The sequence below is a fragment of the Myodes glareolus genome, chromosome 16 (assembly GCF_982192425.1).
Source record: "Myodes glareolus chromosome 16, mMyoGla1.1, whole genome shotgun sequence".
In the NCBI taxonomy this organism is placed as follows: Eukaryota; Metazoa; Chordata; class Mammalia; order Rodentia; family Cricetidae; genus Myodes; species Myodes glareolus.
Window position 1 is genome coordinate 24,377,002 of NC_142041.1, and position 72,089 is coordinate 24,449,090.

A 72,089-nucleotide genomic window follows, 5' to 3' on the forward strand; every position below is an offset into this window, starting at 1 on the left:
GAATTCAAAGTGAGCATCCCTTTAGAATTAATTCCCACATAAATTATTATAAACACCCATGTTAAAATTCAAGAATGCTAGTTTTGTTACTAATGGTGCTATTCATTCATGCCTGAACAGTATCCGTGATCTTCATAACTGTTAACCATTGTTTCAACATTCAGAGAATGTTTGCAAATGAAGGAAAGGAATAGGGATTTTTCCAGTGGTCCATAAGTAGAAAATTTTAGTTGTATGAGGATGCAGAGTAGTTGTATGTTAACTATATTTCAATTTCTTATCATGAGCTTTAGTTAAGAAATCAGTTCTGTTTAAAAACTACTTATGAGTGAGTACATGTGCTAATTGTCTTTCTGTACAAAGCAAAGAAAACCAGCCCACAAATCACAATACCAGAGAACTTAGACAACAATGAGGACACTAAGAGAGACATACATAGATAAAATCTACATGGGAAGTAGAAAAAGACAAGATCTCCTGAAAAAATTGGGAGCACGGGGACCTTAGGGGAGGGTTGAGAGGAGGGGAGAGGCAGAGAGGGCAGCAGAGAAAAATGTAGAGCTCTATAAAAATCAATAAAAAGTCAGTTCTGGTACAATTTACACTTGTGATAAATATTTACTTACTTTTGAAATCAGAAAATTTGCTTGTAACACTGACTGTCAATAAAATCAACCTAACTGCTTCATAGCCATCATTTAGAGACACCGAGATTCTACCAGGCTTCTTCACCATCTCTGTATCTGAAGATATGTGCCTCTGTGAAAAATGTTAATTCCCGTCATGTTCAAGACATAAACGGGCATGCCAGCATGGACAGAAAAAAGACCACGAGGTCTCAGCCCTACACAGAGAACTTCAGGCAACTGAGAAAATCTAGGAGCAGGAAAGGTGGCCTTCACTGAGGAAGAGTATATCAATTGGCTGTCCCGTGCCAACTGTTCATCCCTGAAAACATATATACAAGTAACTGCATGGACCAAAGAGGCTATATTTTGGAATAATTTTGTATATACATATATGCTGCAATAACATTATTTTCATTGATTAGTGAAAACAGACCATGAGTTTGAAGAAAAGTGCAGAGTATTATATGGGAGGATTTGGAGGGAGGAAAGAGAAGAAAAGGAGAAATGTTCTAAATATATTATAGTTTTAAAAATTTAAATGAAACTTGCATCAAAAAAAAAAGAAAGTAAAAGAAAGGAAGAAAGAAAATTTCCCAGAAACCTATATTTGTTTAAAACAATATAATCTTTGACTTGAAGAATGTTGAGTATTTTATTTATATTATATGTTTAATTTTATTTCTCTGGGACTATTATAGAGTCCCATTTTTTACAGAGTAAATGTTCATCATGACTTACAGAAAAATTAACATATTGTCTCAATTATTTTTTTCTATTGGATTTTATTATTTTTATACTTGTCTATAAATTATATTTTGATCATATTCTTTCCCCTTTGCTAGTTTCTCCCAGATCTACCACACCTGTCTGCCCAATTCACTTCATGGTTCTCGCTCCAAAAAAAAAAGGAAAAAGAAAAAAAAAGAAAAAAGAAAGAAAAAAATAAAAATAAAAATTCAAAATGAACAGCAGAAGCAAAAATGAATGAGACACCAATTACTAAAACCAAACCAAAAAAGAAAAAAAAAAAAGAACACAAAAGAAAATTTTTGGTGTTCACTCCTTGACAGTCAAAGTTGGCTACATGGACTAAAGGTTGAAAAAGTATAATATGCAATGTTTGAGTTTAGACAAAGACTTTTGAAAGATCAAAAAATAAACACAAATAAATAGAATTCCAGAGCTGAGATGAGAGATGGGATGCCAGAGAGGAAAGGGAAGAAAGAAACTGTATAATTATAATATATTATAAAACATTGAAGGATATAAGCAAAAGAGGTGGCATAAGGTTTTTTAAATATCTAATAAGGAAAAAAAAGTAAAAAAGCATGAGTTTCTTTAAGAACAAAAGGTTCAGATTGAACATATTGAAAACAGTCACATTTGATTGAAAGGTTGCAGTTGTGGAAAATTGACTGCATAATTAAACAGTTGATATGACATTTTCCCTGATTCTCTCCTGAATCTTAAGCTTTCAGGGTTTACTTTTCTCTTAGAAGCAAAATGATTCCACAGAGAAAATATATTCAAAACAAAAAAGAAATTGTTTTACCTTTCATGAATTTCCCAAGCGTAGAGAGTAAAGTGCTGCAGGAAGTTATGCTGAGAATTTAGAGCATTCATTAGTGTTCTCTGCTGTTGTAGCCACTAAAACCCTCAACTTAGGAAACACTGCCAGCAAAATACTTGATGTATTTAAAATCTTGATCACAGACAATCACGTCTGATTTCCTTTCTTTAGCTACAATTTTTTGACTGTGAAACACTTCTCAAACAACATTTTCTGTTATTCATGGCACTTTGAAAGGAATTTATTTTCCCATGATAATTATACAAGCAGATCAAGCCATTTCTACGAGTTAAAAACTGTGTAATACGTGTAAACTTACCCATGAGAGCAGTATTCTATCATGTGCAATTTCATTTTCCAAAGTTCAGCTATCCAGTCAATATAGTCTAAAATATCAACCGAAAGCTCCCGAAATAACCAGCTCATACATTTTAAATTCTGTGCTATTCTGAGTAGCAGGGTTAAAGTTTTCACTATCTTGCTCAGTTCTGCCCAGGCAATGACTCATCCCTTTAATGCGCAAGTTCTGAATGTTTTCAATTTCTGTCTTTTAATAACTTCAGAGTTGCCCTGGTTAGCAGATCACTATTGTGGAATCGCAATGCTCTCATTCAAGTCACCCTTGCTTTACTTAACAATGACTTCCGAGTGCTAAAGTGTCAATGGGATACTCTTTAGGCTTCTGCTGCAGCTCACATAAAGGAGAAGCAGAACATGCATGTGTTGAAGGCTAACCTACAACTGCAGGTATCTATTGAAAGTCTTGGAGGTTATCCACAGCAAATAAAGGAGGACACTAATTCTAACGTGATAGAGTTCTTACAGAGTGGTACAATCAACCAATTTGGTTCTAAAGAAGTCTTTGAAATATAAACAAAACAGTGGTTTCCTTAGAGGAAGATGATGAATTAGTCTAAATTGTACATTTGTTAAAATTTGTAGCCTTGTATAACTGGGGATGTTTATTTGTGTTCTGGAGAAAAATATCATGTTTAACTGAGTAGTTTGATAAGGGGTGCCATGATCTTTTTGAGAGGAAAACTGAAAAGGAACAATGAACGGGAGCATGACTCCAAGGGATTCTCTGAGAAACCTTTACCAATGGAGAGGGACTGATTATATTTTCCAAATACTACTTTTGAATAAGAGAAAATCAATAAAATGAAGAAAAAATGAAGCAGATGGAAAGATGTCTTGAGCAATAACCAATTTTTCAGCTGGCGATGAGTATTTATTATTCAATATTGAATTACATTTATAAACCAGTACTGTTGATTGTTGTGTTTTGTCTCCTTACAATTTTACTTTGAATTCATTCAGAAAAATTGTACATTTTTATGGTGGAGCACGTGGTATATTAACAGCTGTAAACACCGTATAATGTATAAAACTCTTCAAGCCTTTACTACATCTCTGTGGTAGAAACATGTGATCGCCTTTCTCTTAGCTTTTACAAAAAATACAACACAGATCCATAGTCATGTTTCTGCACAATAGAAATGACTGTTTATTTCTTTTATCTAACTATACCTTAGTGTCTGTCACCCAACTTTTATATGCAAATGCAAATGATTTGGTAAAATGTTCACACTTTTTCATGTCCCTACCAAATAGACTGCCAGAACTTTCTCTGATTTTGATTTCTGTTTTCCTGGGTTTTCCCTTTGTATCGTTTCCTTTCTATGATTATTGTGAATAACTGGTAAAAGCAGGCAGTTACAGTCCAGTGGACTCCAGGATTTAAGGTTTCCTGATTAAAAAGTAAAATTAAACCAGGAAGCATAAAAGGTCAAAGTAAGATTATTGATTTTTTGTTGTTAATGAAGGACATAAAGTGTAAAAGTTCTGAATATAGTCACACACCTAGAAGCAAAGAGAGCCAGAGCATAATGGCTGCCAGAGTGCTTAGTTATCATGCCCTGGATTTGGTCTCCAGCAAAATGGAAACGGGGCATGGGAGTGAAGGTGGTAGCCAGGAAGCAGGGAGTTCAAATCCTGGGGTCTGTGAAACTTTATCTTGAAATAACCAACCAAATGATGGGAAGTGGGCTGGTAAATGACTCGCTATATCTCAGAAGAATGCTATTTCATCTTCTTCCTTTTTTGTTTTTAAGCTTTAAGACTAATTTATAGAACACCCATTTCTTATGTGTTAGAAAGCAAACATTCCTTTGGCCGCTATCTCATATATGTTTTATTTATGACATTTTAAGTTTACCGTGTTCTAGGAAAGATTCCATGTTCTTCATTATCAGTGTAAATTGTTTCACTCATTCTCTTAAATAAGGGTTTCTGCTCTGCCTTTAGAGTTCATTATAGCCACACTCGAATCTTGCTTCTTTCTTTCTTTTTTTTTACTTCTTTTATCAAAGACTACCTCATGCTTTTCATCTCAGAACATAGCTTATCCCGCATGAAGGGTATTTTCTCTCTTCTGAGCATTCAACTATCCTCTCTAAAACAGATACTTCTCAGTATATTTTATGTGTACTTTCTTCTCTGTCCTTTGAAAAGAAAATAAAATGGTAGCAAAAAAAAAGTGTCATTAACATCCTGTTATAGTCCAAAATACCTCTCTGATTACTAGAAAAATGCTAGGAAATAAAATGTTTTGGGTGTTATTGTCATTTATTCTCCACTTATCCCTAAAAGTACTATTATTCTAAATGGAAATGTTCTCAATCACTGAAATTCTCAATTGCCACTCTGCCGTAAACCTTCCTGGTACTAAATATAATGGACATGCCTTATTCCTAATTTTCATATAACCTCAAACATGAAATTATCCCATCCTTGACTTCTAGAACAAAGCAATATTCTAACACCATGTATGTAAACAAAGGGTCATTCCAGTGACAACCTCCCTTTCAAAAGACATGAGGTAACCGTAATTTCTGGCGATGACATGAAAAGATGTATGGAAAGAGAATGTATACAGTTTGGGAGGTAAAATGCTCCAAGAACTCAGCTTGCATATTGAGCTCATGCACAATCTACTTAAAATGCATAAGGTACACCAAACCTCACTGAGACGTGAGTGGACAATTAGTGCCTTTCAGAATTTCTTTAACTGTAAAGTCAAGTGTTATAGCCTAAATGAGTGAGTTCCCTAATTTCAATGGGGTTGTTACATACAGAACAGGAAAAACAGTTGGAGTCAATGTAATTACAGTTAAAACAGAAGGGCAGAGTTGGATCCAGAATGATCTTAAAGGGTAAAGACTTACCATTTTCATTCATACTAATTTCAATTATGTGCCTTTGTTCCAAAATCTACACAATGAATATAGCTTGCTTCTTTCTATTGTACGTAACAAAATTCCCTCTGCTAGTGCTGTATTTATAGTCTAGAGCATGTTTTATACCTAATCTCTGTCTGTTGTTCCTAACATAGTTTGCTGTTTCACTTAGCCTGGTCTCTCTATTGTCTCTTCTGGCACCCACAGTTCCTCTGGGATCTTTCTCTTAGTACATGGGTGCCAAGGACACCATAGATACCTTTGTAAAGTTTACTGTTGCATAACTAAAATATTGGAGATGAGTTGAAACTACGTTGGTCCTTATTTGATTAGGCGTCAGTAGAAGTAGTCTTCTCGTCTTCACTAGTGGCTTGCTCTGTGATCCTTTTGCCACGGATTTTGAAAGACACTACAGCCTTACAAATCCACTTGTGTATCTCAGCTGCTACCTTTAACATACTCTTGCTTTGAGTCTGTACTTCATGCCCTACTTCAGGCTGTGCTTTAAGTTGTAATTGTACAGTCTTGGGAAAGATCCTGCAAACAGCCGTGCACCCAAAAAGTTTCAGTCTCTTTATCTTCCGTCTCAGGAAAAGGGCACAACCACTTCCACGACCATTAAGAGGAGTCCAGTACAGATTGAATACACAATGACTGACTTTCAGATGACTGACCATGTGTATGCATATTAGCAATATAAGCCAGTGTTACAGGATTTTTAAAATACATGCCAGCATCAGACTTCTTAATCTTGCCTCCTTCATAGCTCTTCAAGTGATTTGCTTTTCTGACCCTGTTCCAATCAAAACTACTATTATCTTTTCTTAATAATGAAATGATTTGCTTGATGAGGCTACTTCATATCTATTTTTTTCTTTATTTCTGAATCAACAATACTTTCACTATTATCCTTTGAATTTATGATTTTGGTCAAAATACTTCTATGTCCTTTAAACACTCCTTAATTCCTAAAATCTATGGATGGTCTGTATTTCAAAGGAAAAGGACACATTTCTCAAATGCCTTTTATAGTAGTCATCTTTTTTTCACCCATTTTCTTCCATGTTTTTGGATTTCCTCCGTTTCAGTTAAGCTTTCTTTTGTTTCCAAAACTTGTGGTGTTTGTTTGTTTGTTTGTCTGTTTTCTTGCCATTGGGATGAAAGCTTTGTTGTTCTTTCTGGCTGTAAGAGTTTATGGCTTTGTAGGTAATTTTTAGTTTCAGATTTCAGGTTGGCTATCTTTTTGTAACTGTAACAGCTCTCTGTCACACTTTCTCAATGGCACCAGTCTTTAATCTTGACAAATTTCAAATGCATTATCTGTTATTAAGGTTTGGAGGTTCAGATGTTGAATGTTTGTCTTCCAGCTCAAAAGTATTCCAAAGCAGGGCCTTTGGGAGAAGATTCCATTACTATTCTCCATGAATGGACTAATACATTCATGAGTTCATAACTAAAGAAGAGTCGGAGAAGGGCCTAATTGACAGAAACAGATTGCTGAGGGTCTGATTTTAAAAGGTAAACCCTATCCCCAGAAGCCTAGTTCTCTTTCTCTTCTTCTTGTCTTCTGAGGGATAAGCAGCTTCCTATACCTTAAACCTCAATAGCCATATACCTCAGGCCCATATAGATGAAGTTAGTTGCTCTTGGATTGAAACTTCTGAAAGCATAAGGCAAAATCAAATGTTTCCTCTTTGCAGTGAGTTGTTTATTCATGTGTTTTATTCAGTTATGAAATGGTGACATGTGTGCTTGGATTTTATGCTCCTCTCTTATTCAAGATAGTGGGCTGTGCTTACGTTAGGTGACAACTTGTCTTTATTCAGAGACAATATTTGGCTGAGTGAAGTCACTCATTAACTATGAATAAATCAGTTTTCTTTCAACAGTTGCTTCTGGAAGAAGTAACACCAGAACTCTGCCACTTAGCCACACTCCAGTCCTTCAGAATGGAGCCAATATCTTTGTTGAAATTGCTCTTGGCTTTGTGCACATGGATTTGCTACATCTCATCTTACATACAAGCAATCGAAGACTTTTCCACTTTGCAGATCAGCCAAATTCATTTTATTGTTTCCATTGATTGTATCAATTTAGTGTTATTCATTCTGAAAGAATATATTTTTACATCATCCAAACTATGCCCCAGAGTGAAATGCTAAAACCTAAAGGGATATTTCATTCTGTCGTTTTGCATACCTATTGAGACTAAGCTATGAGTTGTAAAATAAAAAGAGATTTTATCATTTTACCATATCTAAGCCTTTGAACATTATTTGTTCATAAAATAAAACACACTAAGAATAAAATGTATAGTAATCACATTACAAAAATAGTAATATCCAGAATAAATGTACATACATATATTTTTTCTAAAATAAATTTAACTTTGTCAAAATAAATTTAATTTTGTTAAATTTTACGTTGTCAGTTTTTTAAAATCTTACCATGCATACAAACATCATGTTAATCTTTCAGGGACAGAACTGGTTCAATTTAGAAAATAAAATGACATTACTTAATTTACTATATTATTTAAAAGCATTTTTCTTTCAGTTAACTCATAAGTGTCTTTTGAAATTAAGTCTTTAAAACTGTCTTAACACACTTGAACTTCGAGTGTATCCTACCATACTTAGTGCAGATAAATTTTACTGCCTTTCTGTTAGGTGGCTAACCTTGATGACCATTGAACATGAACTCACTCCTTTCTCATAACCGGCTCTGGACTCCACCTATTATTTCCCTAGTAAGACTGAAACACCAAACATGAACTTTGCCACTCCTTTAGATTTAAACTATCTTCTGAAAAGATGGAGGTTTCAGGCTTTGCTGAGGTCTATTAGGAAAGATGTTGCTTCCTGGTAGAAAGGGTAAAATACTTATGGCCCTGACTTGTCTAAGAGGTTAGACTACTGCACACTGCTTACTTCTTCTTTGAGTGCAACTGAGTTTATTAACCCCTTGGATAGTACTCCACGCATAGGAAGTCCAACTCATGCAAAGAAACACTAAGAGAGGAGGCACAATCATCCCTCAGAGGGAGACTCTTTCATGCAACCTACTTGCTATTCTGAGCTACTAAAAAAGCTAGAATTTTTCACTTATTTTTCATCCTCTATCTTTTTCTTTCAGAGACTGCTCAAAGTCTGAGTATGCTTTCATTGATGCTCTATGAGTTCTCAGTCTTTTATTGACCACTCCCTAACACACAAACACATAGTTCCACCAGAAGGTTGCTTAACTGCCATGCAGTTGCTGGTCTCCAATGCTGCATTGCCTTTTTTCTTCTACCCAACAGAAAAGATGCTATTTCTGCTCTTACTCTCCTCCGTCTCCCGCTTCCTGGTGGGTGCTGATATTTAAAATTGGCCTTACCATGCGGTTGTACTTTAAAATTTTAAGAAAATTGTTCTCAACTTCCTTCTGAGTCTGTTTATAAATTATTTTAGTTATCAGAATGCTAACCCAACCACAGAGGAAAACCTGATTTCATTTGTAACACGTATAAACCATAGAATGGAAAAGATACCCTATCATATAAAATGTGCCAACCTGAACCAAATTATGGATCTTGTGCCAGTTAGTTTTCTCAACTTGATGCAAGCTAGTTGTCTGGAAGAGGAAACCCCAATTGAGGAAATTCTTCCACCGCATTGGCCTGAAGGCTAATCTGTGGGATGCTCTTTGATTAATTACTGATGTGGGAGTGGCTTTCTTATTGGGATAGGTACCACCTTGATGTCTGTGTTTCAGAGCTGTATAAGAAAACAAAGTGATCAAATCAAAAAGCACCTTTCCCCCAGCGTCCACCTCTGTGCTGTCGTGAATGCCTGCCCCAACTTCCTTCAGTACTGTTGTAATTCTATGTAACAGAGATTGATCGCTAGAATAGTAATCCAAACAAAAGAATTCCTCTCTGTTTTGCTTTTGCTTATGGCATTTAACACAAGAAAACCAAAACAGAGGAAAAAAAATCACTTTTATTCTGTGATCAGGATCACTAATATTGACTGACTTGTCACACCTTAAACTAGAAAACAAATTGAGAAAGCAAATTTCAGTTGTTGGTGGTTTAACCTCTGCAATTTTACAGTTTATAGAAAGCTATGAGAAAATGACTGTATTAGTTACTTTCCTACGGTTAGGATAAAACACAATGAACAAGGTAACTGGTAGAACGGGTTTATTTGGGGCATTTGGTTCCAGTGGGATAAGAGTCCATCTCCATCAGGATGGAAAAGCAGGGAGCAGGTAGGCTTGGTGACAGAAGGAAGCTAAGACCTGAGGACTGAAGTTTCAACACACAAACAGGAAGTAAAGAACAAATTGGGAATGACGTGTATCTTATAAAATCTCAAAGCCTCAAAGCTCACCTCAGTGATACTTCCTCCAGCAAGGCCACACCTCTTAAACCTACACAAACAACCCCACAATTATTTAAAGGCCTGAAGCTTTAGAAGGCGTGTCATTCAAACCACCAGGAAAGCTAAGCTATATGTAAAATTAATCATGAGTTAGGTGAGGGGCTCTAGAAGGCCTGTGACAAACACACAGCTGGCATATTTTGCCCTTTCCCCCTTCCCTTCTCCTTGCTAAACCATTAGATTGCATTCCTAAATAGCCACCAATGTCTATTCCCTTGTGTGGCCATATTGTTATGCCTGACTCGTTCCTGAGACTGATCACCAAGGTCCAATTATCAAAATATTCAAGGTTCAGCTATCAAAATTCTTTATTTTGATTAGCCTAATTAAAGAACCCAATCAGAACTTCCCAACCCCCTCTATCTCATTCTAACACAGACCTTCCCTTTTCCCTCTTACAACTGACCCTTGCAAAGCTCTTTTCTGTGCTTTCTGCCTGATTCAGGTCCAGTCATCTTGCCTCTTTGCCTTGTTTAATAACGGATCTCTTTGTGTTTGTGGAAACTGTTTGGGTGTGGTCTGTGCCTAATCCTGCATTTAGAGTAGGGCACCCTCCACATGTAGGCTTTTCCTTAGATTTATTTGCTTTTTATCAAGGACTTGAAACTCAATCAGGTTTTCTCAACATTCTTTTTCCTTTTCCCTTTAATTCCATGAAGAGGAAAATGGTCACTGAATGATCTCTGTTTTAAAAAAGAGAAAAGAATTTTGTTTGTAGGATAGAAGATTCCTGATCCTTCTGGGACTGGCAGAATTCTTTGTTCCTAATTTGCCTTCTGTGATGATGAACAGTGTAATCTCTCTGCATCTTCCTTTAAGAGGTCCGTTTTAAGATGCGAGCTCCTGAATTACTGTTAAACACACACATATTGCTAGTGAAAAAACTCTGGTAATCTTGTAGCTTTCAAGGAGACATACACATGAGGAGTTAATGCCAAAGCTGCTGCTTGGAGCCTGTTCCAATAATTGTATCCAATAACTCTTTCCGGTTGACAGCTGAAGCTAAGAGAGGGTCTCCTGGAGCCTATGCTAACTTCAATTGTGCTGTCTAGCTAAGAATGACAGTGAAACTATGAGCCTGCTATGATGTGAGTTCCTCAAAAGAGATTCTTGCCTACTTGTCCTTAGAATAATCATACGTAGGATTTTGGCTTGTCATGTAGTTACATTTTCAAATTGTTGATAAGGAACTGAATGAGATCCCAGCTTGGCTCCTCAAATCCATCTGATGGGATTATAGCTGATAAAGTAAAACTCCAGGTAGTATGAGTTATGTGGTATGTTCAGATGTTTTGTTCTATAAAAGGAATTAACTAGTTTCACTTCTGAGATTTCTAGAAAATAGTGGGAAAAGGAGCAAGGCCATACTCAAGGTTACTATAACTGCTTTGTGGTTACCTCAACATTCTTCTTCATAAATGGTCCTCTATAAAAGGAATATCACCTCTATTAGCATCCTTCAGAGGTAGCGTCCATTTTACTGGAAATCTTTATTATCAGCTCTCAAGAAATTTCATGAAGCCAGACTCTATGATCCTTCCTTACCATGCCTCTTCATTTTCACTATTCCTCAATTCTGCTTCATCTACAGATAGTCAAGTAATTTAGAGATCATTACTCATTTCCTCATCAATAAAACGCTGACAAATCTGAAAATCATTATTTTAAATACACATGGAAATTGAGGCTCAGCACAATGCTTTATACAAAAAAAAGATAAAATGGAAGATAGATTCATAGCTTAAACAGGAGTAGATTCTGGGCCAGCACCTAACAGAAGCATCTAAGGCATAAATGCTCATTTCTGGAGACTGACCTGTGTAGTCTGATATAAAAGCTCCCAGGAAAGTCCCATGCCGTCATGGGTTTTACTTCCAGCAGACTGACCAGTTTTCAGAGTGAAGATGAAAGAAAAATCCCTTCTGGCCTCAGAAAAGGGAAAGTAGCATTTTTGAAATACAACCCAGTAAGTTTGGAATCCTCAATAAAAGATACTGCCATCAAGGGAGACTATTTTACCAGGGTTTACCTTACCTGGAGAAAGGAAACATCTTCTATGGTCTCCCATAGCTGTGGCAAACACACTACTTCAGAAACATTAATGAGCACATTTGTGTCCTCAAATAATGTTAGAATTCATTGAATGACAATAAATTTACAAGGTCTTGTAGCTTCATTCATAGCAATTCTCCAGATGTTCCTGCTTTCAATAGCATCCCTAGTTGGACTGACCACAGGCTCTTTTATTTCAATCTAAATAACTAATATAAACGTTTGGAACATACACTGTACAGCACACAGTAAGTATATCTATACTCATCCATGTGCATAGGTTATAAATTATCTATACAGGGCTAAAGAAGCCAAGAACCGGTAAGGCCAAAGCTGGGAGAAATACAGTCTGTTATGGCATGACAGTCTTTGGAGAGGTCCACTGCCACTTCTACAGGATAACATGATAGAACATGGCTTTAGAGTTGAGGCCAGATGTCGAAATAAAGTAGCAGGATTAGCTCCATATAAATAAATGAGGACATATGCTGCTGACAGGTTCAGAAGGGTGATTCATTAGTCAGACGGATGGATAGGTAACAAGTCCAGATGAGTGGACAACAGAAAAGACAGGTGGAAATTCAGCTAGACTTTTTAAACCCCTGGGAGAACGCTAACAGATCCTTCTTAAACAAAAGTTAAATAAAGAAAGGAGTGAGACAAAAAGAAAGGAAGGAAGGAAGGGAGAAAGGGAGGGAGGGAGAGAGCATAGGGAGACAGCTTAGCAGCAGGAAGAAAGATATTTCATATAACCATTATCATTACCCAAAAATAAAAAATAAAAAAAATGCAAGGAGTTTTCAGTGGATGAGTGGATAAACATATTGTGAAGAAGTAACACCATGGAATGTTGTTCAACAATAAAATTGTAATGTGCAAGTCACAATAAAAGAAATGAAAGAAATCTAAATGTTTACTGAAGTCTGTCTGTCTTAATTAGGGTTTCTATTGCTGTGAATAGACCATGACCACAGCAACTCTTCTAACGGAAAATATTTACTTGGGGCTGGCTTATTGTTTCTGAGGTCTAGTCCATTATTATCATCGTGAGAATCATGACAGCATGCAGGCAACCACGGTGCTGGAGGAAGTGAAAGTTCTACATCTTGATCTGTAATCAGCATAAGGAGACTGCCACACTAGGCTTAGCTTGAGTTTGTAAGATTTCAAAGCTCACCTCCACAGTAACACGCTTCTTCTAATAAGGCACATCTACTATTCCTATGAGTGCCGTTCCATATGAACACAGCATTCAAACACATGAGAAAATGGCAGCCATTCCTATTCAAATCCCCACAAAATCTAAAGAGGCTATGGGTTTAATACAATATAAGCTAAACCACATGACCATCTAGAAATGAAAGAATCACTAATCAGTTACCATGAAACTAGTAGATACATGGACTGTTCATGGCAGCAAAACTCTACTACATGAGATGGTAATGTACCCATGATATACTCAACAAAAGCCAAAGAACTAATCATACAAATGATGAACCATGCATTCTATACAACTTATTTAAAAATAAAGTATGAGAATTATTAACTTGTAAACTATATTGAACACACTAAACCAATGCAATAAATTAATAATAGAGAGATATGGAGTAAGAAGAGGGACAGATATTGTAGGCTGAAGTTTCTGTCTCATCCACCAGTTCCCAAATAACCTACATAGAGGTTTAATATAAATTATAGATATTTGGTGAATATCTCAGGCTTTTTACTATCTGATTTTTATGTTTAAGATAGCTCTATTTCTTATCTATGATTTGTCACATGGCTAATGATTTGTTACCTCATTTCTATATGTCCTGCTTCCTTGGTAGCTGGTTGGCATCTCTTCTGACTTTGCCCTTCTTCCCATCATTTTCTTAGTTTTTCCTCCCATCTATAATTTCTGACGAGATACCTGCCAATCAGCCAATCTTTCTACAACAAGATATGGGTACTTTCTATACTTTCTACTTAATTTTCATTTAAACTTAAAATTGTTCAAAAACAATGGTGTTTTCCTAAAAGAGACAATTGAAACAAGAGAACATATTCTCATGTTCAATACATACAAACATATTGCAAGTAGGAGAAGTACCATTAATCTATAACTAAATAAAATACTAATTAAGGATTTTATGGCAATATGTAACAAATATGCAATGACAAGCCAAAATAATGACAACATATAATGACAAACCAGAAAGATGGAATTTGAATTATAAAATAATATTTACTACAAAACTAGAAAACTTTTAATCAATTAAAATTATAATAAACTAAATTTGTGAGAATGTGCTTTTGGAATGAATACATAAAACAACTCCAGTCTGTTTTATGTATGTGGGGCTATTGCAAATAATTGGTGTGAGTGGAGGCCAAGAATTCTACACAGAGAAATGAAAACAGCAACAGAAGCCAGTTTCTAATGAAGCTAGTAGAAGACATTAGGGCAATGAAGACAGCCAAACACATTTTTAAAAATTTGCTACCATAATAATCACTAAATCATTATTGAATAGGACCTACAGAAAGCCAGAGTATACTAAAACACAAACTGTGTCAGAGTTTCTTGAGAAGAAAAACATGCCTGAAGCATTCTCTTTGCATTCTCTTCACATCTGTTACTTAAGAGAGTTTGCAATATAAATTAGATTTCCAGTGAAAGAAAGTGGAAGCCTGTGATAGTACCCAAGATTAGAGCTGGAAGCCACAGCCCAGCTAGGTAGTCAGCTGAAGACTCTAGTAGAACAGACAGCTTAGAAACAAATTTGAAATAGAAAATATGGCTTATATCCTCAAAACTGCAAAATCAGTGCAATTCAGCTGGGATTCCATTGGGTTGCACAGCTGAGCTCATCCATTTGAGAGTCTGGGAACTGTTGTAAAATAGGAGGAGTGGCTCCCAGCTAATTTACACCCTAAATAATAACACAGAAACTGTATTCATTTAAACACTGCCTGGCCTATTAGTTCCAATCTCTTATTGGCTAACTCTTACATATTCTTTTAACCCATTTCTAATAATCTGTATCGTCACTTGTCTGTGGCTTACCAGCATGAGTTTAACCAGCGTCCATATTGGAGAGGAGAGCCATGGTGTCTCCCTGACTCTTCTTTCTTTCTCCCAGCATTCTGTTTGGTCTACTCCACCTATCTAAATTCTGCCTTATCAAAAGGACAAGGCAGCTTCCTTATTTGACCAATGAAAGTAACACATAGACAGAAGGCCCTCCTACTCCAGGGTTGCACAGCTGAGTTCATCCATATGAGAGTCTGGGAACAGTGTATAGTGGGGTGTAAGATAGAATGGAATGAGGCCTTCATGGTGGTTTTGTCCACAAAGGTCAATATTAAAAAGTAAACAGCAACAAGATAAACACAAAAGTCAGCAGAAGAAGGTGGTGCACAGGTGATCTACATGTTTGATTAGCAAATAAAGATTTCAGATAATAATGCATTCAAGGAAAAGACTATGAAGCCTACCTATCACCCGTGACCTCAGAGGAATGCCAAGGCACAGGCTGCAACAGCCAACACAGACAATACCAAGAGTTGAGGGATCACCCACCCAACTTGGCACCACACTCTCTAGGCCCTTGGTACCAGGGGCAAAACCCTGGGCCCGTCCACCGCCTACCTCGACTTCACTAGCCAGCTATCAGGGCAAACTTCCTGTAGGTTGGCTCCTTAAACCCCCCCATCTATGGGACCCTGTAAGCTACTAGCCCCACACCATTTCCAAAACCACCCATTTCCTGAAACCTCATCGGAACTCTGAAGTAAAGGATGGAACTGCACAGAGCAGATCAAGAGAGGGAACCAAGAGCGCAAACCAAGAAAGACATCAGTGGCTCCCTAAGACACAGACAGCAACTGCAAGGATTGGACCAAGAGGCAAAGACACTCTTGGTACCACTTGGAGAAAGAGATGAGTAGGTGATAATGCAAGAATTCATTCAACAACCTAAAAAGCAACATGTTACCAATAGAGCCAGTGGTCATATGGCAGGAAGACATGAGCATTATAATGAAGAGAAATTCGCAGGAGTGGAGTGGGGAAGGTGGAGAGGATAGGAGAAGAGGAGGGAGTGGAAACTGGAATTCATATGTAAAATGAGAAAAGATAGTTTTTATAAAAATAACAAATAATAAAAAATAATAAAATAAACAAATGAATACATTTAAGAAAAAAGGTTAAAAAAAGAAGACTCTGGAATAGAAGAAGCAGTTTTCACAGTTGATTATAATTTAAAATACATGCAAGCAGTGCCCATGAATTTTTCTAATCATGTCTACTGCTGTTTCTATGCTTTTATGTTTGTTTACACAACCAAGATCTAGAAAACGAAGCAAAATTACCATAGAAAAGTAGAATTATGAGTTTGGTAATATCAGATTCTTAATGAATAATGAATTTATTCCTACTCACATATTACAAATAAATTTATTTTAGATCATTAAATATGATTTGGTAGTTCTTTATTATATTTATCTGTTCTTTTTCTCATTTGGACTTTTGAGAATGGATTTTACTCTGAAAATCCAGACTGGACTTTCTGAAACTTATGACCTATTCATCTTAGTCTTCTGAGTGCATATATTCCATGTCTGCACCTCTATTACACCATGCCCTGGTCTATTGTCTCTTCCCCTTCATATCTAAAATGTGTTTAACTCTGAAGGCACATCATTTAACTGTTTAGTTAAGAATTGTCCTTGTAGAGTCTGACAATAACTTGTCACTTCAGTAATTGGATCTTCTATGCTCTCCACAAAAGTATATGTAGGAACAACTTACTACTGATCTCAGGGTGTTGGATGAGATGGAACTTTTAAGATGTAGGGTCTAGTGAGAGAACCTGAAATCCTGAAAGTGTGCCTTTGTAGAGGACTGTAGGCTAGAACCTCCTTTATTTCCTGGTTACTCTCCTTTACTTCTATCTGTGAAGTAGCCACTTTGCCCCCGCACACACGATGTTGCATCGAGACAGATCCAAGCAAGAGATTGAGATTATGTATTGGAACTATCAAGGTAAGCCAAAAAAAAAACCCCTCTCATCCCTTTGTCTCAAATATTCATTATAGTGTAAGGAATCTCACTTACATAATAATGTAAATTACATCATTTCTAAATGACAGCTTAGTTCCTTTGCTAATTATTTTCTTCTTTCTAACAATCTTCTTGGATAAGATGTGAAATACAAATATAACCATGACCACCACTTAATACCAAAAATCTTATTATGAAAAGTACAGATTGCATTGTCAGGGCATAGCAACTATGTCTTTGTTTTAAACCTGAACATTAAGTTAGTCTATAAAAATTTACCAGGAAAAATTAATAATTGCTCAGATACAATCACAGTTGAGCACACCTCCCTGAAGCATACCCACTTGCCTTGTTGTTGTGTGTGCTGGAACTGAACAGCACCTGCATGCCAAACTGAGGCAAGTCCATCACAGAACTGTCCTGGTCAGTCTCTCAGTGTAACGCTAGGCTGATGCTTGCCTATTAAGTAAACATTTATTTCTTTTCTGCATCACCCTGCTAATCAAAGCACATGAGAAAGTTTTTTTGTGTGTGCAAAAAAATGTAGGACATATATGCTAATATGCAAATCAATCATTTTTACTTTATTATTCTAATAGTATTATTATTACCACAATTACTATTATTACTAATAAAATGGTTTGTTTTGCTTTGTCATCCATTAGGTCTATTAGTTTATATGAATTTGCATGCATACTCTAACTCAGAGCACAGCCGAAATGATATTCTATTCATACAGACGTTGAAAAGTAATATAACAAATATCTGCTTATTTTCTAACAAAATGCAATTTTACATTGAAATAATCTTTCTGTTAAATTGCCAAGTATTAGAAAAACAGAATTTGGTAGAATACGGCCTGTTACCTTAGTTCACTACCAACATCCATCACTCTACAGGAATTACATTTTGACTCCTTTGTGGAAAATATGGTCTATTCTCCTGAGAAGGTGGCTTCCAATAGGAACTATGCTTCCAGCTGGCACTTCTAGTTTTCCACCCCATGCCTACTCCAACAGAGGCACTTGAAAAGGTTTCATCAAGCCCACACATTCCAGCTTGTCTTTTCTAGGGAGCCATTTTATGTAGACAAAATTCTTACATCAACAGACTTCTTTGCACTATTCATTCTGGATACAAATGATTTGATATCCCAGGGCTACTGGGAAAAGAAGAAGCCTTGTTTTCATTGGATTTGATTAGGGGAGGATGGCGTTGAATCAGCAAAGGAAAGTAAATTAAATACAGCTTAGCAGGCCTGCCCTGCCACATACATGACTTTAACAGAAGACCTTCCATGCTCATTTCTGAATGCCACTAAGAGTTCTAAGAAAGTTACTAGTGAGTAAAGCCTTAGGCCATTTTCACATAATGGTTGAAAAGTTGTAGAGAAATAGTTTATTTTATTGTTTGATTTATTTGCTTTAATGGAAAACTGATGCTTAAAAGAAATAACAAAAATGTACTATGTGGTAGAATGGAAATGATGCCTTCTAAGTAGTTCAGGGTGCTCTACTGTTTGAAAAGTGGTAGCGACATACATCAGCTGAGATTTTATTACTCTCTGAACTTTAGCTCTTAAAAACTGAAGACTGCCGGCCACCCAGACAGACACCAACCAATTAAAACTTTTAAAATATCTTCCTCTATAGAAAGATTCATTCTATACACTCCCACTGTCACCAGATTCCTGGTAAAGTTGGTCAAAAAAAAAAAAAACAGTTTCTGAAGTTTGGGACTATTCAGTAGCAAAACCTGCCACTAGTATACCCCTAAGGCTTTGAATGAATTTTACAGAGATCGTTGGCATAGCAACACTCTATCACCGCCTTTAAAATCTTTCTGTTCAGATAATTTTGTTAATGAAACTCCATTATTAATAAAGCACATAAGTAGTAGGGTGTAGGAATGCTCATAGTTCTTATCCCCTTTTATCATCAGTTCTTATTTTTTTATTGAAATATTTTTTGGAAAATTGAGGCTGGGATCGTGTTTCAACGGATAAGGTACTTGTTCAGCAATTATGAGAAACTGCATTTGATCTCTAGCATTAATTAAAACACAGATGTGACCACGTATATCTGAAATTACAGTGTTTATTGGCACAGATTGGCAGACTTGGGTCTGAGGACTCATTGTCCAGCAAAATGACAAGTTCATGATTCAGTGTGAGAACCAATTTCAAAGCATAAGGTGGAAGAGCAATTGAGGCAGACAACATTCTAGCCTTAACCTCCAGACTCTTCATGTCCACCCATATGAATAAACAAACATGTGCACATTAAAAACACTGAATAGCTAACTAACTAATAACTAAGTAACTAAGGTCACAAGGTGAAGAGCAGTAGAAACAGACACCAGATATTTACATTGTGGCGTCTACATGTGTGTACCAGTCAAGCACACAGCCCTAAACATATACATACAAGCACACACAAAAAACACAAAATTTAATTAGAAAATGAATCAAAATTTCTTGTATTAAATGTCACTTCTAAGTTTAGATTTTGTCACATTTTGATAGCAGCTTTTCAGCTCTATAGCAATTCCTTGTCACCAGACGCTTTGCCCTGTATTCTGTGAGCTCTAGCATGAATAACTCATAACTGAGCATGAAGCTGCAGTGCCACTAACAAATATGCTATCAAGTTCTCATCAGACATCTTTGTTCTCATTAAAGTAAAACATCGTTTTTTTAAAAGAAATTCCCCACTTACTTGTTACAAACATCATGTATATTCACGTGAAGTCCAGACCAGGAATCATAGCCCTGTAAGCTGCTGACAGCTCATGAGTAAGCACAGTTATCTACAGACGCAAACTCCCACTTTTTAGGATTTTGGGGGGAGGTGGGGGAATGAATATTCACAGACAAGAAGCCCTGATGAACACAGGTCAGTGTTTCCTCTCAGTGTATGACTAGCAGTAAGAACTATCTAATATGCAACATTAATGTGAGATAAATCATATTGGGGTTTTCAGAATCTGGAATAAATAAATTGGGAGAGACATGATAACCAATTTCAGTTTTTCAAAAACCTCTTTACATCCAACAGCAAAACCGGAGGATTTACAGAGCTAACTTGACATGATGGCATAGGATTTTCCGACTCTGCAAAAGCTGGAATCTGACCCCTGGCGGACCCTACTTTCACCAATTGCCTCAGGGTTTTCGTTGCTTTTGTAGTCGGACACCTTATCCGCAAAACAACCCTATTTCTAAATTATAGCAGTCTCTAGCTTACACCTGACAACAGATGAACTAAATATTTCATTTAGTTTGTTCATATTAAAATCTTTTGAGCGAAGTCATAAAGATATGCCTTTGTGAAACAAGTGCTGTTCTAACGCCACAGTATCAGCTATGCATTTCTCTATTTTCTGAAACTAACAAGAACTTACCCATATTTTGAAGAATTATAGGTTCTTCTGGTAGGATACATTTTTGTCTTTATGCTGTGTCAACAACTAGCGAAAAATAGAAGTGTTCTGAGTCCCTCAAGTATCCTATACTATAAATACAAGATTCTTTGATAAGGAGATCAAAGAAGACTTTAGGTTTTTGTTTATGAGACAAGAAGGAGGGAATGAAGCATTTCTGAGCATTTCCTGAATGACCTGGCCAAGTTTTTGCCCCACTCTAATCTTTCCTTTTTCTTTTCTTTTTCTCTTTCTCTTCATCTTTTTTTTTTTAATGTAAGGGTGCCTATATGCATAATATCCCAACTGCAAGGGTTCTGAGATCGATTTCCCCTGTGTCTACTGGGTCTACAATTATTCCTATTCTTGGCAAAGAGTAAAGAAACTTATTCATTGCTTAATTGCTGCTCAGTGTTGTTATTGGTTCCACAATTCCAACAGGGGATTAGGACCCACTTTGAGATAAAAACAAAATTCTAGACAAAATAAACACAAAAGAAAAAAAAAGGGAATGGACTAAAGAAGAAAAAAGGAAAGAGGGAAGAAGGAGAAAGAAATTGGTAGAGGATTCTCAGAATAATTTTGGAAAATTCAGTAAATTCCCCTTCCATTTGATGACTACCTGTAGATTTCTCAGGCCACAGAGACATACCCTGGAGAACTATGTGTCAGAACACTTATGGTTTCCCAAATGTATCCTGAAATGGACTTCATAGACTCACACCAATGATTAATAAAGATATGAAAATGGTAGTATGCATAGTAAAATCAGACTTTAGTAGAGAAAATTAAATAAATGTGAGAAACCAAGGAAAACTGACACAAAATGCCCAGAAATAGATGGTATTGCAGTGGAGAAGGAAAACTACTCTGTTTGCTGTCTAGGGTCTTTTTATAGGTTTTATGGAAGGAACCTGACAAAGTATGAGGTAATTTCTATTGACACTGGTTAATTCACATATTAATTCATTAAACATATCACAAAGTGTGTTGGCTATTCTTGGCTGTCAATTTGACCACATCTTAAGTTAAATAAGATGTACCTGGGACACAAATGAAGGATTTTTCCTCAATGAAATCATTTGAAGTGGGAAGACACACTTTTAATTTATATTTTTAGATGGGAAGAAACATATTTAATCTAAAACACACCTTCTGTGTAACCCAATACAATGGACATGGAAGAAGGAAGCTCTTTATTTCTGCCTGATTGCTCTTGCCTCACTAGCAAGTCCATTTCTTCACTGGCAATAGAGCCAATTACCTTGGTATTATGACTGAAGATGAACTGAGACATTCAGCATTTTTGAAAGAGTAACTACTAGAATCTTGGCACTCCTGTTTAAAGGCAGCCATTAGTGGGTTATCTAAGCAACAGCCTGTAAGTCATTTTAATAAATCCCATTTATATATGGGATTAAATAATATTTATGGTGATATATATATATATATATAAAATAGAATGAATCTCTACATATACAAGTATGTGTATACACACACACACACACACACACATATAAACCTATGTATGCATATTCTACTTGATGTTCTATATCAACCATGGTGAGGATCACATACTGCTAGCCAAGTTAATTGTGGTTGAAACTCCCTAACCTTCATTCTGTTTCTGACTTTCTTGAGTAGGTCTGGCTGCCTTTGATACTGCTGACCTTGCCGGTGTCTTGATGGTTGCTAGTAAAACTATGCTTTGTTTATTCTCACATTCATGTGTCTAGCTGGTAGACCCACTAGGGACCCTATTCTTGTCATAGGTGCCAAAATGGATCTGAAGTCTACCTCTGTTTCCTCATGTTTAGCATACACAGAACGAGGAAAAAGCCTCTGGAATACACATGGTGCCAGTTGTTGAGAGTAATTTCCCTGGACACGAAGCTTAGAATCTTTGGTTGAATTTGGTGTGCTCCAAGAGGAGAAAATGCAATGCAAATTATGGGATGGATGGATCCATCTTTACCATATATAGAAAGTTATATTGGTAGGAGAAGTATGGCATAGTGAGATGAAAAACGAGTGATTTGTCAAAGTCTGCCTTTTACAGATATATTTAGCCATGAGACCCTCTTGTAGAAAAGGGAACTGCATAAAAACATACCATGCAGACTTAAAGGAATTGTCTAGGTTTAAATACTGTTATTCTGAAAGCATTGTACCCATCTCAATTACTTTTTAACTTTGTAGCTGCAAATTGTTGGCATAAAGTGCTGCAAGAGCAGGATGTGCTTAGTTCAATATTTATTTAAGTTTACAAAAATGTTGAATTGTATGCCTAGAATAAGGTTATGGAAGGGTTGGAAAGCTGTATTTGAGGAAGCATAAAGTGGAATAACAGGGGCTTTTATAATGATCATGATATATCCCTTGTAATATATTTCTTAAAGTCAAATTGGAAGCCAACAAGAAAGCTGTTCATGCAACCCTAGTAAGAAAAACTCTGCTTAAGTGTAAGTAAAGATGACCTGAGCAATTTGGGGATACTTGAGTGCAATCCACTTGGTGATCAGAAGTTTTCCTTGAGCCGACACTCCTTTCCCACTCAGGACCCGAACCCAAACCAAGGCTGGACTCCAGCCACAAAATAAAGTCAAGTTTAGTTTAGTTTAGAGAACATAAGGCCTATGTCCCCAAATTTAGAAGATGTGTCATCACCAGTTAAGTCACAAGCCTCACCCTTCTTTGAATGGAAATGCATGAAGAAGGGAAGAAGCCCATCAAGAACATCAGCACCCTCTTTCAGTCAGCTGAGGCACAGAAGAAACGGCATGAGCAAATAAACAGTAAGATCGAGACAGCAAAAAGAAGAGAGCATGGGGTTTGCAAAAAGAACAGTTGTCAAATTGCCTGTCCCATCTCTTCATCTTAAATTAGGCTCTTTAAATCAGTTTTGTGCATAATGATAAATGTCATATAATTGTCAGCTATGTATTTTCTTGGGATGAGACATGTTTAAGAGTTCCAGTTATATAAATAGTAAATGTGCTCTTTTGTACAAATGAAACGATTAACTTTAGGTTACTGTATGGTATTATACCTATCCAAGGCGGAAAGGTAGAGAGATAGAAAGTGGAAGGGAAAGGGAGGAGTAAGGATGAAGAGAGGGGAAGGGAAAAGAGAGAAAGAGAGAGATTTAAACAAATAGTGTTTTGTAGACAATAGACTTATTTCTAACTTTTTATATTCTCAAACTGTATATATGGTTTTGAAACCCATGTAACCAATATTTATTATTATTCAACACTAAAATCTTCATATTGAAGGCATAGTCCATCTTGTCAGTGTGAAAAAGAGCAGGGAGCTGTGAGAGATTTGTTTACGTTTAACTTACAGTTTAAAGTCTCTGGTTTGTGTTTGTGAAGTATGCAGCTTGTCTATTAGTTCAGAAATTTCCAAACTTCCTGTTGCCATTGACAAGGTTGTGTAAGAAATGTAATTAAAAACATCTCCCAGTAGCACAGGAAACTCTACACAAACGTAGAAGAGAAAGAAAACCTTGTTTACTTTTGTTGAATACTTATTAACCCAGAATGCAATGTGTGCCACAGACAATTGTCTAAGAGTTTGCAAAGATACAAAAAAAAATCTTTGTCTTTTGTACATCCAGACAGATACAACCCTTTGCATTCATGTTATCAAGATAAAACAAAAACAGCTCCTGACTGTAACAAAAAGAGAGTGGGAAGGCGTATTCACCTTCTTACTTTCAATTTGTACTTTCGCTTTTATGTAATCCTGTGTGTTTTCCCTCATTATTTTTTATTTTGCTTGGTTGAATTTACTGTCCTTGAAATGTGTTCATGAATTAATTTATGCCATGTCTACATCAACCAATGTCTTATCATACCCAAGAATAATGAAAGAAGCCAATTGTTGTCCCACAGAACTCCTTTCGTCTAACATTGCAAATCGTTTAATTTAAATATTTTGCTGTCTATACAATCAAATTAGGTAAGATCTATCTGCATGATCACTTCTTTTTATTATTTCTTAAGATCTTTATATTTTTCATATTACTGAAATGTGTCCAGTAAATTTGTTTTTGAGGCAGTTATTCTCTGGGTAGCCTCGGCTATCCTGGGACTCATTCTGTAGACCAGGCTGGTCTCAAACTTCTAGAGATCTGTCTGCTTCTGTCTGCCAATGCTGGGATTAAAGGCTTGTGCCATCACACCTGGCGCCATTAGATTTTCTTAATGACAAGTCCTTATGCTGTTAATTCAACTTTATTAATCACAATGTTTTTCTCCCTTCTACTTTTAAAATAGTTTTACAAGCGTTTACCTGTAGATCAACAAGCATTTTACTGCACATTTTGACGATATTATTTTACAATATGAGGGTTAACACTGACTCAGTTTTTCAGGAACTAGACTCAAACCTGTAAATTAGCTTAATAAAGTGAGCAAGACCAACTTTAACTGTGGGCAACACGTTTCCATGGGCCAGAATCCTAAACTACATAAGACAGAAAAAGTGAGCTCACCACTAGCGTTCATTGCTCTCTGATTTCCTTTTTTAAATTGTTTTATTGAGCTATATATTTTCTCCCCTCCCCTCCCCTTTTTTTCTTTTCCTCCCCTACTACCCTCTCCCACGATTCCCATGCTCCCAATTTACTCAGGAGATTTTGCCTTTTTCCACTTCCCATGTAGATTAGATCTATGTATGTCTCTCTGAGCGTCCTCTTTGCTGTCTAGGTTCTCTGGGATTGTGAATTGTAGGGTGATTTTTCTTTGCTTTATGTCTAAAAGCCACTTATGAGTGAGTACATATATTTGTCTTTCTGGATCTGGGTTACCTCATTCAATGTGTTGTTTTCTAGACCATCCATTTGCCCGCAAATTTCAAGATGTCATTTTTTTTTCTTCTGTGTAGTACATTCACTGTGTAAATGTACCATATTTTCCTTATCCATTCTTCGGTCGAGGGGGATTTAGGTTGTTATCATGTTCTGGCTATGACAAATAATACTGATATAAACTGACATGTGCTCCTATTTCTGAGTGCAGAAACAGTTGCCTCAAGTTCATTCCTCCTTGAGTTCTCCATAATGATGGACCACATCCTTAACATGTAAACCTAATTAAACCCATTCTCCTTTAAGTTTGTTTTGTTATGTTAGTTTTTCACTGTATCAGGATATGTAATTAAGACACATGGCTTCTTACTTCTAGTCCTTATTTATAATTCTTTCTGTAGGAGTTATCATTTGTATGGATTAGTTTGTTTAATATTTTCTTAAATATCTTTTACATTGTAATTGGAAAATAAATGCAGTAGTTTTAATTATGAAATTACATACACAGTAGTCCCTACACCATTTGGTTCTTGGATCCTGCCTCTTTGAAATCAAAGATATAGTTTTTCTATGACTTTTGACTCCTTGAGTATTATGCAATATATAGTTAGGATTTATCTCAGCAAGAGAGTTGTTTCTGTGGTTAAGGGCAATGCCTGCTCTTCCAAAAGTCCTGAGTTCAATTCCCAGGAACCACATGGTAAACTCACAACCTTCTGTAATGAAATCTGGTACCTCCTTCCTTGAAGAAAGAGACCTGGTTAGTTGTCCTCATCCACTTAGATCATGAAACCCAATATGGACAAGTTAAGCAGAACTACAATATATGGGCTGGCCATGCATGCTTCAGCATTGCCAGGGCATAAATTTTATTTTGCTTTTCAGGTTTTATCTTTCAGTTTAATCACAGTTTAATCACAGGTCAATTTTGCTTCACATGAATATGATGGTATTTGTATTTTTACTCCTCTCTGATATCCTATCATCCTTACAGTCAAGTCCGTGACTATTTTTCTTTACTGGGCAAAGAGAACTTTGCAGGTAAAAGAAAATATTTAATGAATGCTTTATATGAATATAGTTATGGTGGATGTTGGGTGGAGGCAGAGTTCTGTCCCTGAAACTTCAGGCTTTCCTTCCCATCCTCCTTTTCTTTTTAATTTTCACAGAGAAGTAACTCAACAATTTTGTGTGTTTCAAATGAAGAGGTGCTCAGCCCTCAGGTTCCAAAGACTTAATTGTAAGCAAACAACTTCTCCAGCCTTAAGCCTTCCTCTGATCCATACTTACATAGACACCTGGCCTTGCCTGAGTGAGCCTTTGAGGATTCCCAAATTTGCGTGTCAGAGTAAGGTTTAGAAGTTGCATATTTTCTGTGTCACCTTCTCTTCTCTTGGGAGCTTATTTTAGGTGAGAGTTCCATGTGAGCCCTCTTTTAAGGAAATGACCATTTTCTGAACAACTGTTCACATCATATCCTGGTAAAGAAGCACACTCTTTTTTTGACACTGCCTTCTTAAAACAAGCAAAATCAGTTCTTAGAATTCATTTGCACAAAGAATCTTCCTCTTTTAAGATCTTGAACAAAACTTTTCTATGAAACAGGATAGGTAGCTTGTTGCAATAATTATTGATTGGTTTGAGATAGAGCAGCTAAAAATTAAATTTTAGAAAAAGAGTAGAGGATCTTATTAACAGAAACAGCCACCTTTTTCAATATATGTGTGTATAATATGATATATACATATACATATATATATATAGTTAAATGCATATATGTTGAGCATGGTGTTGTTATGTAAGAATATTTTTACACAAGTATACATTGTACATTGAACATATACACTTCCTTTATCCCATGCTATCCAGAAAAGCTTAAAAGACAATTTTCTTCATCTGCTTTTCCCTATCACAAGATTAAATTCCTTGTTGAAAACATTTTTAAAAATATTTTGATTTATGAAATATGTCCACTTTTTCCAACATTTCCTAAGCCAATGAAATTTTACAAAGATTTATATGAATGATATTTCTTAAAACAAAATTTGGTGAGTATTTAATTTATTACTTTTTGTATTTTTATCTATTTTCTCACATACTATACACCCCAACCACAGTTTCTCCTCCCTCCACTCCTCCCAGCTTTCCACCACAATCCCTTTCACCCAGATTTATTTCCCCTCTATTTCCTTTCAGAAAAGGGCAGAATTCCAGGAGACAAGAACCAAACAAGACAAAAAAGATACAATAATTTCAGCAACAGCATTTATGGGAACCTGCTGCTACCTTTTCTTTATTTTAGTTGTCATTAGAATAGAGATTTTTAAACTTTTTATTTGGGCCTCCTGGGCCACCATAGAATCAATCAACTGATATGAGTTGCACTGATTTCAGCTCTTTCTTCATTTATGGTAAGTAAATTTCCTTATTTTCCTATTTCCAATTATTGGTGAAATGTCTTTATATTTGATTAAGAGTGTGCATGTTTTTGTTATTGTTGGTTTGGTTGATTTTGTGGACCCGTGGGTGTTTGTGCTTTCAGCGTGAAAATTGCAGGAGAAAGACATGTGCAACACATGAACAGATCATGAGTCATAAACGTATATAACCTAATTTCTAAAGATAAAGGAAACCATTAATTAACCCCACAGAAAAGACTTTCCAATCGCTGTGAGGAACAAAGAATCAACCACAGTTTAATGAATGTAAATCAGAGACTACAGTTAAACATGGAAGTGAGTTGAGAAAAGTAGTGTGTCTTTGAGCTCAATGAAAGCCTTCTTTCTTCTCTAGGGTGGGATTTAAATGGGGAATTGGGATACCTGCTGTTGTCTGTGATCATACAATTCTTTCACCTAGTTAGTGACCTCAAGAATCACATTCACAGACAACTAGAGGATGAGCTTAGAAAAGGGTTTATTTATTCATGGATGGAAGCCTAATTACAAGAATGCAGAGCTCTTACATAGAAGGAGTGACTGCACAGAAACAGGATGCCATTGCGCTCCTAGTCTAGCGGAGTTTTAGAGAACTTAGGGTCAAAGTGAGGGTGAAACACAGCTGGTCATCAGTCCATTCTGTAGGTGCCTGGGTGTTTCCTCTGAATTCCAGTCATGAACTCTCACATTGTGTCTCGGCAGTGGTGTTCAGTTAGAGGAAGGCAAATAGGGAAAACAAGACCTTCCTTCTCATATCCCTGAGTCTGGTCATAGAAAGATATTTTTGGCTTCAACATTTTTAGCATCTTAGTTTTTTACCAAGAAGAGAACCATTAAAGAGGCTGAGGATGTATATAGCTTTTATCTAAGGCTGTTTACTTTCACGGTCCCTTATTCTATAGACGTCTAGCCATTTTCTGCTTGATATTTTCATTGTAAGGAAATGGAAAACCATGACTCTAAGGAGATAAATTACTTAGGCTGTCTTGACAAAGGTTGAATATGTTGTGACAATGTTCTCAATTTCTACACTATACATTCTCCCTCAGATAATACATTTTTTTTCCTAGCAGATTTAGAGTGTGCTATGCCTATAAACTACAAGAAGAAAATATTTGTCTTTCTGGAGAGCTTTGTACTTTGTGATAGTTTATTTCTAAAGACTACGGAAACACTGCAGGAAACCTGCTCAGGTTTTTCCTCAAACAGAAGCAAAATGAGTGATCGATGAAAGCTTCTAGATAAGGCTTTCTGAGCATTGAACATATAGTGTCATCCTGTACATTTTTAATTAATGGGAGCATCACATTTTTAATTTAGAAAGTTTAAAATAATCACTACCAACTTTCTTTTATTTGACAGTGTTTTTTTATTTATTTGTCTACGATTTCTCTTTTGTCTTGGGTAATGATTATAAATAACATCTTCATGGCATTTTTTTTTGGCTGAAATAGACTTTGAGTTCTCACAGAGGACATACCCATTCTGTCAAATATTTCTGAGATAAATATATGTGGCCGGAGAAGCTGACAGTATTTGGATGTAGAGGAGATTTCCTTTCTTAAGTGCCCCACTCACTCAGAACTGAATCCCCAGCAGGTCCTGTGTACTTAGGGGCACTCGGAGCTAAATCTGAATTGATATAGGAAGACTGACAGATGGGGAGAAGTCCCTTTGCTTGTTACAAAGACATCTGGAAATTGTCAGTCTGCAGGGCTTGGTAAACAGAGTCACTTGAGGAGCCAAAACCTAGCCTGGGAAATAATGCCCTATCTCACACTACAGCCCTCTTCATTTTTAATAAGATGATTTATAGTGAATATTTAGGCATTGAAAGCCCTGTTCTAAAGCAAATTGTAAGATGTGTCAGGTCTGCAAACTTTCATTTCAGAAGCACATATCGGGATGCTAATTTTAATTATTTGAATAATCCACTTATTATCCTTGAACCTTTATGAAATAGCTCATACATTACCCTGGCTTAGTCTCATAAGGACAAAATGAAGTTGAGTCATGCATGTGTTCTTGTACTGGGTCAGATTGGTAAAATTTCGATTAATGTTCTCAGAGGCCACTGGAAAAGGAAAGAGGAATCTAACGAGAATGTGATAATTGTCCAGCCTGCACATTATAATGAGACACTGAATGTCACGTGCCCCCCCCCTCCAAATCAAGACTATCTGAAGTCTAGAGCTATGAGCACAGGCCAAGATCTGAACTCTCTCAACTCTGTCCTGTATTAATCTTCATATTCTCATTCCCACCCTGTGCCATAGGGTCAGTTGTTGGAACCAGGTAAATGTTTGTTGAATTAAGTCAACATAGAGTGATTAAAAACCTATTGTCATGGTGTGCTATTTCACATTTTAGCAATTTCAATTTTCAATGTAATTATACTAAGTCTACATCCCTTGTGCTTTTGCAAATTGATCGTGATTCAGCCCTCTTAAGCTTTACACACTATGCCTATGTTTTCATACTTAAGCGATATCCAAGATGACAGTGCAAGCTGGAGTGTTCAACACTTCTTTCTTCTACGTTCGAGCTACCCCTACATTTCTCAAACACATCCTAAGTATCATTTACTCAGATCTTTCATCGTCATGACTCCCATACTCTTTTTAACTATAAACCCGAAGTGTGCTTTTTGAAGGGGTGAAATAACAATTCAAATGCAAGAGACATCAGAGAATGTTTGCCTTTTCAATCTCAAAGGATATGCGGAGGATTTTAGAGTTAAAGAGAGTTGAGAGATTTGGGCCAGGAAAAAATAGTGAAGTGTTTAGATAGGTGAGATCAATGACTGTCTCCCAAATGAGAGACACATTGCAAACACACTGTAAAATGAATTAAATAGTAATTGAAAAATACCTGCAGAAAATTTGATTAGAATCTGGGGAATCTACAAAGGTAGCTGGATAATACGAAATTCATTTCCAAAGCCCATTTGATTCTGTCAATGTACTTTATTCAGTAAATTTGAAGTTAGTTCCATTAGCAGAATTAATTAAAATGCACTTAACTTTCTACAGCTGTGTCAGGGGGTGTAGAGAACTTTGAGGGCACTTGAAGCTACTTGCGTTCAAAATTCACAAAGATGAATCATTTTCAACTGTCTCAAACAATTCTTTTTAAACCTATTTTTGGCACTTTCACACATGTATATAATGCATTATGGTTACTCCCCAACTCCCTTTTATCCCCCACCCCTGCCCTTTTAACATACCATTCTCCCTAATATCCCATCCTATATTCATACCTTTGTTTCATCTCTCTCTTTCTCTCTCTCTCTCTCTCTCTCTCTCTCTCTCTCTCTCTGTGTGTGTGTGCATGTGAGCGTGTGTGTCTGTGACTTATTTGTTCTAATCAAAGTCATTTGTGTGAACATTGACTTGGGACAACTGATTGGGATGTAGTAAGGCCATCAATGAATGTACATTAGAAGGCAGCGAACTTCTCTTTACTTGAATGTATAGATATGAAATAGTTTATCAGTGATGGAAGGATCCCCTTGAGTTTTTCTTCCATCCTTGTCTAAATATTGATGGGTCATTCTTGTGCAGGCCCAGAACAGTCGCTCACAGTTGTTCAAAGTTTATAATAACAATGACTTCTATGTTACAGAGATGGCATTTCATAGTTCTTCTTATTTTCCAACTCTTTCTGTCCCCTCTTTAAAGTTCCCTGAGTCTTAGAGAAGAGGATAGATTTCATTTTTAGGGGTGAATGCTCAACGAGTACTTGTTTTCAATAACTTGTCCTGACAAAAGGTCATGCTTTTAGCACAATACTCCAGAAATAGATACCTCTATGATTTAGGCTGAGAGTGGTAAATGTCTATGGATATGAATATACATTTAGAAGGTATTGATTGGGCACTATGTCATTGAGATAACCTTAGAATTACATATTACATTCTCCTCTTCCCTGTGTCTTATGCTTTCACGTTGCATATTACTTTTATAGGGTTTAGAATACCAGTTATGGGCTTTCTCCTTTGGAGAAGGTCTCAAATCCAATCAGAGAGCATTTGTCTACTTTCAAAACAGTTATGACATTATCATGTAACAGGAGCCATCTTCCTAACAGATTGATACAATTTTCCATAGGATGCACAGATAGGTAAGACCATTGGTGTCTTTGTGCCTTTGTTGCTACAATAGCCTTCGCAATACTTCTTGTAGCATAAGAACTAGATAGCCCGAAAGAGGTGTTCAGTCCGTTCCGGCTCCGTTTGTCTATATCATGCAAACAAGTTGGATGATGTCATCAACAATAGGGTTTAATGATCTAGATCTGGGAAACAGTCAAGGTCAATGATAAGATTAGGTGCTATTTCATGGATCATTCTGCATTCTTGAACAATAATTCATAAGGAATTTACACATACCTGCAGTAGATTTTTTGTTTAATCCCACAGATTTAAAAGTCACATCTCATGATTCATTGAATGTATCTCTCTTCTAATTTATTTTGTGTTTATTGGCTTGAAACATTTTCTATACACTATATTTTGATACATTTGTTTTCACCCAAAGTCCTTCTAGAACATTCCCACACCCCTACCTACCCAATTATGTCTTATGTCCTCTCTCTCTCTCTCTCTCTCTCTCTCTATATATATATATATATATATATATGTGTGTGTGTGTGTGTGTGTGTGTGTGTATTTATATGTATGTATATATATACACATATATATCAATAAAAGAAAATAAAAAATACAAAAAAAATACCAAATTGAACAAAATAAACAAAATAAAACATATGTAAAATTCTTGGAGTCAGTCCTGTGTTGGTCAACTATTTCTGGATCTAGGATTTCCAGTGGAGTGTGGATGATTCATCAACTGGAGAAAACTGTTTTTTCCCAACAGGTGCCAACTGCAAATAGTTTCTTATTTATGGGTTTGATTTTGTACTCACTTCCCTTTCTTCATGCTGGGGATGTTGCTTGACTTGAACTTGTACAGGTCTTATAAGTGCTGTCTCTGTCACTTTACACGTGCATCAGGCCTGCTGTGTCTGGAAGGTATTGCTTTCCTAGAGCCATCTACAACCTCTGGCCCTTACAATATTTCTGCCTCCTCTTTCAAACTCTGAAATGAAGGGGTTTGATGAAGACATTCCTTGTTGGTCTGAGGAATTCTCACCCTCTCCACATTGTCCAGTTGTGGGTCCTTGTGTTAATTACCATCTACTTCAAGAAAAAGCCTTCATGATAAAGTCTGAGTGATAACAATACGATACTAGGGATTATTTTATTACTATGTTCATTTAACAGATTAATGGTAGCATAGTTTCCCTTAGGATCCCTGGCTTATCAATAGATAATCTTCTTAGCCACGTTAGCAGTGTCAGACATGCATTATAACTGATAAGATGAGCCTTAAATTCAATAAAAAGAAGTTGCTGCTTTTCTCATAACATTAGCACTACAATTGCGGCAGTCTTACTGTCTTACACCAGTTCCTGTTACAGTTCCTTGGGTTTATATCTGGGTGGTACTGATGGCTACTCTTCTTCTTCAGTAGCACAGTAGTACCTTCCAATACCGTGAACACTATTCTGTAGGAGTGAAACTTCTACTTGCATCCCAGTTCCGTTTCTTAAAATTCAGACATAAGCATGTGGTTTCTTCAACAGTAGGGTCTTGCTATCAGGCTGTGGAGGGTAATCAGTAGCCAGGGACACAGCAGCAGAAAGGGATGGTGGTGGGTGATAATGGGGGACAGGGGAATGTGTCCTTGGGGCAATTCAGCTGGAAGGCATATCAATCACCTGTTATGAATTTCTGACTGTCATGTCCTGCTCTTGGGCAGTAGAAGTCTGCCACAGTTGGGGGCAGAGGCAGAACAATGGGACTAGACATGAGGTGGGACTGGTGGGGAAGTTGACCTTGGAATGTGTCTTTGGGAACTAAATCTAGGGAGGGAGTTAGTTCAGCTGGCATGTGGGTCACTCACATGTTTTGATTGGTCATATGGCTTTCATATTCTGTTTTAATTTTGTTGGCCTTCGCACTACCATTTCATCACTACTCTCCATACACTCTACTTATTATTCAATTAATATTAAACTTAGAGTAGTATAATTTTACAAAGCTGGTAAAACTAGAATATCATTTAACTTTTATGATATTCAAGTTATAAACTTATAAATATATAGCATACATTTTGTTGTATTCTATGAAGAATTTTTAAAATAATTTTTTGTTTGTTTTAAGAAACAGGGTTTCTCTCTGTAACAGCCCTGGCTATTCTGGAACTTGCTCTGTAGACCAGGCAGACCTCAAACTCACAGAGATCTGCCTGCCTATGTCTCCCAAGTGTTGGGATTAAAGAAAAGCATGCACTACTCCTACCCAGCTTAAAATGATGTTTCAAAGGCCAGCATAGTTAAAGATTATATTGTTAAACTTTTCTTAATGATGACACCAATGTTTTGGAAGTTTAGATACACAGGATATATATACATGATTACAAATATTTAGGCATTATATAGAAAGTATATGATGGTAAATGATTGTGGGTTTCAAATACTTTTTGGTAAAGACATCAATCAACTAGTAAATTAATTTTAATAATCCCACACCATGACTATTTCACTGACACCACTAAATCAGGCAGATGGTTTTCTTAGTTAATAAAATTACAGTTTTTGCCAGGCATGGTGATAGGCTTGAGAGATGAATGAACTAGCATCAGGACTTCTAGACCAGTCACAGCCATATAACAGGTTCAAGGCTAGCTTGGAACACAGTCAACCTTGTGGAAAAATAGTCTTTATTTTTATTACCCACAGTCCTTAAAGTATGTACCAACATTTCAACAGAATAGGTAAGATTAAAATGCATATATCAAAAATTCAGGAGGAATAATGTAAATTAAGCCATCGCAAATGCTATTAAAGAATGAAGAATAGCTATTAAGTGGGTGCTGCAGGTGGGATGTTGCAGGTGAGAACTTTATTCATGATTATTTTTAGGGGCTTGTAAACTTGGCTATCTTAAAGTAAGAACTTGGCTAACTTAAATGTGAAATGACCTGTCACATGTACACTGACAATAATAGATGAATTAAGAGTGGGGTCTTAGAGTAAGGTAGTGATGTTTGGGCAGCGACACACAGAAGTCAGCGGTCTGGGAAGTCCTTCTAACAACCTTCCACCTACAGGTCAGAATCTGAGTTCTAAATAGAGACAAGCAGGCTTACTCATGAGCTGTTGCTTATAGAAATTCTTACTGGGAATAAGAGAAAGACTGGTCTACTGATAACATCCTCACAAAGGGTTCCTGCTCTCTGTAGGGATGATAACAGAAAGCAAAATAGACAACAGTGGTTTTTGTCTTAAATGATGTTTATTTTGCATCAGATGCAGAGGGGACACCAAAGTAACTTAAAATGTTCCAGTAATTCCAGTCAGAAAAATATGAACATTGACCTATCCAAAGTGTGTTCCACAAATCTTTGGTCAGCCACCTAGACCTCAGTGTTGGGTATTTTTCTTTATTTCTGGGGGTGTGGACCTACAAAATCAGAGTGAGAAAGCCTCACTGTTACCTTGGGGGAATTAACCGAGGTCATACCTTCCATGTTTCTCTGATGACGCTTCTCAGTATCCCTGGCAAAATATCATCAAAAACTCCTTCAGAAGAAAACTTCAGCACTATTACTGCTAATTTCCCTAAGGAATACCCTGTTAGCAGAATGAGACAAATACAAGGAAGAAGTGAAAATGACTGTAAATGTGATTATGAGAATGTTTCTTTCCTGATCCAAATTAAACTATGATACACAGATCACCACAGTGCAGCAGGGGCTGTAGCCAATCAACGTGTCCCAGTGCTCTCTGGGGCCATAGCATAAGCAAATAATGAAAATTTAATTTCTTCATAAGTGAGGATTGTAGGACTTGGAAACCAGTTTCGGAATTTCTAGCATGAGCAGAAGGGAAACACACACCCAGGCCTTATATTCTGTAAGCAGCATGCATTCACGTCGTACCACACTAGCGTGAATGACCCTGATAGTGGAATCATACACTATTAGAAATTAAGATTCTGTATCACAATGTAAAATTCCTTGAAATTTTGATTTTCACTACAGTTTCTCCATAAGGACATATTTATATTAAAATGCTTTATTCACAATAAAAAATAATTTCTGTGTGTCTTTTTTGCTTATGCTATGGACACCAGAGGGGCAAGTTTTATTAGTCAGTTAACAGTATCCCAAGGAGGGTGATATCTTCCTAAGTTGCATTACTGTTATGCATTTTATGAGTTTGATAAATGCATAATGGCACACATCTACCATTGATGCATAAGATATAATTTTAAAAGTTCACACTTAAACTCTGTCTGAAAACCCCATTATAGCCTGGAGTGTTGGTGCATGCCTTTAATCCCAGTACTTGGAAGGCAGATTCTGATTTCATGGTCACCCTGGTGTACAAAACAAGTTCCAGGATAGTCAGAAGTAAAATACCATTATGAAACCCACAATGTTGTACACAATTGAGTATTGCTCAACTTTAAAGATAAATGATATCTTCATTTATAAAGATAAATGAAAGTTGATATGTTAAAAACAAAATTATACTGAATAAGGTCACCTAGGTAAAGAAAAACAAATACCTCATTTTCTGCCCTATATAAAGGGCCCAGTTTTAATTCTATTGCTTTGTGTGAATAAAGTAAATGGGAAAGTCAGGAAATTAGAGACAGAACATTGACATAGTATAGATTTAAGAGGGGATAATAGAATATATGTGAGAAGAACTCAGAGAGTGGGAAGACTGGGGACAGAAGGACTCAAGCAGGCAGTGGGGTAGTGTGGACTAGGGACTGAAGAGTCAGAAGTAAAGTTGACCAAAATGAAGAAAGAATGAGGAAAGTACTCATAATCATGCAACTTTTTTAAAAAAATTAACAGTACAGAAGAGGATAATAGAACACATGTAAATAAAAAAGAAAATGGCGAGGCTACTGTGAATTAAAGGAGTTAAAGATTTAAGTGTGTCTGAGAAAAGGCATTTGGGAATAGGAGGGGTAGAGGCTGAGTTAACCAAAGTTAGGATACACGAAGAAACATTATGAAGCACCACTAGTTTGTAAGGCAGTATTATATATGTTATAATATTATTATACATGCTATTATATATTTTATATAAAAGAAAGGGATTTTAACAGAGGTACCACATTAGTCAATAATTTTGATCCCAAGAGACATGGATCATTAGATTAAGAATCTCAGTCCCTGGTTTGTTTTACCTCCCAATAAGTCTTTGGTTAGAGAGGCTTCAGTGGTACCCAAAACAATAGATTATTGTCAATCTTCTTGTTTTTCCGGCATAACTAGGGAGTTACACACTACTGTTGAAAAAAAAAAACCATACACTTTGATTTCAAGAAACAGAAAATTATTCTTGATCTGACTTGGAAACCTCCCTCCCCCCACTTTTCTGGTCAGCTTTCATAGTTCTGGAAAGTGCTGTGCAGGCTCCTGGGTTAGGCAAGACATCAGCTGTAGAGAGCAGAGGAAGCCCTGAGTAAGTAAAGTCTTGTGAGTATGTGCATGTTGGCATGGCCACAACCTCTTGATTACTCCAAAAGCAGCTGACTCATGGGAAATTAGAAAAACTGTTACCCATATGTGGTAGGCTCAAGAGGCATGACAAAGCTTTATTCAGGAGTCTGAGTCTGCATGTTTATAAACTATTGATCAGGATGTGCAAAGACTAACAATGGTGACTTTTTCCTCTGCATGTTTACAGCCTGAGACTTTTGAGTATACAGATCTCCTACCAAGACTGACTAACCTTTCCCCAGTGTTCAGTGCTTCATGAACATGCTGAGATTCCAAGTTATGGTAGTATTAGAGAATCCCAACTGATCCCAACTTCATTGTACATATGTCGTATCCGTCTGTCTTTTATTCCCTAACCTCTCATAGCCAGAGTCACAGGACCCAAGCCAAGATCTTACCTAGTATTTAACTTTACCTACTGTAATATAAACCAGTCAGGTAGGGTGTGCCCACTGGTGAAATAGAGGAAATGGAACATTCTAGAGAAGTCATAGATCATCACAGAGAAATGATTTGCTAAATGTTCATGCTGTCAAACCTCCTTCTAAATACTTTTGTGTATTCTACAGATTTGTGCTGTTCCCACCCAACCTTGGTCTCTTAGAAACTTAGTGCAGTGGGCAGTGGTTAAAGAGATGCCTTACTACTAAAAGTACTGAGAATAAGTAACTATGTTTGCTCATCTGTAGATGGAATGTTTGTATCAACCTGTTTTCTTTAAGTGTAAGAGAAAGCCACTTGTTCATATCAGCCGTCCAGGTAGCTTCGCCCCAAAATAACCACACAGAAACTTTATTAATTAGATCACTTCTTGCCCATTAGCTCTAGCTTATGGCTGCTAATTCTTACATATTAATTAAACCCATTTCTATTAATTTGTATATTGTCACGTGGCAATGCCTTACTGGCAAAGATTCTAACCGACATCTGTCTCAGGTGGAGGATCCATGGCTTCTCTCACAGCATACACCCTAGCTTTCCCTGACTAGTTCGGTTCTTCTTTGCAATAGGCTCAAAGCAGTTCTTTATTAACAAATGAAAGCAACACATAGACAGAAGGACCTTCTACACCACTTAAGGTTCATGGAGAATCATGGATAAGGTGGAAAGACAGCATGTGAGATCCAGAAGATGAGGAGAAATGTTGTGAAATGCTGTCCTCTGAATATAACATGACTGTTATACATGGGAACTTACAGCAATATGGTTAGACACACATAATTTGCACAAGATAAGGGCAGTTATAAATTTCAGCAGGAGTGAGGAGGTATCCCCATAGCTTAGGGGATAGTGTCAGCTGATGGATGCTGGAGGAGGGAGAGTCACTTTCTTTCTCTTTTTAGCAGTGTGGCCACTGAAAAATTTTCCATGCTGCCGAGGATAACCTCGAGGATGTATGGGAAACACTAATTGCACTCAAGAGGTTAAAAATTAATTAATAAAAATCATAGAAGAAGATCATGAAGTTGGGTGAGATATGAATTATATGGAGTCTTGGGAAGGGCTTGAGAGAGAGGGAGAGAGAGGAATAGACTTGATCAAGACACGTGTACAGTGTTTTCAAAGAATAAATAGTAAAAAGTAAAATTAATTTAAAAAGACAAAATTTTGCTTCAAATATTTTTGTTCATATTCTCAGAATGCTGAACATTCCATGTTGAAATGCAGGCACCCTTTCATGTGCACACATGACTTCAAATAGAATAATCTTAAGCCCAATTTTTGTTGGAAATATTGAAACCCCTTGTGCTCATTTTAAATAAATATTTTCAAGCTATTTACTTGTGTGTCTGTGTGTCTGTGTACACGTGAACATGGAAGCATGCCATAATACATGTGTGGAGTTCAGAAGACAGCTTAGAGAAGTCAGTTCTCTCTTTCTACCACATTAGTCTCAGGACTCACACAGAGCTCACCAGGTTTGGTGAAGCATGTCTTTAACTTGCTGAGGAACCTCTCCAAGTCTGTGTTTACTTTAATGCTAAAAATAAGAGCTAGCCTTTTTAATTTTATTTTTCAGAAGGCATTAATGAGTACATTGGTAGCTATATAAGAGAAATTCCTATCTTTGAGGATGTTAACCACTAAAAACGATGACTAAGAATACAAGGAGAAAAATAATGCCATCTGCTCTAGATTCTAGATTCAAAATCTGTGTGCTGTGGCACATGCTATAGTTACCTCTGCTCTCAGATTGCCCATTGGGAAAGTGAGTGTGATGATGCTTGGTACAACATATGCAACCAATCATCTTGCTAGCTGATACCTTTGTTGTAGTTATGGTTATATAATTACATTTTAGTTTTTTAGATGATTGGCACATTCTGTTATCGCTAAAGTGATGATAAGACATAGAAACCCTTAACAGTAAATGAGAAACAAAGTTTGTGTGTTCTTACTTCACACTCTGGAAAACAGTACAATGGTTATGACGCTTGAGTAATTATGTGAACTCAACTTGGCTGTGGTGCCTGGCAGGTAGCATTCTTCTAAATGATAGCAGTATGCTTCAGGTGGCATTAAAACATACAAAGCTGAAGGCTATCAATTTTACCACCTGAGAGGTGTGCTAATTAACCAAATCACAGAGCCTAAAACACCTTCTCCGTTATTGCCAATGAGAGGAACTGTTGGGTCCATAGATTCATTAGCTTTTACATTTCTGACTTTTGCTTTCAAAACACCAACCGTGCCTTCTATTTGCAAGCTTTCTGCAGTACTGAGTTGCAACCTGAGGTCACCTAATTATAGAATAACATGTTACTGAGTAGTAACAAATGTCTGGCTATCCGCATTAAACTAACCCTGTTTTGAAATTCGGCTCTCCTATAATCTTACATTACTTTGAAATAATTAATTGAAGCATATTGCTCTTTATAAGAATTAGAGACGTGTGCTTTCTTAAATAGTGTAACGAGGATTAGCCATGATACCCTTAATGTGCTTACAATAGACTGGCACATAATAATCAGTGACGTTCTCTCTTAGCTTTCTTCCTTTGCCTTGCGTACTCAGTGAAAGACCTTCTGAGAAACTTTTTATGTGGTAGCCTTACTTTATAAGTTTAATTGGACTGTGGGATTATACTGGTCTACCAGAACACATTAGATATTCTGTGAAATGCAAACCGGAGGGCTTGATTCAGTGTCTTCTCTAAAATGTATCAGCAGGTTTATGGCAGTGTATTTGCGGCTCTCGGGTTTATTGCGTTCAGCAGACAGACCTTGGCTTTTGGAGTGAAAGATTTTATAGAACACACACAGTGAATACATATGGTTTTAATTCTGGTACTGCAGCCAAAATGTTTTCTGTGACCATGGCATTTTTGCTTCACTGCCATTTTCAACGAGTCTTTCTATGGAATTATTTTATAGAAAAGAATGCTTTCAAGTATTTCTTAGCCAGTTACTAAAGTCTTTTATTTGAGTCAAAAACAATGCACATTCAATTCTATAGTGGATGATTCAGTATGATGAGTTAGTTTAGTTTTATGACATAGTAAAAGTTTATCACTTCTCCAGGAAAACTTGGAAATGGTGTGTTGAACATAATCCTCAGAGATTGGTAAAAATTTTAAGTTTGGGGATTGGAGAGATTAAGTGATTGAGAGAGCTCAACACTATTGCTGAGGACCCATGATCAGTTCCCAGAAGCCAGATATCACAACCACCTACAGCTCTAGCTTCAGTAATTCTAATGACACTCTTTCTTTCTGTGGGCATCTGTACTCATGCACACATAACACACACACACAAACACACACACACAAATATATACCACAATGTTAAACATAAAATAAATATTTAAAAGGTTATACACGTGTGCACATTATTCCTGTAACCTGCAATTATTCAAGGCATATAAACATAGATGGATTTATATTTGCTGGTTGATGTGATAACACTGTGATCCTTCAGGTGCGCTCTCCCAGTGCTGCTACATAAGCATAGGTATAGTGTGTTCATTTTGTGGTTACTGATCTATTTTGTTAGAACTGTTGATTCTTTTCTCTTTTATTTTGTTTAAACAACTCTTTAAAATATTACCTTAAAACTGGATGATAATAATAAAAAATGACAAAATGTAACCTTACTCAACATTTGATTTTGCCACAGAGTATATCAATAACCACCTGCAATAACTGGGTTGGTGGTGCGGGAGAATTATCTGTATTCTGTCAATCATGTATTTTAATAAAACGCTGATTGGCCAGGCAGGAAGTATAGGCGGGTCAACCAGACAGGAAGTAGAGGCGGAGTAATGAGAATAGGATAAGGCTAGGGAGGAGAGAAGTTCCTCAGCCACTCCTGCGCAGACCACCGAAGAGGCAGCATGTAACATGCCCAGCTGAGAAAGGTACGGAGCCATTATGGCTAACATAGATGAGAAAAATGAGTTAATATAAGTTATAAGAGTTAACAAGAAGCCTGACCTAATGAGCCAATCAGCTTTATAGCTTATAGAGATCTCTGTGTGATTGATTTTCTCTGGGACTTGCCAGTTGTGGGGTACTGGGCGGGACAGAAACCCCAACAAGCCGGCCGGTCCCTCATGTTACAGGTTGGTGAAATGTGGTTACAGACTAAGGTACACTTCCATTTAAAATATCCAGTTTCATAGGTTAATAGAAGCACAAGAGAGAATAGTAGGGTACAATTACTATAAATGGAATAGAAAAAGCATAATAGGTAATACCTATCTGGAGGGGGTAAAAAAATAGCAACACAAAGGGAGATGAAACAAGGGGTCAATAACTCTCAGATATTTCAAAAAGTGTTTGTTTCAAATTAGATGATATAATTTTATATATATGGATATATATTATGTGTGCATATATGATATACAAAATCTGAAGTTACGTCTCCATTTGTGGTGCCAATGCTTTCTCTAAAATCTATGCATTAGTTAACAAAAGGCTCAGTGCCAGGCATGGCAAACATGTTGGTCAGGGGATCACAAGAGACCCCAAGGCAGCACAGACCAAGACAAGGTATTGTTGATGGCCTTAGTGCTATCCAGACAAAGATCAGACCTATTGCTGAAGATACCATACAGTGTGGACCAGGAAGTGAAGGAATCCACCAATCATAACAATAACAAAAATGACACGTTTCAAAAGGTGCAATGGTTTGATTTTATATCCAAATGATTACCACTAGCCACCTAACTGGTCATAAACAGGATGTTTAATAGCAGGGAATCCATGAATGGTGCAACAAATTTATCCAAGTACCAGTGGCTGGAAAGGCCGTGAAACCTAGAGGAGAACCCGCTACTTACACTTTCCTGAAGTAGTATAATTTCCATCTGTATTATAAATATCTATATTCGTATCGATAGATTGCCATTGTTTCCCGGGTGCTCCTGCAGCAAGACTGCAGTGCCCATGAGTCAGTAAAGGGTGTGGAGATAAGCCACTTTAACAGTTGCAGGGAACAGAGTCTGCTTTATCATTCATGAACAGCTACTTATATAGTGGAAGGCTACGGACTGGGATTGGTTAGCAAATTACTTTGTATTGGATAGTGCGCTCTCATACCACCAGGGTCTCTATGCTGTAAAGGAAAGTCATTAAAGGAGAAGTGGAGAATACAGACTGACCCTGCCAGGGACTAGTGACTGGCTTCAAGCTACTTCAGAATTCTGTGTTCTGACTTCTGGGGCATGGTGTGCCATGCTTCCTTTTAAGAAGCGGTTTGACAGGTAGGTTGACTGTCAGTTTATACCTCTTATTTTCTCCTACAAATGATAAGCATCGTTATGACCCGTCCTTAATAATGCCATTTTTTTGCAGCAAGCCAAGACCATTTTGGAAAGTCGCCACTTACCAAAATGCAGAGAGCAATTGACCATGAGGTGCCTGCTCCCTCAGTAATACATTTACAGCACAACCATACACTTAAAGCTCATGGGACATTGTAAAAGAGGAGTGTAGAAAGAGTGCAAGAGCCAGAGCACTAGGATAATTGTGTGCAAAATAGTCTGTTAAAGCATAAGTTAATAACTAAAGAAAGAAAGAAAAATAAATGAATAAATAAAATATAATTAAATGAATAAATAAAGAAGGGAAGAGAGGTTACAGAGGAGGGACTAGAATTGGGTGGAGATGTGTATGAATATGATAAAAATATTGTGTATAAAATTATCAAATAATAAAACTTAAAACTTCAAAATAATATGCAATATACAGTTCCCAAAGGAAGTCATAAAATGAAAACATTGCAAACATAAACTTCTAGATTAATCATTGTTTACTTAATATTTTGCATTTATATACATTATTAAAATGTTTCATGTTTTCTTTTTGCTTTTAAAATTTAGCCATAATTAAAGAACATTAAGCCTATAATTTGTGATCCTGAGAAGCTCAATAAGAAGGTGAACCCAAAGAAAATCATACAGTTATCCTCCTGGATATTGGAAGTGGACAAGATTGCTAGGCAAAAGTTGGGTGCACGGGGGTGGGGAGTGGATGTAAGAGGAGATGGGTAGAGAGAAGGGAGAAGCGGGGATTTTGGGAGAGCTTGAGGGAATGGGATGGATGGGATGGAGGTTGGGTGTATATGGGAGCAGGGAAGTAAATATCTTAATTAAGGGAGCCATTTTAGGGTTGGCAAGAGACTTGACTCTAGAGGGGTTCCCAGGTCCAAGGAGAGGAAAGGGTTCCTGAACTGGCCTTGTCCCATAGCCACACTGATGAATATCTTGCATATCACCATAGAATCTTCATCTGGCGATGGATGGAGATAGAGACAGAGACCCACATTGGGGTCTGGACTGACCTCCAAGGTCCAAACGAGAAGCAGAAGGAGGGAGAACATGAGCAAGGAAGTCAGGACAAGAGGTGCGTCCACCCACTGAGACGGTGGGACTGATCTAATGGGAGCTCACCAAGGCTAGCTTTACTGGGAGTGATGGAGCATGTGATCAAACTGGACACTCTGAATGTGACTGGCAATGAAGGCTGACTGAGAAGCCAAGGACAATGGCACTGGATTTTGATTCTATTGCATGGACTGACTCTGAGGGAGCCTGGTTTGTTTGGATGCTAACCTTTATAGACCTGTATCGAAGGGGGAGAACCTTGGACTTCCCACGGGGCAGGGTACCCTGACTGCTCTTAGGACTAGAGAGAGAGGGTGAGGTGGGGAGAGGGAGGAAAAAGGAAGGCAGGGAGGAGGTGGAAATTTTTAATAAATTAATAAATAAGTAAAAAAAATTGAATGTACATTCGAGAAATATTAGAATGATGTATGTGACTCATATGTACACAAAATTGACAATGTCTACCTTTTTAATATCTCATGCACATTTCCCATAGTGTCTTAGATTTTAAACATCTAAAATCTATTTTAGGCATCTGCTAAAGAGGTCATACCCTGTATTAATATATTATTCCAATTTATTTCTTTTCTAGAAACTATGATTTTATAACCTGTGAACAATCAAAATAATGTCTTTAAAGGTGTAATGTAGGTCCTTATATTTTGGTAGTAACCAGCTGCTATCAAATTAGACATAAGATGCACTCAATATAGAGAAATTTGTGCTTTATACTGAGAAATTAGCCCTTTGTCCAAGGATATTGAAGTCAAACCTTAGGGAATATACTACTCCTACTTTTCTAGACCATCATAATTCTTAGATGTATGCTAAAGCTCATCCTTACATCCACAGCTAAGTATAGCTCTCACCCCTCATCAAAACCTCTTCTCAATAGACAGAGACTCTTTCAGATAAATATAACTGCTCAAAATGCACAGCTAAATGTAGGATAACAAGCTTCAGCTGCTACAACTATGATGTAACTTCTACACTTAAGGTTCTAGTAGTGAGGGAAGAAAGGGCATAAAAATTGTGAGGACCAGAGGACCACACAGTCAGCTGTAAGACTGTGTCCAAGAACGAAGAAATCTCCATCCAACAATATGGCTGCCTAAACAAGACCTGAGCAAAGAGTAATACGAATAGACAGGCTAACAGAAGCAGTGAAAATCTCATGGGGTCTCACTTCTAGATAGAGAGCTATTAAAGCAAAATGTATTTCTTTTTATGGGTGAATTTTGCAATATGAACAATTTTGGAAATAATATTAAAATACATACAGAAGATAAAAGGTTGTTTTTTGATTTTCTTGTTTCCTCATTCTGATAGATGGAGTATTAGTGCATAGAAAGTGAACCAGTTATCTCCATGAGAGTGCAATACATAGTTTACAGTTTAAACATGTATATTTGCTATTTTCTACAAACTATAGTTTGATATTTTCCATATTATCTTTTATTAAAAATTAATTCTAATCCTCCATATTTCTATTAATTCACATGTCCAGTAATAATTTAAAGAAAATATGAGATATTGCTTAGCTGTCCTTTACATATTCACATGAGAATAGACATGTTTACACTGAGAATTTAATAGACTGCATGATTCACTGTCACCTACAAGTCTGAAAATAGTTATTGGACATGGGATGAGGGTTGTTAGATAAAATTAGTGAGTGAACTGTTAGCACTTCTCTTATTGTAATTGACCTAAGTGTCTCTCATCTTTGAGGGTATGGAATACTTTCCAATAAATGTGATATGTAGCACTACCTTTGGTAAAATGATTAATTTTGGTTTGGATTGAGAGTTTGACCATTATCTTTTCTCACAGAGCACAATGTTTACATTCTCAAGTTAAATATGGACAAATAAATTGAAAATACATTTTCTAACATTTTCCAAATTCTTAAGTGGTTCTCTGAAAGGGAATAAGTATTAATTCTAAAAGCAGGGGTTAATATGCCATAAATCCCAATTTCTAGTTAATCTTAAATTTGTTTATAATCCTACCAATGACTTTTCTTATTCAAAATGTAAATTGATAAAAATAATTTTCTAATAAATTTTTCTGCCTTAGATAACTGATGTTTATTAAAACAAATATCAATGAAAGGAAAAATACATTATTCTATTTACATAAATATTTTCGACTTACAATTGATATAATTATTTGAATGTATTAATATTTTCTTCTTATGCACAACATGCAACTTTTAGTTTATACTATAAATATTTTGCCCAAATTCTTAAAATATTATGGTTCAAAATTATTAGATATATTTACTCTCATCTCTGAGAGCACATTTTAAATCACTATACACTAAATTATTGCCACATTTTCCTATTTTTATACATTTTTAAATATGACTAGTCATGTTTTAATGTTCTCTTTGATGCATATTCATTTACACTTTCTTTAAAATCTTATAAAAATCACTTCTGCCATGAATAACACCATAGACTTACAGCTTCAGAAATATTTGGTGATCATTGCCTGGATCCACAGTATCACTTAAGATTTTGAATGGTTTTAGAATCCCTTATTTATTACAACTTAACAAGCCACCCCAAAACCAAGTGCTTTAAAACAAGAACAATTCATCACTATTCAGGAGCTCTGGTCAGCTGTGAGGTTGTAACGAGCTAGGCACAATTCATCTCAGCTGGGCCTGCTCATGCATCTGAGCTCCCTGGCAGGAAGACAATGCTGGCTGCTCCAAGGTGACATCTTTCTTTGTTTAGTCGGCTTGATCAACTGCTAGTGTTGGGAGTTCCAAAGTGGAATGCATGCTAACACACTGAAGGGTCAAGCTTGCAGGTGGCCGAGTGTGATTCGTAGTTCTCTGAGGATCAAGACAATTCACAGCGCTTGATTCAAAGGATGGAGAAACAGACTCCAGTTCCTGGTGCAATAGCCTGCAAAGCACAGCAGCAGAGGGTCAGTGTGGGCTGTGTGTATTCTTAGCTGGCTACTGCGCTCACCAGACTTGCTATGTCACAGCATCTAGACAGTATTTAGAATGCTTTGTCGACTCGTTATTCTGACACAGATCAAATCAGATGGAAAATAAATGTCAGTTTCTGTATTATATGTTTATGTTTCTCTTATATTTGGTTATTTTGGGGGTTATAACTTCTAAATATGATAAGCTGATGTCTCTGTAATTTCTAATGCTGACAAACCAGCTAAACCTTTTCATAGAATCAGCTTCTGTTGAATCCTCCACTCAAGACTCCTTCACAGTAGGATGTTCTCTTAAGGGGCACTTGCATGTGAAACTTCTGGATCTTCTTTTCCTACGTATTTCTCAGAGCCAGTTCTGACATTTTAAGAGTTACTCTGAAGGTGTTTCGTGCAATTCATGAGGAAAAAATTCAGGTTTGCCCTTTTGCTCTGCCACAGGATAATTCATTTAGACCCAAATTTTGTCTTTAAAATATCTCTGATAATTTAATTAGGCTGCTCATTTTAAAGCACGTGGATGGCAACATTAATTTTATGTGTTAAGGACACACATTGTACCTAGATCTGGCAGATTTTGATCTTCTATTCACTTATTTTTTAAATTTATTAAATTTTGACTAAACAGTAAATACTTTTTAGTATTTCCCCTTCCCTTTCCTCCTTCTATTCCCTCCAATGCTTCTGTCCCTCTCAAATATCATGCCTTCTTTGTTATTTTTACATATATACATACACGTAAATATATATGTATGTATATATATGTGTATATATATGCACATATACACAACTTCTTTAGGACACACACACACACACATACTTTACGGACCACTTGGTGTTGAATAATCATTTGATGTGTATAAGAGTCAGCACTTTCCAGGGGATACCCACGCCCGGTTCAGGCTGCGCTTTCCCGAATTCGGGCCCACGAGAATGTACGATTGTCCTGAGGATTGAAAAAGAGACACACACACAAAAGAGACCTTTGCTCATTCACCAGAGTAAATGGCAACTTTATTAAACTCAAGTCGGGTATTTATACCAGTGGGCAAGAAGGACCGAAAATGCAAGACCTCCTCCCAACCAGGAGCAGGAGGAGAAGATTAAAGTCTTTCCAGGTGCCTCGGGCAGGGTCAGCTGAGGAGTCAGGCTATGGGCCCATTGCTAAGACCTTGAATACAAGTGAAATCACCATAACAAAGAGAACCAGGTTCTTGCTAAGTTATCCCCTCAAGCCAGAGCTAGTGCAGAGTCTCCAGGGAGTCGGAGGTCACACGGCCCTGCCTGCGAACCGCCAGGAGAGAAGGGAAGAAACCTTGGTAGCTACAGATGTGCTTCTCCCTGGGGAAGACTGTTTTCCCATCTCTCAACATTCTTTCATAATCTTTTGTTCGCTATGTAGGGCTGAAGCTTCCTGGGTTGTCCCCCATATACCTTAACATGACAATTATTTTGGGGCTTGTTAAACTCAAGTTTTGGCAGTTTCAAGCATTTCAAGCATCATCTTGTGGGTGGAGCTTCTACCATTATTAGGGGACAATGTTACAGTAGACCTACTGATCCTCTGGCTCTTACATGTCTTTTGCCCATATTCTGCAATGATTCCGGAGCCTTAGGTTCAGGAGCTGTTTTATATAGTGGTCCTTTAGGGCTGAGTTCCACAGCTTTGCATGTTGATTGCTTGTGATTTTCTGTATGCTGGTTTAATAGAGTGGTTGTTGTAGGTTCTTCTTTAAGACCCAGGATTTCAGCAATTCTGAGTAGGTGGCTAGGTTTCCAGGGTCAGGCGCAGTATCTTTCTTGTTGGATGTGTCTTCGGTATAATTAGAGAGCTCCTGGTTCCTATCAGCTGTGTGTGTCACGGTTACACCCTTGGGGTCATCATGCTATGCTGGGCATTTTTGTAGTTTAAAGGCACCACAGCTCAGTAGTAAAATTGTTCCTTCTGACACCATGAAAACTCGCTGAAGAGTCTTCCAGTTCAATTCTAGATAAGGGGCTTCTGGATTCTGTATTTGAAATGCATGGCGTCTTTGCGAACAGGATCTTGCCTTCTCCTTATGGGTTTCATGTATTGACAGTAGAGATAGATGGTAATGTTTCAAGATCTTTTGGACAACTCTGACTAATAAATGAGTCATAAAAATGACTCTCATGCCTGATTCTGGGATTTTGTTAGGTTGTCTTTGGCTCTTTAAGTGAGCATTGTTGGTTCAGACGTGATAATTTCACTTAAAATATATAGGTGTATGTATACATATACTTACATGCACAATATGAATTTTTAAGTAGATTAAAAAATGATTCCTTAAAACCTTTTTTTCTAATGTCCTATGTGGTTTCTTGGTATAGTGGTTTAAATAGTTTTATGTTTTGTATTTACATTGATTCATTGTCACTGAGTTACAGGAGTTTCCAATAGCATTGTCTTATTAGGAATAGGGATTGAAAATACTTGCAGATTTCAGCGTTTGCACATTCACTTATCGTGTCTCCATGCAAAACAATTTCGGGAACCATTTAATAACATCTAGATGTGTGACAAGTCTGAGAAATCCTGAATGGTGTGATGTAAGGATTTCCTACTATTAAATTACACATCTGTAGTAATACGATACTATTGAACCTGGTCTAGCAATGGAAGAGGTGATTAAGGTAAGACAAATTGTATAAAATCTGAAATGACCAATGTTTTCTGTCATACTTCTTAACCTTAGGGAAACTTTTTACTAACATACTATGAAGAAAATATTTATTTGAAAAGTAATAAAATGCTTTATCTTAAATGCAAATTGTTTTCATGTGTAACATTAAAATATAATATACTTAGTAATTCTATTATATCAAATGCTGTTCTGGGGATGACTCAGAACATAGCTCACTTGCCTTGCAAGCAAAATCACCACAGTTCAGTCCCCAAGACCTACTTAAAAAGTTGGCCATGGCTTCACACCTGTCACCACAATTTGGGTCAGAGAACTTGGAGCCTTGTACTGGGCCCAGTGAGAAACCCAATAGCAAGGAAAAAAAATCCAGAAAGTTGAAACAATGTAACACACAATATTCTATGTTGTTCACACTTATTACAGTACAGTATATACACACAAACACACACACACACACACACACACAGAGTGCGGGGATGAAAGGGGAGAGGAAGAGAGAGAAACAGAGAGTTCAGTAAAGTGATAAAAAAATACCTGGGCCGTCAAAATGGCTCAGCAGATAAAGGTACCTAGAGATTTGAGTTGAATTCTTGGAACAGAAATGACTCCTGAAAATTTTTCTTAGAAATACACACATGTGTAGTGTCACATATCTGCCCACTTGCATGTATATATTTATGCAAAGCTAATTATTATAATTAAAATAAATATCAAAGTTAATGTTCCATTATTTTTGGATATTTTCCTACTCCTTAAAAATATTTTTTCTGAATATCTAGATGCTCACATACATATTAAAGTTTATATATATATATATATATATCAGATGTTACACATTTAAAGTTTTTCATGAATGTGATAATTTGCTCAATGTGTTTGGGAGGACTATTGTTAGGATAGCTTTGTATTTTGAATTTTAATTGTGCTTTATTTTAGGTTATTGGGGAGAATATTCTATAACTGTATTACTGAACTGGAAGGAGAACAACAATTCTAAAATATATTACTTCAAAGAGAACAGGCAAGCTTACAGTCTTACACACATAAATAAATACTGCTTTGTAATGTAACACAGTACCTGTTCATGGCAAAAATCTTCTTGCTGGCTCTTACTACTGTTCATGATTTCAAAGAAATGACTTTGTAAGCTCTCACACGGGTACCAGGGTGCCATTCTTTACACTGTGTGCTTTCATGTGTTATATACAGTGTCTCTGTCCTGTATTTCAGGCAGTTCTATAAGCCACAGCTTAAATTAAAGCTGTACTCTTGAGGTTTTCTAATGCCTTGGGGTGAATCTCTCTCTCTCTCTCTCTCCCTCTCTCTCTCCTTCTTCTTACTCTTTCTCTTCCTCTCCCTCTCCCTCTCTCTTTGTCCCTCCTTCGTCTACCTCTTCCTCTCTCTTCTTTCTCTTCTCCAAAGCCTTTGAGATTTCTTTCTTTGGCTGTAATGAGATGAATGCAGTGTCTGGTAAATACCAGACCCTCAATAATGATAATTACCTTTTGTTTTCCTATCAAGATCCTTGTTTCCCATTACAATATTGTTAAACGGCCTTTCTGTCCTGTTCCTCTGTGGCTCCTTTATTTGTGGCAGGTAGCCAAGTTCCTAGTACACAACTGGCCACTTTATAAATGTTTGCTCAAAAACTAAAGGGATGAATGCTGCGTTTACAGTGTGACAAGGGAAGAAATATGCAGAAAGAGGATGGCATATATTAAAAGCACTTCCATTTTTTTACGAATGAAAAAAAAATCTGCGAAAGACAATAATTTTCTAAGACCCGAGTAAGAATGTGCATGGTTGAACATTCTCACAAGCAGGAAAATGAAAGAAAACCTTCCAGAAGAAACTAGGACAGGACCATCTGTTAAGGTATAGAACTCAAGGCTTTCCCTTAAAATTGAATTAATCACCAGAGTGGGATTTTGATATTTTCAAAGTTAGATAACATGTTTTTTGATATACCTCCTGGATAGACCTAGACAGAAGAGACACATAAGTAGTAAAAACATAAATTTTTATAGTGCTCACTTGCTTACTAGAATATAGAAGAAAATATGTGTGCAAATTAAGCACAGATGTTTCTGTTAATGTTTTGCAGCATTTTTGCCAGTTCCTTAAGGGAAGTGGCATTTTAAAATCTGAATGGTTTAATAAGCATTTGCACACATGTATAGTTGTACTACGTGTTTATATATTTATATATGTGTATATGCACATATGTATGTATTTAGGTTCTCTCTCCTTCTATTAACTTTATTATAAAAATCTTGCAAATTAACAACATCACACACCAAAATTAACCAGATTCTAATTCTGTTCATTATTATGAACCTTTATACAGTTATAATAAAATCATACTTTATTAAGGGAGCCATATGATCAACTCTCTAAAATAAACATGAATTTTTTCCAAGATAATGTCTTTTAATAATTTTCAAAATTGTCTTGTGTATAGTCATTATAGAGGTAGTTACCAATCATCACTTGTATCATTCTTTGCTTCTATAATCTATTCTATAAGTGATATCCATTTACTTTTCCCTAGTTATCTTTATACAGCAAGACAGTTCTTTTATAATGCTGTTTTGAATGACACCCTATTGTCAAGATCAAAGATTCCAGAAGGTTGTATTAGGGAAATGATCTTCTTTTCCCTTTCGGAGAGTTATATGTTATTTGAAGGATGAAGATCAATAGCTCCATTAGGAAGCAAGTCTCACAGCAACTGTTAAGCTGGATCTGTTTCTTAAAAGTTTAGATACTTGGGGAATAAGTTTTTCTAATTTTGTGTTGTTGCAAGTGAAAATAACGTATACCCACTTATTTGAACAAACAACCTCCGCTCAGGTAAGAAACGAATAGTACCAGTTTCTTTGTAGACATTTCCATCAGGAGAGCGGGTCTCACACAGGGACCATCAAAACTTGCAGATCATGTCGCATCTTCTAAGCAGTGGGAGCAATATCCCTCATTCTACTTGTTTTAAATTGGTCTCTTAATACTTACATGTCTATCCAATTACTCAGCCAGATTAATCTAACCAAAGGCTACTTTCTTGATTGTCCCATGCTCCCCTGTCTTCAGTACCTAATTTCCATACAGTTATATTCACAGAGAGTGGATAAATTTTCCATTGCATTGGAATGACAGACCCAATACAAAGAGAAAATGATTATTACCTTTGTTTTCCCAGTAAAGCTCTGGTATATTCTTGTACCTGCTAATAACAACCATTCACATTTACCAAAGGACCTGTAGTTTAAACAATAAATTATATGTGTTCTCTATTTATATGTAGAAAAGATACATCATCACTTCTGAAGTGTATTTTAACAAGCAAGAGGGGCCTCGATATGTCCTGACTATTAATTATAAAAGGCATCATTTTGGATCAAATACCAAAGATGCTATTCAAATATATTTTGACACACTGTTACTAAGTTTGTATTCTGAAAGAAAAGTGTGTTCATACTGTTGCCAATTGCTTCCCTAATCCACATGGTAGAAGTTAAATTTTATGATTTTCATATGAAGATTTGAATTATCTGATAAGATTGTAAGATTTCTTGCTACATTAGTAATATTTTCTTGTGTATGCACTGAAAACAATTTGTATTAAATGCCTGTGATCTGTCAGCCTAGCCTTTCCCCATGCCTCCATGGTTTGTCCTTTAGTGTTCTTTCTTTCTCCAGTTAACTTCAGTCTTTATCTAAACTATATTCATTTTCTTCTGTTAAAACTTAGTTCCAAGATCTTTTGACTCAAGCACATACTTTGATTTTTCTTTCAAGAGAGTGGACCAGGCTAGCCTGGAATCAGAGAGATACTCCTGTCTCTGCCTCCTAAGTGCTGAGATTAAAGGTGTGTGCCACTATGCCCTGCCCAAGCACATATTTAACCCTGTTAAATATTTATGACTGTATGTCAGCTTCTTGGGCTAGTACTTGAAATATGATTCAATTTAAAATTTATACTTCTCTTTTTTTTCAAAACTTAGTGACAGGAAAGACTATAGATTATTTACTGATTTTTAAGAACTCACCTTTCCTGATTTGTCAAATGCTTAATAAATAGTTGTAAAAATGAATGATTAATTTTTTCATTCTCCTTGATTAATTATAATGAGTGAACAAGTGTCAACATATGAATAGTACACACACATATATAAATGGTAATGAACTCCATTTCACTAGTTTTAGTTTAAAAAATGAACAAATAAAAATGAAAGAAATTTTAAAAATTAAGTTGTTTTGATTTTGTTTCTTGCTGCTTTTCTAAGTGATAACAATTTTGGACTATTAGCCTCACAGTTTAACAATTTGCAAAATTTATCTTTTTGGTTTCTAAACATGGAAAAATAAGCTATCTTCATAATGTGTGAGACAAATGGATTTCTGTCATTAATATTCACTCTACAACCCAAAGATGAAGACTGGGCCATTACTCACAAACATTACAATAATGCAAGTATCCTTGAAGTTAATCCCCACAAAAAAGAAATGAAGAGTGCGAAAACGGGTAAAGAACTTAGGAAACTTAGGGAAAGAATTCTCATGTATATAAACAGAATGTGTAAAGTTATGAGCATCATCATTTAGCTAACACACAAGAATAACCTATTAGGACTCCAACTAGTCATTTTATTTTTGGCCTGTGTGCAAAGATTCTAATAAATGATGACAATAGTGTCACTAACATAATAAACTGAAAGTCTGTCTTTTATAATATTATTCTTTATGGAATTTCATACACGAACACACTATTTTTACATCATTCCTCCCCTCAACTTCTTTCTTTGAGACTTTTCTCATATTTCTACCCCACATCCTTTTCTCAAATTAAATGTATGTGTGTGGGTGTAGTACTGACCCTTTATGTTCCAATAACCTATAGGGTCTGGAACTCATACCCTATAGTATGAGGGGAGTGACTCACCAGCCACTGACTGCCTGTTGTTCTTCAACCAGGCATTGAGACTTCTGAACCTTTCCCCATGCATATTGACATAGCAACTGAGACATATTTGGTCTTGTGCAGACAACTATATAGTTGAGAGCTCATAGGTACAACATCTTTGCCATGTCTAGAAAACAACAGTCTCCTCGGACTTCTGGAATGGGGACATTGTCTTAAACCTCCCTTGAAAATATTGGGGCATTGTAGTTCAAGGACTATGAACATTTTCTTTCCTGCAGTGATTATACATTTGTGAAATCTTTTAAGAACACAGAACCAAAATGGAGCTTAGCAATCTGAATAAATAAGCTCATGTTTAATAAAGTCTATTAATCCAAATGGTCCCTTAATGGATAATTAATTGTGAAAAATAAATTTTATAAAATTTAACAAAGCCATTGCACTTTAATTAGATTATTTTGCAGTGGTTTGGGGGATATAAGAAGGTAGAAGCCTTCACCAATAACTCAAGTATGTTTCCTATCACTGCAAAGTAAGTAAGCATATGTTTAGTTTTCTATAATTAGAGTAATCTGAAATTCCCCAGTTAATAAAAAAACTGTAGTTGTATTAAATATTATACAGGACTGATTGAATGGGGGAGAGCTTGAATATTACAAACTAGAAGACAAATTATCAGAATTATCTTAGCCCCATGAATATGTATTTATGTCCTCTTTGTGTGGCTTTACACCCTTTAAATTGCTAGGTAAATCTTTTGGGAATGTTTAAACTTAGATGTAGTGAGGGGCTGTGGGCAGGCCTGCTTTTTGCCTCACCTGGCTCCCGCACAGCTAGCTTAGTCCCAGAAATAACAACACACAAATTGTATTTATTTAAGCACTGCCTGGCCCATTATCTCTAGAGAGTTAGTTACTGACTAACTCTCATATCTTGATATTAACCCATTTCTAATAATCTGTGTAGCACCACGAGGTGGTGGCTTACTGGAAAAGATTCAGCATGTCTGACCTGGTGGCTGGCTCCATGGCTTCTACCCCATTGCCCTCTTCCCAGCATTCTGTTCTGTTTACTCCGCCTACCTAATTTTCTGTCCTATCAAGGGGCCAAGGCAGTCTCTTTATTGACCAATGAAAATAACACAATAGACAGATAACCCTCCTCCATCACTTAGACTCTTAGTTGTGCCAGCCCCAAACCCAAGAATGCCATAAGATAACATCTCCGGCCTACAAAAGACATTTCCTAGCTTTACAAAATATCATCTTATATTGCATTTTAACAATGTATATTTAAAAATCCATAAATTTATGTCTTTCCTTGTTCTATTGCTATAAACTTAATGGAACTATTCCTATATGGGAACACAATGCACAGTGTTTGGTGTAAACTAAGTCTACATCTTTGGGCCACGATCATTCAGATGTGGCTCTAAAATAAACTATATCTGATTCTAGAATAAACTCTTTCTCTTTCTCTCTCTCTCTCTCTCTTCCTCTCTCAATCTCAATGGTAGTTTTCATCATAGTTGTTGTAATGCCATAATCAAAGTGTCTAAATGATACTGAATAACTTAGTATTCTCTATTTCTGAAGTCCTGGGTGGATTTCAATGGATCAAAATATATTGGTCATTTGTGTCTCTGTCTATAGACTTGGTGGGAGTGGTAGGGAAACCATCACATTTTCTTTTCCATTTTCTAGGAATTCCTTACATTCTACTTCTCTTATCCTCCGCTAAGCATCCAAGCAAGTGAAGTAAGCCAGGTTTCCATAAATCAGTGTTTCTCAACCTTGCTAATGCTGCAACTGTTTAATACAATTTCTTATGTTGTGGTGACCCCAATCAGAAAATCATTTAGCTGCTACTTCATAACTTTAATTTTGCTACCTTTATAAATTGTAATAAAAATATATTATATGCAGGTAGAACCACTGCCTTAAATTGTATAACTACCACACTCATTGTCATTGACTCTATACTGTAATTCACAAGAATTCCCTATTTTATACTCAGTGTTAATTCCGTTGAGACAGAAAGTAATAAACTAGATGCAATGGAAACAATCTTAAACTCTGATAAACTCTGAAGATAAAAACAGTGTTCATATAGAACATACTACAATGAGAAAAATGTAGAAGACATGTAAAGTGACCTTTAATTATTACAGTCAAATTATTATTCATGGAAAAGCAACAGCTAAAGTGATTCCTAGAACAGTCAGCCTTCCCAGGTTAACAGGGATGTAACTGTCTTACAAGAAGGGCAAAGGTCAAGGAAGTGTAGAGTCTTGATGCAGGAAAGTGCATGAATCCCCCAGGAACTTTTGAAAAATAGATGGGCAGACACATAGACCTCCCAACCTCTGACTAATTGCTAAAACTTTTGGTTCAAGCACTAGTTTAAGAGTAAAGTCATTATCCTTACAATGGTTAATTTTATTTTTCACATTTGGTAGAAATAGTATGGTCCAAATTCAACATTACTCCATGTGTCCATAGTGTTGTTTCTAGATGGTGTTAGCATTGGAAACTATGGAATCAATACAGGAGTCTGCACTATACTAGAGTGCATAATGAATGGGAAAAGAATTCATTGCAGTTCAGTCTCTGCTGCTACCCAAGCATGGGAGTTTTGTCTTATATTGCTCTTCCATTTGGAATAATTCACACACCAGTTCTCCTAGGTCCAGTTTACAAGCAACAAACTGTAGGCCTTTGCAGCTTCTTCATTCACATGGGCTAGTTCATCAGAATAAATAAGTATCCCAATGATTATTGAGTTTTACAGAAGAACTCTAATAAAAACTCCTATTGTCAGGTAGTTTGACTGTCAAAGGCTCAATGCTGGGAAGTACTACTTTTCCTATTCTTATGAATACATGACACATGCCATCATACCATGGTATTTAATATGTTAGTAATTTATGAAAGTACTTTTGCAAATAATTTGCTTTCAGTAAGAGAGTATTTGAGATAATATGATAATAATTTTTTTCCTTAACACATCTATTAGGTGAATGCATATGTGGGGCTTGTGTGTACATACATTGTTATCTCTGGCAAACATAGTTAAATCATTATTGCAATAATATCTAAGTATAGACAATGGCTATTTTTCATAGATGAACCTGGCCTACATCGTGCTGATTGACTTTGTGTTCTGGTTATTTAAGGGATGTAATCATAACAGCTTAATAAATACATAACAATGTTTGTGAACAATTATTGCTATTTTTCTTTGCACTGTGAACATACTTTCTTTACATGAGAAATATCTAGGCTACCAAGAAAAGGAGGCAAGATTTAATAAAGAGTAATAATCCTCCTAGTTTCAAGTGTTTAAAACTGAACTCTATAACAAGACTTATATAAATAATTTATATCTTAGTCATAAAATACACTTATTTTTCTCTCCTGTGTTGCTTCTTGACCTGAGTTTCCCCTCTTTCTTTTCTTCCAGTCCCTCCCCTCCACATCCTCTTTCTTCACGTTCCACTCCTCCTCACAGGCCTTCCAAGAATAGCAACCAAAGATAGCATAAAAAGTCATAATAAAAAAAAGTCATAATAAAACTAGGCACAACCCCTCATATTAAGACTGGATGAGGAAACCTGGTAGAAGAAAAGAGATTCCAAAAACAGATTAAAGAGTCAGAGAAACCCTCTCTTCTGACTGTTAGCAGTACCATAGAAACCAGAAGAAACACAATGATAACATGTATAGAGAGGACATAGGTCACATGTAGGCTCCTTGGTTGTTGGTTTAGTCCCTGGGAGCCACTATGGGCCCTGGTTAGTTGATGTCATCTAGCTCCTAAAATCTTTCATCACTCTCGTCTGCAAGTTTTCCAAGCTTGCCTAGTGATTTGCTGTGGGTATCTGCATATCCTCCCACCAGTTGTTGGGTAATTGATGACGATTTGATAGACATCAGTCTGCTTACATAAACTGGCTGGTTCAGGTTCTATATTCTCTGTTACTAGGAGTCTTAGCAAGGATTGCCCTCCTGGGAATTTCCACTGTATTAGGTTACTACCTCACCCCCCAAAGATCTGCATTCTAGTCATCTCTTCCAGTATTCTATGTCTACCACCACCACCACAACCACCACCACCACCAAATTAGGGAAAGAACACCTATCACCATAGTCACAATTTTAAGTCTTTGAAGAAAGAAACTGAAGAAGATATAAGAAGATAGAAAGATCTCCAATGTTCAGGTATTGGTAGGATTAAAATAGCAAAAATGGCCATCATACCAAAATCAGTTTACAGATTCAATGCAATCCCCCTCAAAATTCCAACAGAATTCCGTATAGGTTTTGAAAGCAAATTACTCGACTTCATAAAGGAAAAACAACATCATCAACACCAACAACAAAACAGGATAGCTAAAATAATCCTGTGCAATCAAAAAACTTCTGGAGGCATCACCATCCCTGATTACACGCTCCACTACAAAGCTATAGTGGTAAAAAAAAAATCTAGTCACATGGTATTGACATAAAAACACACTGGTTGATCAATGGAATCAAATCCAAAACCCAGACACAAATTCACACACCTTTGAACACCTGAGTTTTGACAAAGAAGGTAGAAATAAAAAATGGAAGCAAAGAAAACATCTTCAACAAATTGTGCTGGCATAACTGAATGTCAGCCAGTAGAAGAGTGTAAATAGAATCACATTTATCACCCTGCACAAAGCTCAAGTTCAAGTGGATCAAATATCTCAAAATGTAACCAGAAAATGATACAACTATAAATGACTAACATTAGACTTAAACTAAGTTATATTATTTGAAGTAGAGTCAATTTTCTTGGTTTTAAATTTGCTTTTATAAATCTTCATATTTGTATGTTTATGTATTTAAATTGCATGTGCCCATATATACAGTTTTTTGGTAAACATATTGTACAAATATTTGCTTTTCACATCAGAAAACATTCAAAATTCTACTAATATAATTTTAATTTATCACATTCTTATATACATATTTGCATGTGTATGCATGTTTCTGTGTACACACACATGCACATACATATTTTAATTAATTTCTGTAAATGAATTTATTTTTATTTATGTGTATTTGTGTTCCTGATTATCTTTATGTTCCTGAAGAGGCCAGAAGAATAAATCCATGCCTTGGAATTGTAGTTACGGACAATTTTGAGAGGCATGATATAGGTGCTGAACTGAACCATGGTCCTTTACAAGAGTAGCAAGAACTCTTGACAATTGCTACACTTCTCCACTCCTCACATTTTTTTCTTGTTGTTTGCTTTTGTTTTTTGGGGTAAGGTTTTTGTGCACAATAGCCTTCATTGTCCTGGAAATCACAGTGCAGATCAGGCTGGCCTCAAATGCACAGAGATTTGCCTGCCTTTGCCTCCTGGGTGCTGGGATTAAAGGCGTGCACCATCATACCCAGCTCAGCTTTCATGTTTTAAAACCTTTCTGAGTAATCTATATTCTTAAGTGTCACCAAAGTAGTTTCATGCCTCTTTTTATCCTTCCTTTTGACTTTAATAGATAAAAGACCTAGCAATTACATTGTTTATTAGGTGTCTTTCATACTGCATTAATCTCTGACCTTATGATACCTGCCTATCAAATTACATTTTTTTCACTCTATGATGGAAAATTTGATGTACAACTTTTTCCATCATACTATTAAATTATGTTTTTTTTCACAATCATCATGGGCATGACTTACATGAGATTTGAATTAAGTTTGTGCAGATGGTAGACAGACTGGCATGCACTATAATATTTTTACTTTCAGTTTAATATCTTCTGTTAATTTTAACTGACATTTTAAATATTACCAAACTCAATCCTGCAGGAAGACTTTTACTATCCTTGCATAATTTACTCTATTTTTATATAATAATTGAAAATAGGGTCAGGAGTCCAACTGATGGGTCAAGCACATACCAGAATGAGTTTCTTGAGTATGTGGAACACAAGAAATAGTGGAAAAGTGGAGTGTGGTCAAGGACCTTAAAGCACAATGTGATGGGTATGAAATTAGGACAATCAGTAGAGTTGCCTGGATTACTAGTACAGCCAACTAATGAGCTCCACGTTCAGTGAGAGACTGTGTTAGAGAGTAACAGAGGAAGACATCCAAGAGACATGTATAAGCAAACACAACACAGAAACATTTAAACATGCAAACACAACATACACAAAATTTATAAAAAGATACCAGTTAAATTTTTACTGTCAATATTGAAAATACTAGTCAGCGAGAAAGAACTTTGTTTAGCTTATGTCTGACAAGGTAGATTTTAATATAATTATGAGACTGTTTAGTATCACATATTCTAGACTGCTCTGCTATCCTGACTTACTGTGTATTTCTCTAGTTGTACCTGAAATATTTTGAAGTAGCTGCTTGGGGAAGGTGAGTAAGAATGCTAAAATGACCTTTTAAAATATGTGCACTGCCTATGTTCATATGTATCATTAGTTACCATTTGAGTTTTACAGAATTTTTTAGCACTATATGGAATTTTTTCACTTGCCTTGGGATATATTCTCATGTGACATTATACAGGCAGACACAGGCATAGCATGTCTGGCACCTAGGAAGGCTGGTCCTCCACCAGCATTCCCAGAAGTGAGATTTCTCTTTCCAAAGATGCTCCATGTGGCCAAGTTTCAGAGGTTGGCTCCTCTCTATTCTGCCAGCATCAACACAGAAATCTTCTTTCTCTATGTTCATCTGTTATTATTTTATTTTTAGATTTTTAGGACCAACATACCAGATAGAAACAAAGGTGGAAGAATTTATTTTGGCTCATGGACTCAGAGGGTTCAGTTCATCATGGTGAAGTAAAATAGATGAACAATTTGTCACCTATCATGACAGACCAAGGAATAAAAAGAAGAGAATGCTATTATTGTGATGGCACTACACTTTCCTCCTACCATTTTTTTCCCTTCTATTCTTTAGTAGCCCACAGGTAGTACAACCAGTGTTTAGGTTCTGCTTCCTCTTTCTGTTCTTTGGAAATGTCTTCACAAAAATACCAGAGTGGAAAATGTTATACAATCAATCAAAACTAACAACCATTAGAACAAGGTATACACAAGACTGCTCCACTGCACATTCTCTTTGGCTCATACCCTCACTGTCAGTGAAGTGGTGAACCATTGTCATTTCAAGAAATGGAACTCATTCATAATCATGAAAGTCTACAACCATTTAAATATATAATGAAGGAATGATGGCTCTGTTGGTAAAAGACTTTATCTCCAATCAAAGGACCGAGACCCCATAGAGTAGAAGGAAGGAATCTGCTACTGAGAGTTGCTTTTTCATTTCTGTGCAAACAACATGTCAAGTGAGTGTGCATGTGTGCATGCACACACAGACACTCACAAATAAATAAGTGGAAAACAAATAAATATGAATGCTACTTAAAACCACTGCCAATCTTCCAAACAGAAAGGCAAGCAGAGATTATTCATTAGCTTTAAAATAGTGATTCTTTTCTGGTTGATTTTTTTTTTTTATTTGCTTGAAACAAACATGTCAAGTCTGGATATTGTTCTTATAATGCTGAACTTACAATTAATAAACCTTGTTATTGAAAAAGATTACCATAAAATAGGAAGTATATGTTAAATTTTGTTAGCCCAATATTGTTAATAATTTTGTAGTACTTTTTACTAATGTTGTTTAGCATATTTAGAAAGCTGAATTAAATTATAAATCTGAAAGCTATGAGATGCAGACAATTGAAGAATCAGGAAACAAATATTTAACCCCAGTCTATGTCGGATCTGACTGTAACTGTCATTTGAAATATTTTATGTCATAATTTTCTTTTTAATAACTAAAAAATATGTGTTCTAAAAAGCCCAAGGGTGAAAACTTTTGTTTATCTCTCTTTTCTATAATGAAGGTTAGAGTATTCCATCATGTTTCAGATAACAACCTTGATAGATACACAGGAAACAACTACTTATTTTTCAGTAATGTTCTCCAGTTTTAGAAAGTCACATAAGAGTGACGCCATTATTCTTTGCTCTTGACTAGTGTTAGAAAACTATCTCTGAACTAGTAACAACTAACAGTATCTGATTGAAATCTCACATCTACAAAAACAATTTCGATGCAGTTAATTTCTTTGATACAAGCTACAAAGCTTTCCTTTCTCCACATACCAAAGTAGCACATTAATATTAGTATTATCAAAGTGGTAAATTATGAGTTTTAATATTTCATTATTTAAATTCTGCACTCCGTGAAATAATAACAGAATTGGTATCAGAAAATAACAAATCCCTAACACCTAAAAAAGACGTTTGTTAGAACAACTTACTCGTGTTTCTGGGATTCTTTATAAAAATTAGGAGAGCTACATAGTGATTCGGGGGTTCAAGTTGATGGCCGTTCTTGTCATAAGCTCATACATGTGCTGCATAACTTTTTTGTATAGTGTAGTAAATGCCATTGCACACAATATAATAGCCTTGCTGATGATAAGGCATAATTTCATTCAAGTCAAAAAATCATGAATAGAAATATGCAATAAGCAATTTTGTCTTTGGGAATACTGATTTTCATGTCATTGCAAACATGACAGTCTGTTGACAAATGTATATTTTGGTGTATTGTCAACTATCTATGGAGACTCACAGGACACCTTGCCTTGCTCTGGAAGTGTATCACATAGATCAGTTATCTGTAGGACCTAATACATGATTTAAATATTTTTAGATATGTAATGAGATTAAAAACATTTGTTTTTGCAATTGTTTTCACATGCCAGAAAAGCACAATTAAACAGTTGGATGGCATTCTCTTAGTCAGAAATTTCTGAGGTTAAAAGGGAATCAGTGTGAGCCCAATTTCTAGGAGACTTCTGAAGTAATAGGAACTTTCAGTAGAGAGGCTCCAGCGAAGAGAAGCTATTGAGGAAGGAAAATTGGTCCCAAAAGAGAAGAAAGAAAGAACAGGCCATGAATTGGATCTGTCTGTCAAAGAGGAGTCATTAAACATTGACTAAGCTTTGTTGAATATGTACAGCTCAGCCATGTTTGCTCTGCTCTTTCTAGGTAATCTTACAAGGATGGAAATCCCCCCTGCACTAATTGGTTGAAAACAGAGGCTGTCTTTCCGTTTTCTATTATCGTACCAACTTGTAATTTGTTCATGGATTACCCTATAAATATACAAATATAAATTAAAAGATACTATAAATATCGGAAGGACAAGAATAAATAAATGTAAATGGTGCTTTAATGTTTGAAGCCGTCCTTTAAAATCAAAACGTATCACATCACGTGAGTGTCAGCCTGCTCAAGAGCTGTTAATAAAAAAAAGACGTTGCTCGCGTATTTTAAATGCTTAACAACTCTTACCCACTTTCCTCTTTCACTTCTGGCACAGGTCTGATACCTGTGGAGCACGGTGTGGAAAATCATCAGTTTTTCATTTTAATTAGGAGTCGAATACACGTGTCTTGAAGACCATGTGAATGTTGCACTCTTGCTGCATTTTGAAAAGCTCCCATAGCTGCACAAGATCTACAGGAACGCATCTGGGCCCCTTACACAATCCTTAGCTGATTGCATGGATTGGAGTTTGAAGCAGCTGTGGAGGCGAATTGTTCTGCATCTGAATATGGATTTTTGTGAGGTTACATAACTTTTGTCGATAAACCTGGGGAAAAAAACACTACACCTGGGCTCTCTTCGTATTGTGCAGCTTCCTAGACGGCAGTACTTCTTAGATTAAAGTGATTCACTGCAAACTTGTTTTCTGGCAGATTGTCGCTTTGGCGTTGTCCCATGTGCTGGAGAAGCATAAACTCTCAAACGAAGTGCTCAGCAAATCTTGAAAGTGATAATGGCAGGAAAGAAACGCCTCAAAGTTTCATGGAAATTTCGAGGGAAAATATTGTTGGGAAAAGATTTTCAGAACATAGAATAAAATGCAGATTGAGAAATGTAAGCAAGTAGACTCGAAGACTATGAAAGGGTGACTTTTGGTAAAGCAACCGAATCTGGAATCTACCCTATATGAGTACACGCAGTGGGCAAAGCCCCTTTGTCAGCACAGTCAAGTTAATCAAACTCTTTTAAAAACCTTTTTGTTTTTAAAACCATCCTCAAATGGTTGATTATCTATTGTGACATTATTGTTGTTATTATTTTTATTATTGGTTTTTCGAGACAGGGTTTCTCAGTTGCTATGGAGCCAGTCCTGGAACTTGCTCTGTAGACCAGGTTGGTCTCGAACTCACAGAGATCCTCCTGCTTATGACTCCTGAGTGCTGGGATTAAAGGCATGCGCCACCATGGCCTGGCGTGACATTATTTTTTGAAATAAGGTATTGTATTCTTTTTCTCTCTCTGCCCTTGCTTGAAGTAATACAGGAGGTGCCGTTGAGCATATCAGACTATGTGAATTTTCCCAATGCAAAAATATACGAAGTCTCTGAATCAGTTTGGTTAACTAATAAACAGTTTGTGCTTGTTTATGTGACTTTTAAGGCACACATTTTGTCTGGCACTTTAATCCAGAGGTGTTAGTTATCACTCTAGTGGTCATATACCTCTTGTCTCACGGTACAAGGGTGAAGTGCATTCTTCATTTAGCAAGATAATATACCTTGTGTTAATTTGGGAATATTTTATTTTGCCGAGCTTATTGCTGTTTGATTTCAGGCTAGACAGATTCAGAAGTTACCTACAACTCATCAGGTAAAATGCTTGCCACAAAAGCTGAATGACAAGAGTTCCATGCCCGGATTCCACACAAAGGTCAGAGGAGAGACTATACTTTAATAAGTTCTCCTCTGACATGCCTTCATATACTGTGAATTATGCATACCTACCCCTTAAACAAACGTCACACACACATACACACACACACTCACACCCCTAATAATAAATACCATTTTAAAAAACTAACCGCTCTGCATCCTCAGTGATACTGCTTTTATAAATTAGTTTTTATAGGGCAACCTTGATGTTTCTATTTACTTGACTTCTTACTTTATTTTGTTCTCATATACTTTGCAATTGATAACAATTTTTCCTACTTTTAAGTTTTTAATTATTATTATTGTGCATTAGTGTATTGTTTAAACATATCAATTTTTGAATCAATAAAACTAACTCCTATTAATTTCTCCTAAACTATAAAAAGAATAATATTTTCGCTTTGATTCCTATCCAAAATTATATACTTTTTGCTGTTTTATTTAATATAATTCAACAAGTTTGGTGACATCATTATATACTATAAATCTATAAGTGAGAAACTCAAATTATTACTGTTTTTTCCTTAAACTCTAATTCTTATACTTCTTCATCAAGCACATTACCTACTCAGTCATTTCTTCAGCCTAACTTAGTATTCTCTATGCATCCTTGATGATATTTTGTATTTTTTGTGATTTATTAAGTATAATTTAAACTAATTTTCATGTGAGGCAGATTTTAAACATGACCTTCAGTGACTTTTTTTCCCATAATTCTCTTCTCTACATGGGCTGAAACTTATGAATGTGATGCTCTTATGTTTTTCATCTGTCTTTTATGACACAGGCACTTTCAAGGAAGGGAAGCTATGCTCTTGGGCTAATAACATTCTGCCAGGTCATCAAAATGATTGCTTTAGTTGGCTGCAGAAATTGAAACTCAGAGGTATCCGAGGCTTAGGAGTATGGTAATATCTGGGTGTGAACCATGCTCTGAGTGGTGACTATAATGATCAGGACACCTTTGAATAAAGGCCCAAGAGCCACTTTAGAAGTTAGTAGAGACCTAAGCCACCAGAACCTTGGAGATACTGGGTGCTTCAGTAGCAAATGGTAGTCAGAAATATTCTATTAAATGGGCTACTTATGTTGCCATTTCATTTTAGTCTTGGGAGAATATAGGCAGAGAACCTAAGAAAGATTGTCTACTCCGTGATCTGCAGTACAATGAGACAGGGAATTGGTGATTCTAAGGATTGCAGGTGATTGACACTTCTCTGATGAGGTTCTATTATTGGTAATCTCTCCCCCTTTCTCTCTTGGTTTTTTGAGCAGGGGTTCTCTGGATAACAGCCATAGCTGACTAGCTCTCTAGATTTGATTTGACTCAAACTCATAGATCTGCCTGTCTCTGCTTTTTGAGTTGCTGGGATTAAAGGAATGTGCAACCATCCCCCAGATCCATATTTATTTTTATATGATAGTTTTAATTCAAACTACAAAGACTTTTTTAGGGTTTTTAACCAATGTTAAGTAAATTTAGATGTTATTTTGAATCCTTCATACATTTTTCTCTTTTTGTAGAATTTTAATTGTTTACACAATAATCTATTAAGTAGCTTCTATATTCTTTCCTTTTTTATTGAGATCTACATTTTTCTCTGCTCCCCTCCATACCTTTCCCCTCCCCTTCAACCTTCTCCCAAGGTCCTCATGCTCCCAATTTACTCAGGAAATCTTTTCTTTTTCTACTTCCCATATAGATTAGGTCTATGTATGTCTCCCTTAGGGTCCTCATTGTTGTCTAGGATTGTGATTTGTGGGCTGATTTTCTTTGCTTTATGCTTACAAACCACTTATGAGTGAGGACATGTGATAATTATCTTTCTGTATCTGGGTTACCTCACTCAAAATGATTTTTTTCTAGCTCCATCCATTTGTCTGCAAAATTTAAGATGTCGGTTTTTTTTTCTGGTGTGTAGTACTCCATTGCGTAAAGGTACCACATTTTCCTTATCCATTATTTGGTCGAGGGGCATTTAGGTTGTTTCCAGATTATGGCTATAACAAACAATGCTGCTATGAACCTAGTTGAACACATGTCTTTGTTGTAAGATTGAGCATCCTTTGGATATATACCCAAAAGTGATATTACTGGGTCTTGAGAAAGTTTGTTTCCTAATTTTCTGAGAAATTGCCACACTGACATCCAAAGGGGCTGTACTAGCTTGCATTCCCACCAGCAATGCAGGAGCATTCCCTTTACCCCATAGCCTCTCCAGCATAAGATGTCATCAGTGCAGTAGATTCTATTTTCATATTTACTACATCTTTCCCTTCCTCTTCCTTCCAACCTTCTTTATGGCTTTATTAATCTTTCTATTGTTCTGAAGAGACACTATGACCATTGCAACTCTTATGAGGGAAAACAGTTAATTGGGTTTCTTACAGTTCAGAGGTTCAGTTCATTATCATCATGGCAGAACATAGCAGACTGCAGAAAGACATGGTGCTGAAAAGATTGCTGACAGTGCTACATTTTGCACAGGCGACAGAAAGTGACATATTAATTTATTTTAGTATTTTATTTATAGCTAATGAGTTTACTTCTAATTATCATGGTAATGAAATATAGACTGACACTTGTTTAAAATTTCTGTGCTTTTGTTCACTGGATAAAAACAAATCCTAAAAGTTTCAAAGTGTCAGTATATTTTCCAATACTGTAGTGGCAAACATGAAATTGCAGGTTTTAAATGTTCTTTTAGAACACTTTAAAGCAAAACAATCTTTAGAAATGCGTTTTACCTCATTACTCAAAAGTTCAGTCCTTTTTCTCAGAATGTAATCTCTGATTAAATTGCATATTTCTGCGGACAGCGATATTCAGCACATTCCCCCATCAAAGAAACAACATGCCAAGAACAGGATGTTTCACAGAGGCACTTTAATTCCATGTCTGTTATGAATTCTCTGACAGAAAATTACTGGAGATTGCTCACAAGAAGCAGAATAATTCATCTGAGGCCTAAAAATATATTGAAAGTATTTTTTCCATCCATAATTCATCAGAAATGCTTTTCAAAGAGCGTTGAGGCTATGGAGTTAAGCAAAACTTATAAAGTCTCAATAAAATTGTAGAATAGATGACCTAATTCAGAAAGCAATAATAAAGGTTCTATTCATTGCCTTTTTTCTTTTAATTTGAAGAATATATATTCTTCCGGTCTCATTAATTCACAGAAATGTCCAGAGGATACTCTGGCTTGAACATGTGAGCTTGTCATCTGCTGAAGTCAGTGGTTCCTTCAGCTTAGTCTTTATAAAGTTACCAATATTTCTATTCTTCAGCATAATGTCTGCTTGTCAATGTCTAGATGCAAACTTGGATGTTAATGAGCTGAACAACCTCTTCAAGATTAAGAACAGTTTACTCATGAGCAAACAGGCAGAGGCCCAGAGCTCTCTTATTTTGCTGTAGGAGGTGTAGACATGGTGGTACAATCGCACAGCCACAGCTTCTGCAGATGAAGGGACTGGGAAATAACTTAAGCCTAGGACTGCGAGATCAACCTGGGTCATACAGAGAGAACTTTGTATAAAATATGACCTCAAAGCTGCAATGTTGTTCAGGCAATATTTGAATTCTTGATCTTCCTGCCTCTGTCAGTCATATCACTTTTTGTAAAGTTTGTTGATAATATGCCATTGCTCACCTTTTCCTCAGAAAATACAGGTGGAAAGCCAGTGGGTTACACTCTTGGACCTCATGATGTTTATACATAATAGTTTGCTAAAACAACACATGAAAGATTCTGACCAAAACAAAAATGTTCAAGAGCAACCTAGCAACAAAAACTGATTAACAACAAAGTGAAAGTGTAGCTGAATGTAAGTGGACCAATAGGGAGCTAAAGTGATGCTGATGATGCTAGAGTCTGTGAGGACATAGATGTTTTCCAGAGAGAACCTGGTGAAGGAGAAGTACATGAAAGTGCTTGGTGACATGGTAGACATAGATTCCTAATAAAGGAAGTGATATTGACCCAAGGCTTCATACTAAGATAATTCTTTTAGCTGTTTCATGATACCAAAATTTAAAGACTAAAATGGTTAAACGAATCCTAAGATAAGATGAATATATCAATTTAACAAAGCATAGAAAAGATGTTTGTTGCTTCTCAAACATCAAAGCAATAAGATCAAGTTAATTTAAATTTTCAGGTTAGTAATATATCATGCTAATAAGCAGTAAATTATGTACAGGTCCAACTAATAAAAGGGAATTACAATATATATTCTTTTACACATCTATACATACGCATGTCAACTTGTATACAGAAATATAAATAAAAATTAAAATGCTATTCAAATTCAAAGCCATGTTGCAACCAATTTTTATGTGTATTTCTGCATTTTTATGCTCACATAAACATGTACAAATATTTACATTACAAATTACATTACTTACAAATAAGTACATTAAGTTTATCATATTGGCTTTTTACAAGTTAAAATAGCATTTTGTAAAATATATATAATTAAAATTATACTTTATTCACTTAACAAAATATGTTCTGTTGTTACATATGCTTGTACTTTACACAAACACACACAGTTATTTTGTTATGGTTGGTTATGCAAAATGGAAGTAATGAAATACTTAGCAATTCTTCCTGAAAATAATCTTCTTTAGAAAGCTGGTATACATCTTATTATTCTTTTTATATAGCTAAAATAAACATATATAACTGATTTTTATCTCTATTTATGATAAATACTATTTCCCACAAATAAACAAATACAGTTTCCCTTAAACTAGCTTATAGGGAGGGATTTTTTATTAAAACTAATCTAACAAATCCACTTCCATATGACAGTTTATTTTTGCATGTATGCACACAAACACATAAACACACACATGAAAAAAACTGTCATTAAGACAAAAAAGCTACCTTCTGACTTGGAGAAGATCTTCACCAACCCCCCATCAGACAAAGGTCTGATCTCCAAAATATAAAGAGAACTCCAGAAACTTAACACTAAAACTCTAATTAACCCAATTAAAAAATGGGGGTACTGAACTGAACAGAGAATTCTCACCAGGAGAACTTCGAATGGCCAAAAGACACTTAAGGTCATGCTCAACCTCCTTAGTGATCAGGGAAATGCAAATCAAAACAACTTTGAGATACCATCTTATACCTGTCACAATAGCTAAAGTCAAAAACACCAATGAAAGCCTGTGGTAGAGAGGATGTGGAATAAGGGGAACACTCATCCATTGTTGGTGGGAATGTAAACTTGTGCAGCCACTGTGGAAATCAGTGTGGCAGTTTCTCAAGAAACTGGGAGTCAACCTCCCTCAGGACCCAGCAATTCCACTCTTGGGAATATACCCGAGATGCCCTATCATACCACAAAAGCTTTTGTTCAACTATGTTCATAGCAGTACTATTTGTTATAGCCAGAACCTGGGAACAACCTAGGTGCCCCTCAATCGAAAAATGGTTAAAGGTGTGGAACATATACACATTAGAGTTTTACTCAGCGGTAAAAAACAATGCCATCTTGAATTTTGCATGCAAATGGATGGAAATAGAAAACGCTCTACTGAGTGAGGTAATCTAGACCCAAAAAGAGGAATATGGTATGTACTCACTCATAAGTGGATTCTAACCATCATTAAAGGATTTTGAGCCTATAATTCGTGATCCTAGAGAAGCTAGATAAGAAGGTGAACCTAAAGAAAATCATATAGTTATCCTCCTGGATATGGGAAGTAGACAAGATTGCCAGGCAAAACTTGGGTGCACGGGGGTGGGGGCGATATAAGGGGAGATGGTTAGAGAGAAGGAAGAAGGGCAGGAATTGGGAAAGCTTGGGGGAATGGGATGGGTGGGATAGAGGTTGGGTGTATATGGGAGCAGGGAAGTAAATACCTTAATTAAGGGAGTCATTTTAGGGTTTGCAAGAGTCTTGATTCTAGAGGGGTTCCCAGGTCCATGGAGAGGTCCCCAGATTGTTCCTTGGGCAGGAGAGGAGAGGGTGCCTGAACTGGTCTTGTCCCATAGCCACACTGATGAATATCTTGCATATCACCATAGAAACTTCATCTGGCGATGGATGGAGATAGAGACAGAGACCCACACTGGAGCACTGGACTTAGCTCCCAAGGTCCAAATGAGAAGCAGAAGGAGGGAGAACATGAGCAAGGAAGTCAGGACCACGAGTGGTGTGTCCACCCACTGAGACACTGGGACTGACCCAATGGGAGCTCACCAAGGCCAGCTGGACTGGGAGTGATGGAGCATGTGATCAAACTGGACACTCTGAATGTGGCTGGCAATGAAGGCTGACTGAGAGGACAGGGACAATGTGACTAGGTTTCGATTCTACTGCAAGGACTGACTTTGTGGGAGCCTGGTTTGTTTGGATGCTCACCTTTGTAGACCTGGATGGAGGGTGAAGACCTTGGACTTCCCATGGGGCAGGGAAACCTGACTGCTCTTAGGGCTAGAGAGGGAGGGGGAGGTGGGGAGGGGGAGGGAAAACAGAGGTGGGGAGGAGGTGGAAATTTTTAATAGTAAATAAATTTATAAAAAAGATAAACATACATACACATGCATATAAAATTATTATGAGAGAAGAGATTTTGCAATCATTGCAATTTAAATATTGTCATTTTATAAGTACTTACAAAGTTCGTTTTCCAAATCTATAACTATTTAGCCAGTCTTATCTATCTGTTTCTATATTT